Below are 72,089 nucleotides of genomic sequence, written 5' to 3'. Positions count from 1 at the left end.
ATCTTGACAGGAATCTGAAATAATTAAGCAGAAATAAAATAGCATTTAAATCTACGCTAGGGTTCTAGAGAAAAAGCAGTAATTCATTAAACTAATTGCGCAATGAAAATAATAATTACCTAGATAGCAAATGAAAATATTAAGCAGAATAAATCTATCTAGTGCCTATAGGTGAAGAAATATTGTAAAATCATAAATCCATAAATTATCTAGGCAACAAATAAAAGGACTTACAATAATGGTGATAACTGGAAATAAATCTCTAACGTTACTATGAATTATTCTAGGCGTAAGAATGAAAAATGAAAGAGAATAAACCCTAACTAAGAAATTGGCGTCTGGAACGATGGCTAGAACTGCGTCTGGAAAAAGTGTAAATGTGAGAATTGGTAACCTAGGGAATGAGAAGTCTGCTCCTTTTATACTCCCTGAATGTAAAATATGTCTTTTCTCCTTTAATTACTGAATTTGGACACGTGGCATTCTTTAATTGGAACAAAAGAAGTGAGCATTGGAGAGAGAAGTTCGGTCGCTGGGCCTTGCGTTTGGTCGCTGGGATGAGCTCACCCGCTAGCTGGGCCTCGGGTGATGGGAATCTCAGGCGTGGAGGAGCGCTCGGGCGCTGGCCTTGAAGCTCGGGCGCGGGAGTAAGGTTCTCGGGCGATGGAAATGATGCACGGGGCGAGGGGAAAAGTGCTCGGGCGAGTAAAATGGCCAGCGGGCGAGGGGAGAAGGCCTCGGGTGCGGGGATGGGCTGCTCGGGCGAGGAAATAGGCTGCTCGGGCGAGTAGATAGCGCCACTCGGCCGCGGGGAGCACCCATCGCCCGCGGGGTACCCACGCGCGGACTGCACTGCGCGATATTTTTGTTTTGGTTCGTTCTCCCTCGTTACAAATTAGAATTTGGATCCATTTTCGCCTACGGACTCATATCGAGACGAGATATAATTCTTGTGAAGACTAACTAGCCAAATTCGAACTCCATATGTTTCCACTAATTAATCAATTAGAACATTCAATCCTGAGACAACAAAATAAGCACATGAGCTCAAATCAATTAATTATTGAGTGAACGAGACCAAAAATATGAACTCATAACACACCTAAACACCCATATAAACATCACAAAATAGGATTAAACAACCCCCTCCCCCCCCCCCCCCCACACTTAGCATTTTGCTTGTCCCCAAGCAAAATCCATATAAATCTAATAAAGAGGTGGTTCCACGATGCTCATTTCCAACCAAATATTCAACAAGCCAATTCCAGATTTTTCACAAAAAAACACATGTCTCTAGTTGGTGCAAATACTTAGAGTTGAAGAAGCAACACAACTGTAAGACAAAATATTCGATCAGACCCAGTTCTCCGTTAGAAGTAAATTCCCTAATGTGATCACCTTTATAATCAATATCTCAACTATTTCCTTATTCACAATTTTGTGTTCTGTTTAGAAGTTCTTTCTTAATTTCGATAGTAAAGCCAAGATTCATGAAATACAGCCTTTTGGAGGTAATCCAAAGTCCTCTGACGTGGTTTCCCATGCTCATAGATTTTCTAGAGGAGCAGAGACTCAAAGCTATCAAATATCTCAGAATTCAAACAACTTCACACAAATAGATACGATCGTAGGCAATCACAATGACAACACTCCCTCTAGCATCTACCGGACAAATCACGTTTCAATTGCTTACAAACGCTTTGCAACAAAAAAACTCATAAATCATTTGCACCTATAGAAACATATATAAGACGAAAAACCAGAATAGCCACTAATCAACACTAACCCGAAAATCACATCGAAAACTATCACTTCAAAGATCAATACAGCCATGCTCAAATTCAAACATTCACTAAATGCAGGGGGACCACATTTGTCCCACCAAATAAGCACAGAAAAACTCTCCCACATTTAACCAGAAACTTTCCTCCCCACACTTAGAATAAAACGCAAAAGTGTAAGAGACACTTCCCTAAAACATCAATGGAGGAAATGAGCTTTTGGAATTCCACAAGACATGCATTCTTCTTGATGTGATCGTCACCGGTAAATATGGAATTTCACCGGTTGGCACAAACCTCGTACCCGAACAATAACACTCCGAACGGAAAAACAAACGGAAGTATGGAATGGTGTCCCAAAACCCCTGACCTAATCTACGAAGTTTCCTAGAGAACGGATCTCTAAACCCCAACGATGTGATCGGTGCAGCAACTCGGAGACGTTGAGTGACACACGACGAGGGATGATGAACTCGTCGATTCGCCGATAGGTTGAATTCTTGTTTGGCAATCTCAAGAAGAATTCAAAACTTGAGGAGAAATAACTCACAATATTATTATCAAAAATCGTCTACCCTTCGTCCAACACATAGCAACCCTATATATAGGGAACAGAAAACCCTAACGTAAAGAAGGAAACAATCGTAAACAAAGAAACAAAGAAACTTGTTCAGCAAGTCAAAATAACCCTAGCGAGAAATCCATCTGCTCTGGAAATGCGCTCTGCTCTGGCGGGACAGTTCATCTGCTCTGGCAAATGCGCTCTGCTCTGGCGGGACGGTTTCTCTGCTCTGGCAACTTCGACTTCGCTGCTCGGGCAGACTTGATTTCTCTGCTCGGGCACAGTCGACTTCTCTGCTCTGACAGTTCGACTTCGCTGCTCGGGCAAACTTGACTTCTCTGCTCGGGCACAGTCGATTTCTCTGCTCTGGCAGTTCGGCTCTGCTGTGCGGCTCTGCTCTGTAAGTAATAAGGTTTACTACCTTTGAGCTCTGATCTATCGGTCCTTCTCCAATTGGTCTTTTAAGCTGATGCAGTTCAGAGTAGAGGCCAGGATGCAGAGCAGAGCCAAATTTCAGAGGCTGCACAGAGTGAAGATTCGGTGCACGTGCCCGTTGGTCCAGTGACGAGAGCTAGGGCCAGGACGTTCAAGGCTAATTTAATGACATTGGTGGAGGAAATCTGGAGGCAAGAGCTGAAAAGGCCAATTGGAGAAGGACCGACGGATCAGAGCTCAAAGGTGGTAAACCTTATTGCTTACCGAGTTGAACCACCAGAGAAGTCTCGATTCCTCTGGCTTTGCCAGAACAGCGGAATCATGCCGCCCAGAGAAGACTCGATTCCTCTGGCCTTGCCAGAGCAGCGGAATCGTTATCCCCGGGAAGAATCGACTGGGCAGAGAATTCACGTCGAGTCTGCCCGAGCAGAGAATTCACGGTGAGTCTGCCCGAGCAGAGAAATCAAGTGGAGTCTGCCCGAGCAGAGAAATCAAGTGGAGACTGCCCGAGCAGAGAGTTCAAGTGGAGTCTGCCCCAACAGATTCAACCCGCCAGAGAAGACTTGATTCCTCTGGCTTTGCCAGAGCAGACTTGATTCCTCTGCGTCTTTCAGAGGATTTCTCACTAGGGTTTCTTTTGACTTGCTGAACAAGTTCCGTTATTTCTTTTTTTTCTGTTTAATTTCTTTTTACGTAGGGTTTCCCGTTCCCTATAAATAGGGATGTTATGTGTTAGACAAGGCAGACAATTTTGATAATATAACAGTGAGTTTAATTCTCTCTCAAGTTTTCGAATTCTTCTTGATAAACAAGGATTCAACCTATCGACGAATCGACGAGATCTACATCCCTCGCCGTGTGTCATTCAGCGTCTCCGAGTTCCTGCGTCAAATGCACGTTGGGGTTTAGGGAATTATTCGCCTAGATCATTTCGTGGTTTAGAATTCAGGGGTTTTGAGGCATTCCATCTTTTATCTGTAACTTCAATTTGTTCCGTTCATTTTCAATCTTCCGCGTACAAATCAAGTAGATCTGAATTTTCCATATCTTTTACTTTATTGTCGTGTTTTCCGGTGAAACTCCATAATCACCGGCCAAGTTCATATCATCTGGAATCAGTTTCCAGGTTTCGTACGGGTTACGCTATCTATAATTCAAAAAAAAAAGAAAAAAAAGAAATAACGAAACTTGTTCAGCAAGTCAAAAGAAACCCTAGTGAGAAATCCTCTGAAAGACGCAGAGGAATCAAGTCTGCTCTGGCAAAGCCAGAGGAATCAAGTCTTCTCTGGCGGGTTGAATCTGCTCGGGCAGACTCCACTTGAACTCTCTGCTCGGGCAGACTCCACTTGATTTCTCTGCTCGGGCAGACTCCACTTGATTTCTCTGCTCAGGCAGACTCGCCGTGAATTCTCTGCTCGGGCAGACTCGATGTGAATTCTCTACCTAGTCGATTCTTCCCGGGGATAACGATTCCGCTGCTCTGGCAAGGCCAGAGGAATTGAGTCTTCTCTGGGCGGCATGATTCCGCTGTTCTGGCAAAGCCAGAGGAATCGAGACTTCTCTGGTGGTTCAACTCGGTAAGCAATAAGGTTTACCACCTTTGAGCTCTGATCCGTCGGTCCTTCTCCAATTGGCCTTTTCAGCTCTTGCCTCCAGATTTCCTCCACCAATGTCATTAAATTAGCCTTGAACGTCCTGGCCCTAGATCTCGTCACTGGACCAACGGGCACGTGCACCGAATCTTCACTCTGTGCAGCCTCTGAAATTCGGCTCTGCTCTGCATCCTGGCCTCTACTCTGAACTGCATCATTCCCCCTCTCTTGAAAAGGATTTGTCCTCAAATCCACAGCGTCGCCTACATCAAAGGGACTTAAGTCAGTAACATTGAATGTAGCGCTCACATTATACTCACCGGGCAAATCTAGTTTGTAGGCATTATCATTGATCCGTTCCAATACTTGGAATGGACCATCGCCCCGAGGGAGTAACTTGGAGCGCCGCTGCTCTGGAAATCTTTCCTTGCGCATGTGCAGCCAAACCCAATCATCGGGCTCAAACACTACTTTGCGACGACCCCGATTAGCTTGCTCAGCATACTGCCGCGTGCGGCGCTCAATGTTGGCTCTGGCACGTTCATGGATCTTCTTCACGAAGTCAGCTCTGTTCTGGCCATCCATGTTAACCTGCTCATTCTCGGGTAACGGAGTCAAATCCAAAGGTGTCAAAGGGTGAAATCCATACGCGATTTCAAATGGAGAAAACTTAGTGGCAGAATGAACAGCACGGTTATAAGCGAATTCCACATGAGGAAGACACTCTTCCCACGACTTAATGTTCTTTTGAATAATAGCTCGAAGTAAAGTAGACAAAGTTCTATTCACTACCTCGGTTTGACCATCAGTTTGTGGATGACAAGTAGTAGAAAACAAAAGTTTGGTACCCAACTTACACCACAAAGTCTTCCAAAAGTAACTCAAGAACTTCGAATCCCGATCAGAAACAATAGTCCTAGGCATGCCATGCAATCTAACAATCTCTTTAAAGAATAGATCAGCCACATGAGATGCATTATCAGATTTATGACAAGGAATAAAATGTGCCATCTTAGAAAATCGATCAACAACCACAAAGATCGAATCTCGACCACGCTTAGTCCTAGGCAAACCTAACACAAAATCCATAGAAATATCAATCCAAGGTGCTTGAGGAATGGGCAACGGTGTATACAATCCATGGGAACTCACTCTAGACTTAGCTTGTTTACATGTAACACAGCGACCACACATTCTCTCAACATCACGTTTCATATGAGGCCAAAAGAAATGCTCTTGTAGAACAGCCAAAGTCTTAGCAATACCAAAGTGTCACATCAAACCCCCACCATGAGACTCGAGCAATAATAACTCACGTAAAGAACATTGAGGCACACATAACTTATTCTTCCTAAAAAGAAAATCATCTTGTCTATAATACTCTCCACTAGCAGCTCTCGCACATGCTAGATAAAGCTCACCAAAATCAGCATCACGCGCATACAAACTCTTGATACACTCAAAACCGAGCAACTTAGCATCTAAGGTAGAAATCAAGGCATCCCTCCGAGACAGTGCGTCAGCCACAACATTCTCTTTACCTTGCTTGTATTTGATGACGTAGGGAAACGTCTCAATGAACTCCATCCACCTCGCATGCCGCTTGTTCAACTTGTGCTGGCCTTTCAAGTGTTTCAATGACTCATGGTCCGTGTGAATGACAAACTCGTTGGGCCACAAGTAGTGCTGCCATGTTTGCAAAGCTCTCACCAATGCATACAACTCCTTATCATACGTTGGATAACTCAACGTTGCCCCATTTAACTTCTCGCTGAAATACGCAATGGGACATCTCTCTTGCATCAACACTGCACCAATACCAACACCAGAAGCATCACATTCAATCTCAAAAGATTTGGAGAAATTTGGAAGAGATAATACCGGGGCATAGGTCAATTTGTATTTTAACTGCTGAAATGCATCCTCTTGCGCTTTGCCCCATTTAAACTCCACATTCTTCTTGATGACTTCCGTCAAAGGTGCTGCAACACTGCTGAAGTGAGGCACGAATCGCCTATAGAAGCTAGCAAGACCATGAAAACTTCGCACTGCGGCAATGTTCCTCGGCGTTGGCCACTCTTGGATAGCTCGTATCTTCGCCTCATCAACCTGTACACCCTGTGCACTAACAACAAAACCAAGAAACACAAGCTTGTCTGTAGCAAAAATGCACTTCTTAAGGTTAGCAAACAACTTTTCCTTTCGAAGTACGTCCATAACAGACCTCAAATGATCAACATGCTCATCAAAATGCTGGCTATAAATGAGGATATCATCAAAGTAAACAACCACAAATCTGCCAATGAAAGCACGCAAAACATGATTCATAAGACGCATGAAAGTTCTAGGCGCATTAGTCAAACCAAAAGGCATAACTAACCACTCATACAAACCAAGTTTTGTCTTAAAAGCAGTTTTCCACTCATCACCTTCCTTAATCATAATCTGATGATATCCACTACGCAAATCGATCTTAAAAAAGACACAAGAACCATGTAACTCATCAAGCATATCATCTAAACGAGGAATGGGATGGCGATATTTTACCGTGATGTTATTGATAGCTCGGCAATCACAGCACATCCTCCACGATGAGTCTTTCTTTGGTACAAGGAGAACTGGTACCGCACAAGGGCTCAAGCTTTCCCGCACATGCCCTTTGGCCAACAACTCGCCAATTTGCCTCTCCAACTCCTTCGTCTCCTCCGGGTTGGTGCGGTAGGCTGGTCTGTTCGGCAGAGTAGCTCCGGGCACAAAGTCAATCTAATGCTCAATCCCTCGAAGTGGTGGTAAACCGGTAGGTGTATCGTCAGGGAACACATCAACAAACTCCTGCAACACAGTACGAATAGAAGGAGGTAGAGATGAGATATCGTTAGTCATAAACAAAGTCTCCTGATATCGCAACAGTAAAATCGGCTTCTCCTCCTGAACACACCACTTCAAATCACTAGCCTTAGCAAGAAAGGACTTATGATTCAGCCTCTGCTCCTTCTTCTCCATGGACGGCTCCTTGGACTTTAGGTTGTCCGCCTCCCGTTGCAATTGTACTTGATCCTCATAAACTTGTGTAGGAGTAAGAGGAACAAGCGACACCTTTTTATGCTTGTATGTAAATGAGTATTTGTTGGTGAAACCATCATGAATTGCACGACGATCAAATTGCCACGGTCGCCCCAACAGAATGTGGCTCGCTTGCATCGGGATCACATCACACACCACCGCATCCTCATACGTCCCAATGTGAAACGGAATCTTCACTTGCTTTGTCACTCGGATAACGCCGGTCTCATTTAGCCACTGTAAACGATACGGCTTGGGATGCTTCTCTGTGGTTAGCCCCAATCTCTCAACCATGGCTCTACTAGCCACATTCGTGCAACTCCCACCATCAATGATCACACTACATACCTTGTCATGAACAAGACATCTCGTGTGGAAAAGATTCTCCCTCTGCTCGCGCTCCGGGGATGGAGTTTGGATACTCAAGGCTCGCCGAGCTACAAAAAGTTGTCCATTGGGTGCAAAAATCTCCTCACACTCCTCCTCATCAGCGGCATCATCGACATCCTCCAATTTCGGCATATCAGGATCGGTGTCATCACCATCCGTCACAACTTCGCCGTCATCGCGCATGATCATGATTCGCCGGTTCGGACAGTCACTCATAATATGCCCAAAACCTTGGCACTTGAAACACTTCTGATCTCGATTTCGACCATCGGCAACGGCCGGACTGCCCTGATTTGCTGCACCGGATCCCTCTGGTCGGGACCGAACGAACTGCTTCTTCTCCTCTCTCGGCGGGGCGTCCTTCTGCCAGGGCATTCCTCTGGACGAAGAACCGTTAGCAACGGGTTGCGAAGACCTCCACTTGCCCTGACTCTGGCGCTGGTTGCTGTTGTTGTTGCCCCTCCGCGTGAGTTAAGTCTCGATCTTGATGGCCATGTGGACCATGTCCTCCAACTCAACGTAGTGCTGCAACTCCACCTTATCACGAATATCCCAATGCAAACCAGCCAAGAACCTGGCCATGGTCGCCTCTCGCTCCTCCTCCACATTGGCTCTAATCATGGCAACCTCCATCTCCTTATAATACTCATCCATACTCCGACTGCCCTGCCTCAAGGTCTGCAACTTGTTGAAAAGCTCGCGGTAGTAATGAGTTGGCACAAAACGTTTCCGCATCACAGCCTTCATCTCCTGCCAAGTTTGAATAGATGGCTCATTGTTTCTTCTCCTACTCGTCACCAGCTGATCCCACCAAACAAGAGCATAATCTGAGAACTCCACCGCTGCCAACTTCACCTTCTTGAGCTCCGAATAGGTGTGGCAATCGAACATAAGCTCCACCTTTCGCTCCCAATCAAGATATAATTTGGGATCATTCTTCCCTTGGAAGGGAAGAATGTTCAACTTGATGTTGCCCAGATTATTGTCCTGCCACGCTCTTCCATCGTCGTCCTCATCCTCAAATCCGGTATCATCGACATGCTCCTCATACTGTCGGTGGAATCGTCCTCCGCCACCACCACGGCCTCCGCGCCCGCGTCTGCCTCCTCGTATGAAATTGGATTCTCGAGAATGGGACTGTTCCAGCAATTCAATCTTGTCGTACACGCCCTCGAGTTCGGAATGTAGCATCCTGCCAAACTCGGAGCGAAGAGCCTCCATCACTAGTTTGAACTGTAGATCCATAACAGGGTTATCGCTCAAGTCTATACCCTGTTCGGCGTGCTTAGACATAACAACACGGACAGAAACAAGAAACGTTAGTGAAACAACAAAAAAAAGAAAGGACCTCACCACCTCACCAACACTCGTGTATCACTCAAGATGAAATCACTCAGCTCTCGTGTATCCACACAATTCAAGGCTTTTACCCTCTACGAATCTCATCACTCTTGCCTTTTTCCGCTCAAATTCTCTGTCAAAGAAACAAATTCCCTCAATCTACCAATGGGATTCACAAACCAACGGCACAACGAGATTAACAAGCGCACTCGACGAGAGCACTCGATGTCACGCCTCACAAGAACCACAGCAAATACACAGATAAGATAGGACTCGACAAAGAAAAGATAGACGCCTAAACGCAGACTGGAAACCAAAAATCAGTGCTACGCAGAAAAAAAAAAACAAATACCACAACTAGCGATTGAACCCAAAGAATTAAGGAAAACACAACGGGGTAAGAGACAAGAAAATCCGATATGGGAAAATCCGATAAGCTCTTGCCTCCAGATTTCTTCCACCAACATCATTAAATTAACCTTGAACGTCTTGGCTCTAGCTCTCGTCACCGGACCAACGGGCACGTGTACCGGATCTTCACTCTGTACAGCCTCTGAAACTCGACTCTGCTCTGCATCCTGAGCTCTGCTCTGAACTGCATCATTTTCCCTCTCTTGAAAAGGATTTGTCCTCAAATCCACAGCATCACCTGCGAGAGAGGGCATCGGCAACCACATTCTCCTTACCTTGCTTGTACTTGATGACGTATGGAAACGTCTCAATGAACTCCATCCAACGGGCATGTCGCTTGTTCAGTTTATGCTGCCCTTTCAAGTGCTTCAACGACTCATGATCGGTGTGAATGACGAACTCGTTGGGCCACAAATAATGCTGCCACGTCTGTAAGGCCCTCACGAGCGCGTAGAGCTCCTTGTCGTATGTAGGATAGTTCAACGTGGCTCCACTCAACTTCTCACTGAAATAGGCGATGGGGCGCCTCTCCTGCATCAACACTGCACCAATTCCAAGACCCGAAGCATCACATTCTATTTCAAAAGTGTTGGAAAAGTTAGGGAGAGATAATACCAGGGCGTGAGTTAGCTTGTGCTTCAATAGCGTGAATGCCTCCTCTTGCGCTTTACCCCAATTGAACTCCACGTTCATCTTGATCACTTCGGTGAGTGGTGCGGCCACGCTGCTAAAGTGAGGTACGAACCGCCTATAGAAGCTAGCGAGTCCATGGAAACTTCGTACCTCGCCAATGCTCGTTGGTGTCGGCAACTCCTAAATGGCGCGGATCTTCTCTTCATCCACCTGGACACCCTGCGCACTAACAACAAACCCGAGAAACACGACTTTATCCGTGCAGAACGTGCACTTCTTAAGATTAGCAAATAGCTTCTCTTTGCGAAGTACGTCCATAACAGATCGTAAGTGCTCAGCATGGTCATCCGGATGCTTGCTATAAATTAGGATATCATCGAAATAGACTACGACAAAACGACCAATGAAAGCACGTAAGACATGGTTCATGAGACGCATAAACGTACTCGGAGCATTAGTCAAGCCAAAAGGCATAACTAACCACTCGTACAAACCAAGTTTTGTTTTGAACGCAGTCTTCCATTCGTCACCTTCCTTAATTCGAATTTGATGATATCCGCTACGCAAATCAATTTTGGAAAACACACAAGCACCATGTAACTCATCAAGCATGTCATCTAAGCGAGGGATGGGATGACGATACTTTACCGTGATATTATTGATGGCGCGGCAATCGCAGCATATCCTCATGGTTGAATCCTTCTTTGGTACGAGAAGAACAGGTACCTCACAAGGACTCAAGCTCTCCCTTACGTGCCCCTTAGCTAGAAGCTCGCCGATTTGCCGTTCCAACTCTTTTGTCTCCTCTGGGTTGGTGCGATAGGCTGGTCGGTTCGGGAGCGTAGCGCCGGGCATGAAGTCAATCTGGTGCTCAATCCCCCTGAGTGGTGGCAGGCCATGCGGTGTCTCATCGGGAAAAACATCTGCATAGTCCTGCAAAACCGAGTGAATAGAAGGGGGTAGGGAGGAGATATCGTTAGCAGTAAACAAGGTTTCTCGAAACCGCAACAACACCATCGGTCGTTCCTCCTTCACACACAGCTTGATATCACACGGTCTCGCAAGGAAAGATTTATGTGTCACACCCATCGGCTTGGCCTCCACTTGCTGTGCTTTGTTTTGGGTCGTGGTTGCCTCCTTGAGTAATTGCACTTGGTCCTCGTACACTTGTTGGGGACTGAGAGGAACAAGGGACATTCTCTTGTGCTGAAACTCTAAGGAGTACTTGTTGGTGAAGCCGTCATGGGTCACACGCCGATCGAACTGCCAAGGGCGACCCAACAAGATGTGGCACGCCTGCATTGGAATTACATCACACAAAACTTCGTCCTCATACCTGCCAAGTCGAATCGGCACACGGACTTGTCTTGTGACTCTCACATTACCGGCATCACTCAACCATTGCAAGCGATATAGTTTCGGATGTTTCACTGCGGTCAACCCTAGTTTCTCCATCATATACTTACTCGCCACGTTCGTGCAACTCCCGTCGTCAATAATCATGCTGCAGAGCTTGTCACGGACCAAACACCGCGTGTGAAAAAGTTTTCCCGCTGCTCCAGTTCATCCGTTTGCGGTTGCATGGCCAAGGCTCGTCGGGCTACTAGGAAGTGTCCCGTGAGTGCATCCAGCTCTTCCTCTTCCTCGGGTTCTTCCAATTCAGGCATCTCGGGGTCTGTCTCTTCCCCATCGGTGATAACGTCTCCATCGTCTCGGAGGATCATAATGCGCCGATTCGGACACTCGCTCATGATGTGGCCAAATCCCTGACAACGGAAACATTTCTTGTCACGGTATCTTCCCTTGAACGCGGTGGCGGAGCTGGAATTTGTGGTCCTCAGACCTCAGCCAATCTGATTCTGTTGGGGCTGTGTGGCAGAGCTGGAAAAGCGCTGACCGTGGCTTTGACTGCCGCGAGAGATGAAAGTGCTCTGTCGCGGGCTCTGCTCGTTCGCCCGCTCTGCTCTTCGCTGCCGCCAGCGCTGGAAGTGTTGCGCTGGTTGTTGCCAGTGCTGCCACTGCTGCTCTGCCCTCCGCCAGGGCTGAAGACGCCCCACTGCTGCTTGCCAGTGCTGAAGGTACTCCGCTGACCACCGCCATAACTACTTCGCCTCTTGAGTTGACTCTCAATCTTGATTGCCATATGAACCATGTCTTCCAACTCAACGTAGTGTTGGAGTTCCACTTTGTCGCGAATATCCCACTGTAATCCCGCCAAGAAGCGAGCCATGGTAGCCTCCCTGTCTTCCACAACATTAGCTCGTATCATAGCCATCTCCATCTCCTTGAAGTACTCATCGACACTCCTACTTCCTTGCTTCAATGTTTGCAACTTGTTGAAGAGCTCCCGGTAATAATGGTTTGGTACAAACCGCTTCCTCATCACTGCTTTCATCTCAGGCCAAGTTTGGATAGGTGGTTCGCCATGCAGTATTCGACTAGTCACCGTTTGATCCCACCATACAAGTGCGTACTCCGAAAATTCGATGGCTGCCAGTTTCATCTTTTTGAGCTCTGAATAATTGTGGCAATCGAACAAGAACTCCACTTTCTTTTCCCATTCAAGGTACAATTCAGGGTCATTCTTCCCTTGGAATGATGGGATATTCATCTTGATATTGTTAATGTTATCATCTTGATGGTTTGGACCATTCACTCGACGCCAACGCCCCTCTCCATCTTCCTCATATTCGGATTCCTCGGCGTGCTCGTCACGATGGTACACATGGCGGACTGGCATGCGCCCGCCTCCCAGACCACGGCCACCTCCGCGGCCTCTACGTCCACCAAACTCACCGCGAGTGGAAGTGGAATGAGCTTGCTCAAATTAGTCCATCCGTTCATGCATGCCTTCGAATTCAGATCGCATGATCTTGCCAAACTCCGAACGCAAGGCTTCCATGATAAACTTGGTTTTCGGATTCAAGGTGGGTTGCTCCACCGACGGGGACTCCTGTTCGTCGTGTTTGGACATTGTAACCTGAAACAAAAAAAGGTTAGTAGTAAAAAAAAAACAAATAAAGCCTCACCGCCTCACAAACGCTCGTGTATATCGCACAACGATGGATCCCTCAACTCTCGTGTATCACACAAAGCTCGGCTTTTACCCTCTATTGATCTCACCACTCTTGCCTTTTTCCACTCGATTCTCATCGCAAGAATCAAACTCCCTCGAGCTACCACGGTGAATCCAACTATCAACTGCACAACGAGGACACAAGCGCACCCGACGAGAGCACTCGATGAAACGCCTCACAAGGAACCACCGCAACCACACAAACTTGAGAGGACTCGACAACAAACGAAAGACTCCTAGACGCAGACTGGAACCCAAAGGCAGTGCTGCGCAGAACAAGCAATCGGCCCAACTACTATGCTGCCCAAAGAAAGAACCAAAAATATGCAGAGTGAAGAAGGTTTATGGCTGCTGACTGCTTTTGTTTTCGAATTGTTTGTTTTTTTTTTATATAACTTATGGAATGGATTTCCGAGAAACGAACAATGGTAAAAGGGATGGATGATGGACGATGGAAAAATATATGCGATATGGATGAAATATGTGAATATAGTAAAAGAAGCGTAAACTTAAAAGAGAGCAAACCCTAAAGTGCAGCCCTTACGAAACCCGGAAACTGATACCAACTGATGTGATCGTCACCGGTAAATATGGAATTTCACCGGTTGGCACAAACCTCGTACCCGAACAATAACACTCCGAACGGAAAAACAAACGGAAGTATGGAATGGTGTCCCGGCCAAAACCCCTGACCTAATCTACGAAGTTTCCTAGAGAACGGATCTCTAAATCCAAACGATGTGATCAGTGCAGCAACTCGAAGACGTTGAGTGACACACGACGAGGGATGATGAACTCGTCGATTCGCCGATAGGTTGAATTCTTGTTTGGCAATCTCAAGAAGAATTCGAAACTTGAGGAGAAATAACTCACAATATTATTATCAAAAATCGTCTACCCTTCGTCCAACACATAGCAACCCTATTTATAGGGAACAGGAAACCCTAACGTAAAGAAGGAAACAATCGTAAACAAAGAAACTTGTTCAGCAAGTCAAAATAACCCTAGCGAGAAATCCATCTGCTCTGGAAATGCGCTCTGCTCTGGCGGGACGGTTCCTCTGCTCTGGCAACTTCGACTTCGCTGCTCGGGCAGACTTGATTTCTCTGCTCGGGCACAGTCGACTTCTCTGCTCTGGCAGTTCAACTTCGCTGCTCGGGCAAACTTGACTTCTCTGCTCGGGCACAGTCGATTTCTCTGCTCTGGCAGTTTGGCTCTGCTGTGCGGCTCTGCTCTGTAAGTAATAAGGTTTACTACCTTTGAGCTCTGATCTGTCGGTCCTTCTCCAATTGGTCTTTTCAGCTCTTGCCTCCAGATTTCTTCCACCAACATCATTAAATTAACCTTGAACGTCTTGGATCTAGCTCTCGTCATAGGACCAACGGGCACGTGTACCGGATCTTCACTCTGTACAGCCTCTGAAACTCGGCTCTGCTCTGCATCCTGAGCTCTACTCTGAACTGCATCACTTCTTGTCCACACTAAAATCTCTCCCAAAATAGCAGAACCTGCATCAAACACCTGAACATAACCAAAACAAAACATCAAACAAAGTAGAAAAAAAATAGAAACAAATGGAAACTAAGAAGAACATGGGTTGCCTCCCATGCAGCGCTAGTTTTAAAGTCGCCAGCCCGACTTAGAGAAACCCTTAACCAAAGTCACGTTGAAGCTTCAGCTGCCTTAATCCCTGTGAAAACATATCCTCTTTGATTGCAGCTACGGGTCCTCCTAATGAGCATACATCACTCATTACATCAAAAGACATCCTGACCACTCTTTTTCGGGAGCCAGATCAAAAACTCCCATCTTTCTTCTTCTCCAAGGGCAGTACACACTGCAACCCTTGCACGACACCATCTTTACACTACAACCCGTCCAGAACTTCTTCTTCAATGGCTACCCCAGCTTGCAAGTCATCAAGCGACTCCTACACATTTTCATCCTCCTTCTGCATAAAATTATCTTCCTCTTGCAGATTATCAAGAAATTCCTGCACAATACAATCCTCTTCCGGAGGGTCAAATATCTCAGCATAAGAACAGTTATGCAATGAAAGAGTAGAAATAGCAAGCTTCTTATCAAAAATAGAGAACGTTACCGATCTACCTGACCCGGTCATACTCAAAGTTCCAGATCCCACATCAATGCGAGTCTGGGTAGTGGCCATAAAAGGCCGGCCAAGAAGAACAAGATGGCCGTTCTCTCCTCTAATTTCTTTCCCTGCATCCAGCTCCACAAAATCCACTAGTACACTGATTCCTCTCACCATGACTTCAACATCCTCCACAAGTCCTCGCGGACTGCTAATAGAACCATCAGCTAGCTGAATCCTCATATCAACGCACTTCAGCTCGTCTTCCTTTCTTCCCAACTTCTCAAAGATGTCAAACGGCATCAAATTTACTGGCGCACCCAAATCAAGCATACCTGAAACCTCTCCAACTCTTCGCAACCCAATTCCAAAAATGAAGCTACCGGGATCTCCTTGCTTCGGTAGAGATTGGGCTGACTTAACAATGACAGGTGGCAGAGGCGGACTGGGACGTTGGAAAACCTTTATAGCTTCCACTTTCCCGCGGTCCTATGGGCATCTTTCTGGATAAGCTCAATAGCATGAGCTTGATGTAGCTGTGGGTTTCCAGTTTGCTGCTGCTGTTGCAACTAATTCAAGGCCCTTGTGAGTTGTCTAACTATAGTCTCGAGGCGCTTAATGGTAGTACTCTGAGCCTCCATTGCTTGCTTGCTAGCTTGCATGAATGATTACATCGTGTCCTCCAAAGATGGTCCCGAGTGTTGGTACTACTACTGCTGGGGCTCAAAATTGTTTTGTTGCATTGAGCCTTGATTGTACTGCTGAGGAAAATAAAGCCAAATCCACGGTCTATTTTAGCAAAGGGGTCTCTCTTCAGTTACGTCGCCGGCTTCAGAGGGATTTGGGCTTCTCCTCTGGTTCCCTATCTTTCGTCTATTTAGGGGTACCTATCTTCGCTGGCCGTGCCTCTTCTGCTCGTCTGGCTTGCATTCGGGATCGCATTATTGCTCATTTTCCTAAGTTGCAAGGCATGCAACTGTCTATGGCTGGTCGTATCTGTATGGTCATCTCTGTCATTCAGAGCGCGGCTGTTCATAGCATGTTGATTTATAAGTGGCCGGCTAAGCTACTTCATGACCTGGATCATGCTTGTCAGTCCTTTATTTGGACGGGCAACACCACATCTAAGCCACAGTCTTTGGTGGCTTGGAATAGAGTTTGTGCTCCTGAGGCCCAGGGTGGGTTGAACGTTAAGGCTTTCTCTCACATCAGTCAGAGTTTCATACTTAGGTTGGGGTGGTTGTTGATCACTTCGGATTCCTTGGGTTTCCAGCTATTCCAGAAACGTTATTTGGATTCCTGTTTGTGGCCTCGTTCTCCTTGGTTTTCTTCTACGATTTGGCTGGGTTCGCGGGATTCTATCCGCACTTTGATCAGTAACACGCATTGTTCTATCGGCTCTGGCTCTTCTATTTTGTTCTAGTTGGATAGCTGGCTTGGCTACCGGCTGGTGGACAAGATTGTGGTCCCGGCCGTCGATTATCAGTTTCTCATGCAGCCTATTTCGAACTATTATTTTGATGACACTTGGCACTTCACTCTGGATTTCGTGCAGGCTTTTTCGGACATTGTTGTTGACATCGTGTCTGTTCCTATCAGTGGTGGGGAGGATCGTCGGGCTTGGACTCATTCTCATTTTGGAGATGTATCCTCTGCGCTTGCAATGGATCATGTTCGTCCTAGTTACCCGGATGTGGATTGGGGCAAGTGGATCTGGGCACCGTTTATTCCGATACGCCGATCCTTTGTGACTTGGCGGGTTATTCTGGGCAGGCTCCCTACGACCAGTTCTATGAGTCGCTCTGGATACATCGATTCGGGTTGGTGTCCTCTTTGCAGGAATGCGAGCGAGGATATCAGTCATCTATTTTGGGAGTGCGATGTTGCTAGACAGGTTTGGGTTCCCTCTTCACTTGGTTCAGGGTGGATGGTTCGTCGATCTAGGAAATTGGGAGCTTCATCATTTGGGCTATGAAAAGGCCGATGAGCAAGCAGGTGAACAACCTCTGGCGGGTTGGTGTTATGTCTGCCATTTGGAGTCTCTGGAATCTCATGAACAGAGCTATTTTTGATGAGGCTCCGGTTTCCGCTGTGGCTCTGGCTATTCAGGTTAAAGCCTTCATCCTGGAAGCCTCTCGTATCAGTCTGGGGAAGATGGCTAATTCTATTGAGGAGCTTCTTATTCTTCACGGTCTTGGGGTGCCAGGTAGACCTCGTCGCCCTACGTCTTACATTTATGTGTTTTGGCTTCTTCCTCCTCATCCATGGCGGAAGATTAATATTGATGGCTCAGTTCATGGCTCACCTCCCCTTATTTACGCTGGAGGGGTTTTTCGTGATTCCTCGTCTGTTTTGGGTTGCTTCCATTTCTCTGCAGGCCGTGGCTGGGCGTTTGAAGCGGAGCTTCTTGCCCTCATCATTGCTCTTGAGCATGTTGTGGTGCAGGGTTGGGACTATGTGTGGATTGAGACGGACTGCACTTACATGGTCGATCTCATCCGTTCGCATTCCCACACGGTTCCTTGGAGGTTCTTCAGCCGTTAGCGGAAGGTACTTTCTTCCATTGCTGAGCTTCATATTATTATCACTCATATTTATAGGGAAGGGAATCGTGTTGCTGACTTCATGGCCTCTTCGGTGGTGGAGGAAGGACTCTAGGCATTTGCGATCCCAGATATACTCCAGCTGGTTAGCGATGACAGGAGATGCCTGCCTTATAATCGTATGGTCCTATAAGAGTGTTGTGTTTTCCAGGGAAGTTACTGTCCTTTTCTTGGTTTTTGTTTTTTGTCTTCTTTGGTTTTTGGTTGTTTCCTGGGTCCGTTGGTTTTGGGTGATTGTCCCTTCTTTGCGTGTTTCCGAGCCTCTACCGTGCTTTGGTTTAGTGTTGGGTTCTGGTGGTTGGCCTGGTCCTTTAGTCCGGCGTTCCTTAGGTGGTGCAAGGAGTCTAAGGTTTGGGCGGCAACGGCTTGATCAGCTTTCCTTGAAGTGATTTGTCCGGTAGATGCTAGCAGGAGTGTCTTCATTGCAATAGGTTTAATATCTCTGGTTTGTATGGTTTGATTGATCTAAGCTCTTGGTCTCTGCTCCTTTGATGGTCGTACCATTATGAGCATGGGAAACCTCGCGGGAAGTCTTTGGTTACCCCAATTACTTCATCCCGTGAAGATGGCCTTCAATGTGAAGTTTCTAATCTTTTAATTTAAGGATGAGATTCATAAAAGTAATTGCATTAGGAGATTCACTGCTAGCGGAGAATCGGGTCTGACCGGATTGGTTGTTTTTCTTGTTGTTGCTTCTCTGTACCTTACTTTGCACACTTCTCGAGGATAGCGGTTCTTAAGGCCTGGGTCTGGTTTAAGATGGTTTGGTTGTTGTGCCTCTTGGGTCCCTTCGCTGTTCCGGAGGATGTGTTGGGGCTTGCGTGACCGGGCTGGAGTGGTGCTCTTCCCTTGGCTAGCGTCCCTGGGGAGGGGGTTATTTTGTCATTTTTCCTTTTGCTCGGTGTCTTTTGCGTTTTTGTTTGCTTTGCCTGTTCTTTTTTGCACTTCTTGGTTGGCAGGTGTGTGCTCGTCTGCTCTGGCGCTGGTTTGGTGTGCATGACGTTTTCTGCTCTGGCTCTACCTGGGGCTGCAGCTCTGGTGCGGTCTGCTCTGGCGCCTTTGCACTCTGGCTTTGGCTCTATTGCTTCCGTCCTGGTGCTGGTTTGCTCTGGACATGCCAGAGCTGGTGCTAGTCTGCTCTGGACCTGCAAGAGCTGATGCTGGATTGCTCTGGTTCTGGGGTTCGGGTCGCTGCTCTACTCTGGTTCATTGTTGTTACAGGTCTGCTCTGGATCTGCCAGAGCTGGTGCGGGTCTGCTCTGGTTCTGCCAGAGCTGGTGCGGGTCTGCTCTGGTTCTGCCAGAGCTGATGTTGGTCTGCTCTGGATTTGCAAGAGCTGGTGCTGGTCTGCTCTGGATCGGCTAGAGCTGATGTTGGTCTGCTCTGGTTCTGCCAGAGTTGTTGCTGCTCTGCTCTGGATCTTTCTTGTTGAGGCTGGTCTGCTCTGGTTTTGACAGAGCTGTTGTTTGTCTACTCTGACTTTGGGGATCGGACCGCTGCTCTGCTCTGGAGCTTCCACGCTGTGGCTGGTGTGCTTTGGTCCCGACAGAGCTGGCGCTGGTCTGCTCTAGCCCTATTTCTCCGGTTTTTGCTGCTCTGATTTTTTTGTGCTCTGGTTCGTCTGCTCTGCTCTGCGGGTTTTCCCGGTGCAGTCTTTGCTCGCCTGCTGCTCTGCTCTGGAGTTTGCTCTTGGCATGGTCTGCTCTGGAGTCGCTTGCTCTGGCGTGGTCTGCTCTGGAGTCGTCTACTCTGGTGTTGCCTGCTCTGTCGGCGTCTGCTCCGGCACTTCTCTGCTCGGGCTCGGCTGCTCTGCTCTGCTGCTCTTCTCAGTGTAGCCGTGCCAGCGGGATGGCTTGCTCTTCCTTTATTGTTTTGGCTTTGAGTTGTTTGCTTTCTTTTTTGGCTTGGGTTTTGTAGTTTTTTCCTCTTTTTTGGACTTTTTTTTAGGCCCTCTCCTTGTTTGCGCCTGTGCTCTCAAGGTTTTTTCAAACTTCTTTTTTTCAATAAAATTTTCATTTCAGCAGTACTGCTGAGAAAAATTCTGCTGCTGCGGGGCAGAAAAATATTGCTGCGGTGAGAAATACTGCTGCTGGTTCTGATATCCCATCAGCTATGGTCTGCGGAACTAATTTACTTGATTTACTCCTGATCCTCCAGGAGCTTGATTTCTCCATCTAGAATTCTGCAGACCTTGATTAAAATTGGGATCTGTTTGGATATCCTTGAGCAGAATATACTTCAGCTTGCTCTTCTGGCGTGTAATCTCTCATTCTGTGACACTCATTAATTCCATGGCTAAAATCTCCACAGATTCCACAGCTTTCTGTACTCTGCTCTCTCACAGAAGGAGTCTCCATTTTGCTCATCTTGAGCTGCTGCAATTCTCTCATAATAGTAGCCATCTGTTTTTGCAGCTCGCCAGTCGGTGCTACTGCGCTTGCCTCAACCCGTTTTTCACTGATCAACTTCTGTTGGGAACTCTCAGCTAGAGTCTAAAAAATCTGATTGAGCTCTTCAGCTGTCTTCCTGGCTATGTTTCCTCCTGCAGTATTGTCCACCATAAATTGAGCAGTCTGAACCAATCCATCATAGAAAAATTGGCTCAACATCACAGGAGGCAGCTGATGTTGTGGGCATTGCCGGAGCAGCTCCTGAAATCTCTCCCATGCCTCATGAAAAGGCTCATCTGCTCCTTGGATGAAATTCATAATCTGGGTACGAATTTCCTGAGTCTTGTGATTGGGATAAAATTTTAGCATGAATTTTTCGCATGCCTCTCCCCAAGTTTTGATGGAATTTGGTGGCAGGGATAACAGCCAGGTCATTGCCCTATCCTTCAAAGCATACTGGAAGCATTTAAGCTTTAACTAATCTTCTGTGATTTCCAGCAGCGGGAAGGTCTGCACTTGGGTGCAAAAATCACGGACAAACATCAAGGCATCTTCGTTAGGTAGCCCATAAACGAGTGGAAGCGAGTTTGAATCGGTCGGTGTCAACTTATAGTTCCTGACTGCAGTAGGAAGAACTATAGCTGAACTCATGGCCTCAATGACAGACCGGGCAAGCCATATCTTCTTCTTCTTTTGCTACAGACTCTTCAGAACGGTCAGAGTCAGATTCTGCAGTATCCTCCATATTAGTATCTGAATAAGAGTTTTCTGCTTTTTCACGATCTTTTTTCCATATAACTGTTTGATCTGGATTCAGACTCCTCCCTGCAGTTTGGAAATAAATCCTTGCATGCACAACACTAACAAATGGATCAAATGCACCGGAGGGAGAAAATAACTGAATCAAAAGAAAGAAATAAAATAAACACAGAAAACAAAGCAACACAATCAAACGCCTAAAGCTTTCCCCGACAACGGCGCCAAAATTTGACTCAACTCAAAACACCTGTTGAATTGACTCGCAATCGTACGAGGTCAATTGCAGTGGAATAAGCTAACCCAAGTCGTCTCTCAAGAAAGGCTAAACAGGGTGTTCTCTCGTGTTGCATACAGATAGCAAAAAAATAAACCTAAGCACTCTAATTAAGATTTTGGGTCTCACTCTCTTTTTTTATCTAGCACGTAATTAAAATAAAGCATATAAAATTATCTAGACAGGAATCTGAAATAATTAAGCAGAAATAAAATAGAATTTAAATCTACGCTAGGGTTCTAGAGAAAAAGCAGTAATTCATTAAACTAATCGTGCAATGAAAATAATAATTATCTAGACAGCAAACGAAAATATTAAGCAGAATAAATCTATCTAGAGCGTAAACGATAATGAAGAAATATTGTAAAATCATAAATCCAGAAATTATCTAGGCAACAAATAAAAGGACTTACAGTAATGGTGATAACTAGAAATAAATCTCTAACGTTACTATGAATTATTCTAGGCGTAAGAATGAAAAATGAAAGAGAATAAACCCTAACTAAGAAACTGGCGTCTGGAACGATGGCTAGAACTGCGTTTGGAAAAAGTGTAAGTGTGAGAATTGGTAACCTAGGGAATGAGAAGTCTGCTCCTTTTATACTCCCCGAATGTAAAATATGCCTTTTCTCCTTTAATTACTGAATTACTGAATTTGGACACGTGGCATTCTCTAATTGGAACAAAAGAAGTGAGCATTGGAGAGAGAAGCTGGGCCGCTGGGCCTTGCGTTCGGTCGTTGGGATGAGCTCGCCCGCTAGCTGGGCCTCGGGCGATGGGAATCTCAGGCGTGGAGGAGCCCTCGGGCGCTGGCCTTGAAGCTCGGGCGCGGGAGTAAGGTTCTCGGGCGATGGAAATAATGCACGGGTGAGGGGAAAAGTGCTCGGGCGAGTAAAATGGCCAGCGGGTGAAGGGAGAAGGCCTCAGGCGCGGGGATGGGCTGCTCGGGCGAGGAAATAGGCTGCTCGGGCGAGTAGATAGCGCCACTCGGCCATGGGGAGCACCCATCGCCCGCGGGGTACCCACGTGCGGACTGCATTGCGCGATATTTTTATTTTGGTCTGTTCTCCTTCGTTACAAGTCGGAATTTGGATCCGTGTTCGCCTACGGACTCCTATCGAGACGAGCTACAATTCTTGTGAAGACTAACCAGCCAAATTCGAACTCCATATTTTTCCACTAATTAATCAATTAGAGCATTCAATATTGAGACAACAAAATAAACACATAAGCTCAAATCAATCAATTATTGAGTGAACGAGACCAAAAATATAAACTCATAACACACCTAAACACCCATATAAACATCACAAAATAGGACTAAACAGCTGTCATCTATCCCAATAGCTGTTTGGGGAAGTAGCTTTATTGCCATTTTTTTACTTCATTTATGTGGAAGTTTGAGTGGTCTTGCTACTTCATTTCGATAGTTGGATATGTTGGTGTGATATCTCAATAGGCGAGGCTCACCACTTCTATCCCAAGATTGTTGTAGCTCAAGACCTCTTTCTCTGCTAATTAAATAACGGTCTTATAGATAACAATTTTAAAAAAATTTAAAATTAAAAACAATGAAAAAAAAAGATACAAATATTTTTTTGAAAAACATTATAATACATGATGCTTTAAGAAAAGCGTCATGTAATATTAATTCAAAACACGCACATACATACGCTTTTCTTAAAGTGTCATGTATATTAATTTAAAACACAGTCATAAACAGGGGCGGAGCCAGGCCCCTAAAGATTAGGGGGCAAAAACTTTGCCCCTTTTTTTTCAAAATTTTGGTGGGGCAAGAATTAATTTTTTTTTTATAATTATACACATATATATGAATATTTAGTTATATTAAAAAAATTGAGGGGGGAGGGGGGGGGGGGCAATTGCCCCACTTGCTTAAGTTGTAGCTCCGCCACTGGTCATAAATGACGCTTTTCATAAAGTGTCATGTATATTAATTCAAAACATGCGCATACATGACGTTTTTCATAAAGCGTCATCTACATTATAAATACATAATACTTATACATGACGTTTCTTGAATAAGCGTCATATATTTCAATCTTGACACTTTATTCATGACGCTCTTTTTTTAAAAACGTCATCTAAACCAAAAAAACGCTCATAGATGACCCATTTTAAAAAAAATGTGTGATCTATCTATATCTATGTGCATTTTTCAAGTAGTGATTGACATCCGTAGTTATATCAATGATAAAGGACAATATAACATCAATTTAATTATTAATATGAAATTATTCAAAAAAAAAACTATTAATATGAAACTAAACATAAATAATGGTTTTAAAAAATGAATAGCATCAAAATGTTTAGGAGTTGAAACACATATTGTAAATGTAGTGCGAGTATCCGTCACAGCTAACTGGATCCAAACTAGCGTTGACGACTTTGTAGTGCGATTCAAAATGTAGCGTGAAATGACGCAGGCAAATTCTCCGAGTGCGCTGGACTAGAATTCAACATATGATTGTGAGTGGTGCAATGACAACGCCGGGGTTGGACTGACACCACCTCGGCGTTCGCCCATTGCACCACAAACAAACATGTTGCGTAACGATTTCTCTGAAACCTTCACTCAACCGACCTATCATTAGATATATATGTTTGAGTGATGAAAATTTAGACGTGCACTTGGGCTTAAATAGCTCTTAGAGAATGAGATCTGTTGCCGATAAAACTCACAAGAATCTGCAAAAGTAGTGAATTTCTGGGACCTGATTCTTGTTCTGCAATCCTGCCATGATTCTTCCCAAACTTTAAGGAGAATCTCATTCTACTTTGCATATGATGCTGTAATGTGTGATGTTCGTTAGTTTGCGAGTCGCTGTCTAAAAATGTTTGGTTTTGTGAAAATACAAAAGCTAAAAGGTACTTGATTCGCTCTACCCGTAATCTGGAAATTAAATAAGAGTAATAACCATTGTTTTGAAGGTTTTAGTCACGAATCTAGTGGTTTTGTAATCCTATATTAATTCATCGTTGAGGGATGCGTCTTTTTCTATTTCTTTTTTTCTTGTTCTATGAAAAGGAGGGATATAAAAGTCGAAAACAATTATTCCCCATATTTTAAATAAAAAATATATTATCGATATCTTGGAATAATATCATCATTAATTGGAATGAAATGAGGAAAAAAAATTGTTCGAAAAATGCTACTCCCTCCGTCCCACGAATCTTGACACGTTTGGATTCGCCACGGGAATTAAGGAGTTGTAGATTAATGTTTTAAGTGTGTAGTTAATAAAGTATAAAAATGATAAAGTAGAAGATAGAAGGTAATAAAAGTGATAAAGTAGGAGAGATAAGGTAATAATTATTACCTTAAGTGGAAAAGTGTCAATATTCGTGGGACGGCCCAAAAATGAAAACGTGCAAGATTCGTGGGACGGAATGAGTACTAAAAAAAATATACACCCTACATATAGAAGTATAGAACATGTGAAAACAATGAAAAAAAATAAAAAATAGTATATATTTTATATTATTTTCAATCAAAACGGATGCACCCTAAGTCTAAAGAAAATAATTTGAACCAATATTTTCAGAGAATAATATACATGTATACACAAATTAAGCATGAATGATATCGAGAAGCTTCTGATTCCGACAACCAGCTAGCTAGTTTAAGACTCTAATTATATTTATAGTTACCGAATCGTATTTTGATCTTTTTTAGACTACTGGCAGTAGCAAAAAGAGAACGCATCTTGCACGTATAATTAATCATGTCATCTATACCCATATATTATGTTATTTAGATAAACATTTTATGTTATTCAGATATTATGCAGCGGATATGTAAGAACCTTGTTTTTCAAAGGCCTTAAGGCTTCGTGTAGCACCTTTTAACTGAGGAATATAAATTGTGTTTTTAACGAATTCACTAATATTTGGATCTTCAAGACGTTCATTAATAAAATCGATAAGATTATTAGTAGATTTAATTTTTTCGTTTAATTTTTTAAAATAGTGAGCATATTTGCTACTTCTAATAAGATAATCATATGGAGCATAAAAAATATAATTACGATCTGAAGGAATTAAACTCATGATTTTTCATGATAAGAAAACTTACATAAACATAAAACTTACATAAGAAGAATTTCTTCAGAACTTCAAACAGGTACAATAAACACAAATATTTGACAGTGAGAGAGGGAGAGGAAGAAGAGGGCGAGCGAACTCAAGCGTGCTCCCCTTCAAAACTACAATAGGCATTATATAGAGAGGAAAATGAAACTTCCGACACATTTTGTCCAAGAAGTCAAAAAGGAAAAGGTTGGCCATTTTTTTTCTGAAAAGGTAATAGTATAGTAGCAATAAGTGAGCTTGAAGCATCTTTGATTGCATCATTCTGCATTTTGCTTCCGTCATTCTGCATTCGGGTTTTGTGCTTCTTGATACTTTTCAAGATCGAAGTCTGAATCATCTTCATCTTCATCCATTGCTTCAGTTTCTTCATAATTTTGTTGTTCTTTAACAACAAGTCTTCTTTCGTTTTCAGATGTTGATGTCAAGGGAATTTCTTCATTATCTGCATAGGATTTTCCAAAAACTTCTTTGTACAAAGAATTAACAGATTCTTTATTCATTTTTAGAAGTAGCTCTTTGAGCAACGTATCATGAGAAGAAGCCTGAGCATTCATATTTTTCATGATGTTGGCAGATGGTTTGAGGGATAGAATTCCTCTTTTGTCAAAGGTTTTACCTTCATCAAAGAAATTTTCTTTTGGCCACCATTTAAGAAGAATTCTTCTTTTAAGTATGGTAGCGGTCATCTTTGTTTCGATTTTATCGAACTGTTGATTTTCAAGGTTATAATCCCATCTAATAATCCATGGGACTTGATAATGGTTTACGAATTGTAGAATAGCATAAATATTCTCAAGATGATTATTTTCTTTATAAAATTTTCTCCAGATATTTTTAATATCCTTTGGAACTTGGGTGATGCCCCCCATGAAAAGAAAAAAGAGAAATACCAATTTGGAATTTTTTGATTTTCATCATCAAGAGTGAATTTTATCCACCATGAGTGCTTTCGAGCACTATTTTCATAAAGGAAAATATTATCCCAAGCTTTGACATAGTCATAATAGTTATAATATGGAATCCCTTGAAAGTTTTCAAGTTTTCTGGATTGAAAAAGTGGAAGACCCCAATTTGAGGCGGGAAGAATTCTCTTAATAATGAGTTTGGAGAATGCAAACTCTTTATTGGGTTTTTCCATATGTTGAACTGTTATTGATCCAGTATCAACTAGAATTCTCTCAAAGTATTCTCGAGTCTTATTCCCGTGCACTGGTTGCATGTCTTTATGTAGATAAATATTTGCAATTTGCAAAGGAGAAAGACCTTTTAGGTCATTTTCAATTGGACAAAAATTTAAAAATCCAGAGACGAGATATGGATATCTTATCTCTTCTTTTGTTCCTCTTTGAAGGAAGATAGCATCATTATAATATTGAATATCATAGGCTTTTTCATCATTTTCAAATTCTTTAAGATAATCAAAATCTTTTAGATTTTCTTCTTCACGTGAGTCAGAGCTTTTAGCTCCTTGTGGCTTTTGGAATTTTTGATAATTCTTTGATGGAAGAATTCATGTCATGGGCTTTTTCCCTGAAGCTTGTCGTTTAACGACCTGTGACCACTGATTGTCCCTGTAAAAATTCACGAGTAAGGAAATCCGGTATGGAGTTAGATTTTCCTGAAATATGTTCAATTTCAAAATCGAAACATGCTAAAATAGCTTGCCATCTAGCAAAAATTTGTTTTGATGCGATGTTTTTAACATCGTTAAAGAGAATATATTTGGCAGATTTGCAATCAACTCTTATTAAAAATTTATTGTTTAAAATGTGTTGGGAACCTTGTGGAATATCCTAACCCTTGTTTTGATGATACCAAAAATTATAGGACTTAATTGTAATAGACTAGAATTATTTTGAACTCAAGTGTTAGAGTTCGTTTCTAGTTTAGCTTGCGGTGTCAAAGACTGAAGACTGAAGAACGAATGACTGAAGACTGAAGACTGCAGATACGAACTGAAGTATCAGTTGAAGAATCAGTTGAAGACTGATTACTTAATGCGCGCAAAGGATTGATACTAAAGTCAAGTATCAGTTGAACATTCCTCCTAGGACTGATCTTCCAACGTTCAGAGGAAGCCACGTACTCACAAAGTACAGCCGCATTAAATGCAGAGATCTCAGGATCTTATCTCTGCAGAGGTCATTCCTATCTGGTGGTTACTTTTTAGAGACGTCACATCACCTGTCCATCAAAGAGAGCCATTTCCACCCAGACAAGGAACCTCGAAGATTGAAGCCTCAGCCCAAATTCGAATAGCTCTCCAACGGAAGAAATCTTGAGGATGATTTACGCCAACGGATCTATTCAAGAGTTCTCCTACAAAGAGCGCTCGAGGATCACTTCAACCTTCACCGATTCAACAACATAAGTTGAAGCTCTGCCGAAATTGCTACTCAGCCTTAAGCCTAAACTCCCCAAAGCTTGAATCGAAGAAGAGAATTCCAAAGCCAAAATCAGTCACTGCTGATTACATACATTCTCTTAGACCCTAGGCATATATCTGTTTACCCAGAAGCCAAAGGTCAAACTTGCTTCAAAGAACTTGTTCTTTGTAAGTATAGTTGGCACTCGTTCAAACCTCCACCCCATAAGAGTGTTTTGAGTGGTTCGGAGGTCAAAAGAGTTTTCTGACTCTGAGAGTCTTAGCACGGGTTGTGTTAAGCAAGGGAAATCCTACGCGAGTGAAGCGCGGGTACTGGAGAAGGGTTTTCTTCAGTGTACGGTTGTGTGCACCCGGCAAGCACACGGTTCGGTTTGCAGTGCACCTGTTAAGCACTTGCGGAGTGGATTGTTGGTCTGATCAACCAACCGTGGATGTAGGAAAGGGTTTTTCCGAACCACGTAAAAGTCTCTGTGTTGTTTACAGCTTTCAGTTTTACATTCTTACTTGTGTTATTTCAATTGATAAAACTGAACACTGACTAACTGCAAAGAGAAACCATAACCAACAACTTGCTCCACCGAGGCTATTTCGAAACTAAGTTTAATTTCCGCTGCGTATGATATCAGTCTGACTGATCTATCTTTCAATAGTCAGGAAGAGTGTTATCATCTCTGTTTTAGCAAACTCGACTGAAGCCCTTACTGGCATCAGTTAAGTTCCAGCAACTTAACTGATAACTCTTTACTGAAGAGCTTTCAGTATCAGTCATCAACCCTGTTTGGTCAAAACTGATTTCAGTAAAACAGGCGTCTTTGTTTGCATGTAAAGTTTCGTTTTGATCTCTGACTGAGATCCCTCTGATTGAGGTCGGTAGATTAATTTGAAAATAGCCTATAGGTGTATTCCTCCCCCCCCCATACACCTATTCGAGACCCTCAGGACCTAACAAAATGTGTCCTTCAAATTTAAGGACACACTTAACAATAGCAAGTAATTCTTTTTTAACAGTAGAATAATTTTTCTGGGCATTATTCCAAATTCCATATGTAAATCTAACTAGTTCTTCTTTAGAATTTTCAGGGTTTCTTTGTTTAAGAATTCCACCATATCCGATTTCGGATGCATCTGTCTCAATAATTTTGAATGCTTCAGGATTAGCAATAGATAAGCATGGGAGTTCTTTAACTCTTTTCTTAATGCGTTTTACTGCATTAGTATGATCTTCAGTCCATGGTAAAGGATTTTTCTTTAACCTTTGGAATAATAATTTGCAATCTTGTGCAAGATCCTGATAAAAATCTCCGATATAATTTAGACTTCCTAAAAATCTTTGTAATTGATTTAATTCAAGTATTTTGTCAGGAAATCTATCGGCAAAGAGTATAACTTTCGATTGGAGTAATTATTTTATTTTCAATAAAATGTCCTAAAAATTTTATTTTAGTTTGAAAAATTTTTATTTTCTTACTATTAATAGCTAAACCAGCCCTTTTGGTAACTTGTATAAAAGTATTGAGATGTCTAAAATGTTGTTCTAAATTTTCTGAAAAAATTAAAACATCATCAATATAAACAATTATGAAATCCATATAGGGATTATATATTTCATTCATAATGTTTTGGAATTCCATGGGAGCATTTTTTAATCCAAATGGCATAACGTTCCATTCAAAATGTCCAAATGGGACAGTAAAAGCAGTTTTATATTTGTCTTCTTCTTTTAGAAGAATCTGGTAAAATCCTGATTTAAGATCGAATTAAGAAAAAACATTTCCTTTAAACATTCGATTTATCAGATCTCTTTTATTAGGTAAGGGATGTTTAATCCATTTTAAAACTTTATTAAGTGGTTTATAATTCATTACAAGTCTAGGAGCACCTCTTTCAATTTCGGAAGCATTTTCAACATAAAAAGCTGGACAGCTCCAAAGACTATTGCTTTGTCTTATTAGACCCTTTTTTAAGAGATTATCAATTTCTTCTTTACAGACTTTTAACAACCTGGCTCTCATAGCAATAGGCCTTGCTTTTGTGGAAACAGACTTTTCATCGAAATTATCGATGTAAGGAAGTTTAACTTCATGTTTTTTCTTACTCCAAAAGGCATTTGGAGTTTCTGCACATATTTCATTATTAATTCTTGTTAAATTTTTTTGAATTTTTTCTTGTATTTCTTTGGAGTTTATTCTTTCATTTAATTTTTTAAAACTTATTTCTTCTTTTAAAGAATTTATAAATTCTTTTTTATTTTCAACAACCCTTCCGTAAAACATTAATAGACTTAACTTTAGGAATAGTTGTAAAGGGGAAAAATATTTTTTTTCCTTGAACTGTACTAAACAATCCATTATTATCAATTTTGTTGATAGGGAAGATAAGTTGAAAGAATGGGGTTCCTAAGATAACAGGAACTGGAATATTTTTTATTAAAATAAACGAAGTTTTTAGACAAACTCCTGAATTGCAAATAGCAACATCAGATAATTTATAATCAACACTAAGAGGTTGATTATTAGCAGCCGTGATGAATTGAGTAGTTTAAGTGTAATATTTGGAAGGTATTATTCCTTCACTGATACAATTAACATCAGCTCCTGTATCAAGGAGAGCTTCAATAGTAATAGAGTATTCTTTATTAATGATAAGTGTTATTTTAGAATACCATTTTTGTGATTAAATTTGGTCAATTTTATTAACCCAGACTAAGTTTTTTAAAAGATTAACTTCCGGTTCTTCATTTTTTGAAGAATCATTATCACTTTCTTCATCAGAAGAAGTATTATCATTTCTCCAAATATTTTTATTAATATTATTATTGGTATTTAAAATATCAATTCTTTCTTTGAGAAATTTTATCTCAGATTTTATTATATTAATTTCTGATTTTAATTCAGATATAGTAGGCTCTCTTTCTTTTTCTTTAGCTCTTTCAAGAATCTTATTGTAAGAGTATAACTCTTTTTCTTGACTGAGTTTTTTAGTAAGTTTAGGTATGTTATTAGAAACATTACTACCATTAGTATTAGTGACCAAAGATAAATAATGTTCTATAGCTTTTCTTTTTTCTAAAGGATCATTAATTTGATCAATTAGATTAAGAATAAAATTTTCTTCTTGAGTAATAACATTTATTTTTAATCCCATAAAGTTTATTAAACAAAATCACAATCGCAGTCAGAATTACATTTTTGTGGTTCACTATTATCAGATTCATAAGAATCATATGATGATTCTTCAGATGAGGAAGAGTTTTCATTATTCTTAAGAATATTAACAAAAACATATTTTCCTTCTTTTTCATTAATCAGAATTTCTCTTAAGGAATCTTTTAAATCCTTTTCAATGTTAAGATTATTTATTTTCTTTTTAACATAACATTTGTTTGCCATGTGACCAATTTTTCCACATTTCCAGCAAACAGGTTGTTTATCATCATCCTTTTTGAAAGAGGATTTTTTATTCCTTTTAGGTAATCTACGTTTTACAAATTTTTTAGCTTTAGAGAAATTTTCTGAATTAAAATTTTGTTTCCTTTTAAACTTATGTTTTTTCTTACATCTTTTAGGATACTCTTTCTCATGATATAAACCAAGTTGTTCACAAAAATCGCCTAAAATATTTTTATTTTCATTTTGTTGTAATTCAAGTTGTTTTTTCAGCTTGATATCATTGCAAAGTATCATTCCTTCTGCAACTATTTCTGCAGAAATATCTCCATAGGTTAAGTTTTCCCATGAAATATTACCATTATCAAATTTTGTTTTTAATCTATTGTTAACTCTTTCTGCAAAGAGTGGCGGAAGACCAGCTATAAATTTTTCTTTCCAGAAATTCATATTACAATCATTTCTAGTAAGAACTTTGGTCATAAAAACATCTTTATACCACTGGTAATCAGAAAGCTTTGAGCATTTTAAATTCATTAATTGTTTTTGAGATTTACTTAACTGAAGCTCATTAGCTCCAACAAAATTAGATATGATAGTATAAATTAATGTATTAACAGCATCGGATTCTTCTTTCCTAGAAATAGGATCAATAATGGTTGCATTAAGAATTTTGGCTTTTGCTTCTTTGGTAAGGTAAAAATCCCACCATCCTTGAAGCTGACCTGTGAATCCGGTAATAATAGATTGGGCAATTTGCCTATCATTATTATCTTTTATTTTTGCTGCAGATGCGTAAATAAGCATTTGTTTTCCTACGGTTTTTATTTGGTATTCAGATTTACCGTCTATATTCCATTCGGTAATAGACTCTCCGCTATATTGGGCGTAATCAATTTTTTCTTCTAATTGAAGATCAAAAGGAGAAGGTCTATTATAGAAAGGTTTAATAGAGGAAAATCTATTAAGTTTATTAATAGTAAGTTCCTCTTTTTCTTCTGATTCAGAAGTACTAAGATTTTCTTTTGTTAAAACTGTAATATGTTGTGAGTTTGAAGATGGAGTTTCAACTTCTTTTCCTTTGATTTTAACCTTTTGAAGTCTATTAATTAGTTCTTCAAGGAATTCTCCATCTTTTTTCGAACTTAAAAGGAAATTTTCTTTTTTAAGATTTTTTTTTTGAATAGCGATTTTATTAAAAAAAAGAACCTAAAAAGAAACCCTTGAAAGCACAGAAAGCAGACTAAGGGCCGGGCCTCATTAAAACCTTGCTAAAGAAAACCCAATGGGAAAAACCTTAGCAAGGAAAAAGAGTACCCGTCTACGAAGAAACAAGAAAAAGGAGACAACCAAAAGGGCAACGAAGGGTGAAACAACTTCAGGAACTCCGGCCTAACCATTGCCCCTAAGAAGTTTCGGACCCTATCGCCGCCCCAAAAACAGCCAAAACCAACCCAAACACAAACAAACCAGCCGAAAAAATACAGCAAAGTATGACGGGCTAAACAACCCATCACCAACTCCACAAGGCCGGTCCAGTTGGTGACAAAAACATTCAAGGCCAAAGGGCTACACCCAGCGAAACCCAACGCCTTGCAACCAAACGAGAACGCCCACCACGGCCTCAAGCCCGAGCGCACCCAAAGCTTGGAAACAGACCGTGAGCCGCCCCAACCAGCACCACTCGCAATAGTAACCTCCAGAACCGCCAAAGCCTCCGCGAAACTCCAGCCACGCCCAATCGCCAACGCCCTACCAATCAGCGGCCCAACCGGCTGCCAATCTTGCTCAAGAGGCTGATCACCGCAACTAACCGAGCCCCTTCCCAGCTCCAGAACCGTCCCCGCCATCTGCTCTCCCACGAGGATCATCTGTTTCTCACGCCACCACCTGCAGAACCAAGTCTCGTGTGGCGAAGAACTCCGGTCCCAATCACGCAACCCGCACATGAGAATGAGAACACATGTCCAAGCGTGTCGCATTTTTTATCTCTTCAATTTCATGAGGCCACCATCCTTCATCGCGAACAGGATTCGCCATGATATCCGCAGCTTTATTTCCTTCACGAAAAATATGCGTGACATGTAGTTGGAAGTTATTCAACATAAGCAAAGTATTTTCCCAAAGAGCAACGAAGCGCCAAGGAACCCTTTTGGATCTTTCCTGCAGAAGGCTTACAACGTAAGTCGAGTCCGCTTCCATCCAGAGACGAACCCAACCTCTAACATGAGCAATCCTAATGGCAGTGATAACCGCCATTAATCCAGCCTCAAAAGCGTAACCAGTGCCGTGCTTATAATGGAAACATCCTCTGACCCACCCCCAATTATCTCTGAAAACCCCGCCAACACCAATAGCTCCCAGCGCCCCCAAAGCTGAGCCGTCAGTGTTCACCTTCATCCAAGAATGAGGGGGGGGGCCACCAGCTAACCGAAATGAGATTCAGCGGCGGCGCAGCTCTTCCCTTCACACCAATCGTGCGAAGAACCACATAATCTGACCATTCGTTCTTCATATGCCCCAAATTTTTGAAGTTCTGCTCCATCTCGACAAAGGCCACTTTTACCATGTGAAGAACCTGTCTATAAGAGAAGTGCTTATTATCAAAGATACAACTGTTACGTTGTGTCCAAACCGCCCAAATAATCGTAATTATGCCAGCCTTCCAAAACTTCTGCACCTGAGAACTACAATTTCTATTCCACGCAATCACAAGAAAACTTTTGATGTCTAATTCTTGAAGAGCCTGCGGAAAATTAAACCAAATCAAAAACTCCTCCCACACTTTTCGAACCTGCACGCAATTCCAAAAAGTGTGATCCACCGTTTCCTCATTACTCCTGCAAATCGGACACCAATTCGGAGTAACAAGTCCATATCTAATAAGACGATCATAAGTAGGCATCCTATCATGAAGGAGGCGCCAACAAACCAAAGAACGCCGAACAGGAATGAACGGTTCCCAAATCCACGAGCCCCAGGAGACCTGCGGAAACTTCTGCCCGTGATGAGCAAAAGCAAGAGCTGACGTGACCTTCCCCTGCAGAGACGGCTTCCAGAATCTCGTATCAGAGTCCCCAATCGGAACAAGCAGGATATCACAAACAATTTGTGGAAAAGCGTTGACAAATTCCTGAGTAAAGTGCCAACACCCATCAAAGAAGTAATCTGCCACGGTATGCCGAAGAGTATCTCTAACAAAAAACGGCACCCCACATTTGTCCACAAGAAGATACCCAAGCCAATCATCCATCCAAAAGAGAGTCTCCCTACCACTACCAATGTAGCTATAGGAGTCATCGACGAGCTCCCCGATTTGATCACGAAGCCCGAGCCAAACAGAAGACGCCGCAATATTTCTTAACGAGCAGTGCGGAGTCAAATAACGTTGCTTCACAATGTCGTAACCAAAACTGTTCCCCTCAATCACCTTCCAGGCCATTTTCATTAAAAAACACTTGTTCATCGTCTTAAAAGATCGAACACCCAAACCGCCTTCCGACTTATGAGAGCAAACACGATCCCAGCTGACAGAGCACCCCGGCGTTTTACGGATATCCCCACTCCAAAGGAAATTCCTGCAACTTGAGTCCAGGCTCTTTAATAAATCCTGAGGCCATCGGTAAACCAACATAGAATGAGTAAGGGAGCTGCTGATCACCGAATTGATTAAGCACAGTCTACCCGCCATAGACAACTGAATACCCTTCCAGTGGCCAAACTTGTTAATAATTCTATCATGAATAGCTCGCAAATGGGAAGTTTTAGGCTTGCCTCTAAAGATCGGAACTCCCAAATACACGAAAGGCAACGACCCTGTAGCAAGAGGCAGATGTCTCGACACTTTCCTCTTAGTGCTCGACGTGACTTTATCCGAGAAGAAAATGTGAGATTTCGAAGGACTGAACACCTGTCCCGACATGTGACCATAATACTCCAAGATTTTGTGCAGAGTCTTGGCATTCTGCTTAGTAGCCTTGCAAAAAATCAAAATGTCATCAGCATAAAACAAGTGCGTCGGGAAAGGAGCTCCCCGGGATAACTGCATCGGGGCTAAATGTCCCGATCTCTGACAGTTAGAAAAGAGCGCACTTAGGGCATCCTCGGCAATGCCAAAGAGAATCGGCGAAAGCGGATCGCCTTGCCTAACCCCTCTAGAGCAACCAAAATAGCCACAAAGCTCCCCGTTGTACAAAATGGAAAGACGCGCCGACTGAAGGATGGTCTCAATCCAACCAATGAATCTTTGGCTGTAGCCGCAAACTTTCAACACATTGATTAAGAAATCCCAGCGCAGCGTATCAAAGGCCTTGGTAATGTCCACTTTACACGCCATATTCTGCCCTCCGCCGGATCGGTTTAAGCAGTTAATTCCCTCAGAACCAAGCATAATACAATCATGTATCGTTCGCCCGCTAATAAAACCAAATTGATTACGCGAAACCGAGTGCTCCGCAACCGAATTAAGTCTAACCGCTAAGACCTTCGAAATGATTTTGAAGAGAAAATTTGAGAGAACAATAGGTCTCAGGTCCGCCACGGTATCCACCCTCTCTTTCTTCGGGATAAGAATAAGCGTATTAGAGTTGCAGCCACTCGGAAGATAAGAACGAGTGAAGAAAGTGATAACCGCCTGCCAAACGTCCACCTTAATAATATCCCAACAGGAATGAAAAAATTTACCAGAGAAACCATCAGGGCCGGGGGAGCTGTGAGAATCCATTTGAAACACCGCAGCAGTAATTTCCTCTTCATCCGGAATTCGAGACAGCAGCTCATTGTCCTGATCCGTGATGCTATGATCCAAGACCGCCTCCACATCCACAATAGAAGCCTGCGCCTGCCTGTTTTCCGTGAACAAAGTGGAGAAATACTCCACGATATGTCTGCTGATGGCGACCTGATCAACACACGTCGTTCCGTCAATCCTCAATTGTGAAATAAAATGAGGCTTCCGTTTATACTTAAGCATGTTGTGAAAGAACTCCGTATTACGATCTCCATCCTGTAACCACTTCACTCTGCTCTTCTGTTTCAGCAGCAAATTTTTGCAAGAGAGCGTCATGTTGATGCTGGCTTGAGCTATTACCTCCTTGTCAAACAGGTCATCGGTGTAGCCCTCGGTAGCAATACGATCTTGGACCTCCTGCAGCTCTTGCTGCTTTTCCATAATGAGCTTATCAACATTCCCGAAAGTACTTTTGTTCCAAATCCGTAACTCTTTTTTCAATCTTTTCAACTTAGCCATGACCGTAAAGATAGGGCAAGAACAGTCCAAATTTTTCGACCAAGACTGCTTCACCATCTCCAAGAAATCCGGGTGTAAGGTCCACATATCCAGAAACCTGAAAAAACGACAACTCGGCAGCGGGACCGACTGACACATAAGGAGAATCGGAGAATGGTCGGAGGTGGCTCTGGGCAACACCTGAGTAAAAATAGTATGCCAATCCTCCGCAAAACTGTTCGAGAAGAAAGCTCTGTCAAGGGTCGACTCCACATGCGACGGCATAAATCTGCGGCCCGACCACGTGTACTTCAAACCAACCGTGGGCGACTCAATACACCCAAGCGAATCAATAAAGGCGCAGAACTCCTCACAAGAAGCCGCATTGGGGCGGCAGTTGCTGCTCCTCTCATGCGCGCCTTTCACCGCGTTGAAGTTACCTAAAATCACGTACTTAGCAGTAGCAAAGGAGAGAATATCCATCCACAACTTTCGCCTAGCCACATAAGTAGACGCTCCATGCACCACAGCAACCTTGAAAAAATGACTTCTCCACACACAATCCAAGATAACAACCTGATCCGAAGCATAAATCACGTTATTGCAAACGTCAGGCTGTGAAAAAATCCAAATGTTAGAGCACATATTCAATCTCGAGTTTTGAAAACAAGGAATGAGATTTAGCGACTTCCAGTATCTGTTAAACGTTTTGTGAAACGCAGCTTTAGGCTCAACAATACCCAAAATTAACGGAGAGAATGAGCGACAGTGCTCCTTTAGCAGCAGTTTAGATTCGTCCGTGAGGCCGCGGACGTTCCAAACCATGAAATTCATAGAGAAAATTAATTTTCCGTGGCTAAGGCATCCGCCTTTTCCACTTCCACCGCCCAGCTTCTAGCTCCAATTTTCGCCATAATTTTAGCACTTGAGGAACCATCATTGGCGATAACAAAATCTCTCGGATTTCCCCCTGCTTCCCAAACCTTGTACAGCTGTTCTTTGATGCTTTCAACCGCCTCTGGATTGGGCTCGATATTAGTCTCCTGAGCTTTTCTCAATCTGCACTTAATACTGTCCGTTCCCGGCAGCTGCTTCTTTGTCTCTTTATTCGGCTTTCCCGGGGGCCTGCCCCTTTTCTTCACCGGCGGCAACTGCTCGTTCTCCTTGCTAACCGGTAAGTCACTACGGTTAATCTGAGAATCACTTTCAATGATCTGCAAATCAGCAGCTTTGTCACCAACTTCTTCACTAATGATGCTCTCCGTGAACTTATCCTGGTGGTTCTCCTGCTTTCTCCAATTTTCCGTTTCCAAGTCCGTATTCAATTCCTTGACCCCATTCTGTCGATCATGCTGGGGCGATTCTGGGATTTCCGTTTGTATTTGCTCAATATTCTCACTCTCCGAATCATCCTCTTCCGAAGCATCCTCCTCCCTTAAGCAGTCTTTCCGCCTATCATCATTCACGTCTTCAGTATGGAGTTGAGCTAACGCATCGAATCTGTTGACAACAGTAGTTTCCTGAAGAATGTTCTCCCTCGGCTTCCAGGCCGACTTTTGTTTGCTAACCTCCAAGGTTGTGTTTTTCTGAGCCAAGGTTGTATTTTTCAGAGCACGACTATCATCCTTCTCCGCCGTAATAGGAATCACCTCAGCACCGTCCGTCTCCGTTCTTTTGTTGCCGCCTACTGTGTCATTAATAGCTTCCTTGTCCGAACGCTTTTTGCACTTATCCAAATTGTGTCCAGTAATTTTACACTTAGTGCAAAAAGCCGGCAATTGCTCGAATCCAAACTCCACGTAAATAGAGCGATCATGACAATCCACAGAAGCCGAATCCGGTAAAGGATGAGCCAGATCCACTTCCACCAACACTCTCGCATAGTGCCCAACCTCACCATGAGCAGTAGCCCCATCCACCTTGATAGGCACCCCCGCCGATCGAGCAATGCTTGATATAATTTCTTTTGTCCAATATTCCACAGGTAGATAGTATATACGCATCCAAACTTGACAAAGAGACGATATCTCCTTATAAGGATCGAAGTTTCTTACCCATTCGCGAAGCCTCAAGGTTCCTGATCGCAGATTCCAACCGTTAGAACGTTTAGCAATGATTTTGTCGTCAGAAGTAGAGAATTTGATCGTGTAGAAGCCCTTGCTCATAGGAATCAAGTTCCATTCTCCTTTCGGCTGCCATATCCTTTGGAGTTCCTGTTTCACGTCCGCAGCAAGCTTCGGTTTCTCACCCTTGTGAAGGAGCAATCTTCCGATGAGAGCATGTTGAAATTGCTTCACCCTTTCTTTATACATGGCCTCTGGAATTTTAATGGAAATCATTCCGTCTTTGAATTCAGGTGCGATAGTGGCACATCTGTGGACCAACACATCAGGTTTCCTGGTAGCCGCCGGCTTGGCGACATTAGCGTAGGACGTCGTTTCTTTTTGTATTTCCTGTGAAGTCACCGTTTGTTTCATAGTAGCAGTAGTGTTCTCTGGTAAACCATCATGATTTCTCAACTCCTCATTGGTTAAAATCACCGTCCCGCCAGAGGAAGTTCTTCGTGCCATCATAGAAGATTGGATTTCTGAAACCCTAGAAAGGTCATGAACCCTAGACGGGCTTTCTGAACTTGAAGCCTTCGCGGGAGAATTCTGAACGAAATTAGAAGAAACAATCGGAAGATTCAGTCGAGACAAGTCTTGAGAGGGCAGCGAGGCCACCGGCAGAGCTGCCACCGTCGGGGAATGCTCCGTCGTGATCATGTCAGTAGGTATTCTCAAGGGTAGTCGCTAGGGTTTTCATCTGCTCCCCTTTTCTTTTTTAAGATTAGGCGTAGGTTTAATCATTATAGTATTAGAACATTTTTCTCTATTGAAGCCGTTAGAGACCTTAGGAGAGAGAATTTCTTCAATTCTATTGGTTTGATTTCCAATAGCATGAAGAGCAAGATTAGTAAAATTATTTTGTTGTATTAAATGATCAATCTCTCCTTTACCAGTTTCAGTTTTAATAGGAGTAGCATAGATTTCTTTATTTCCCTTTTGAATTTGTAGTGTCGTAAAAGGGGGATGAATCTCAATTAATTCTTCTCCCGTTTCATGGATAAGTATTTTATACTTTTCTTCTAAAACATTTAGGAAGACATTATCATTAAAATTTGAAAATTCTTTTTTCCTTTCTTGAAAATAGAAGTTTTCTAACCAGAAGAAAAAATCTATTTTTGAACATGATTTTTCAAACCATTCATTAAATCTCATACAATAAAGATTTCTCTGTTTTTCAGAGAGATAACTCAAAAACCATTTTCTCTTGTTAATGTTTTTATTTTTATTAAGGCATTTCTGTATTCTTTTAGAAATAGGATTATTTTTAATAACAAAAACATTGAACTCAGAACATCCCATACTAGAATAAGTAGGAGAACCAGGGGTTTTTCTAGAGCTTCTACTCTCAGGCATTTCAACCTGGTAATTAGGTTGAGAAACTTGTTCATGAATTTTATGAATTCCTAACACACTAATTTTTTCTTGTTCAGTTAAGGGAACTGAAGATGTTGAGCACCTAGCTTCTTCATCTAGTTTTATTCTAAATTTTCTTTGAGAAGAAAATCTAATTTCAGCATCACCATCTACAAATTGTATGATACTCTCAAGTTTTCGCGTTTCTTCTTTAACAGGTGGAGCTATGCTCTCAAGTTGCCAGACTTCAGGGAGACTAATTTGACTCCATTTAATAGTTTTAGGGATGGCCATATTACCCTTTTTTAGATCTGTTAAAAATAGAGTGGTTTCACCCTTTTCGGAGCTAATTTGTTTAGATTTTATATTAAATCTTGAAATTGTCGTGTTCATTACTTTATAATGAATTCTATATACAAGCGCAATATTTTCAGTTCCTGCTTTCATTTTAAAGCCTTCTGTTTTAATTTTTAATGTTAACGAATCCAAAATGTTTGGATCTGTTAACGAAACAGGGTAATTAGGACAACAGCAGAAATAAATTGGTCCATCACAAAGTGATGATTCAATTATTCCTAAAAGAGAGTCTTCAAGTCCAAGATGTCTTTCATCTCGAATTATCGTTAAAGCACAGACATTTAGTCCATCTCTTGTTAATGGTTTAATTCCAATTTGGACAAGACCAACATGAAGAAATTTAAACTTCTGTTGTTGGTGATATTTTATTAATTTTTCGGATAAAAGATTAAAGGAATCATATCCTCCTTTTAGAGGAATTGTTTCTTCTATTGTTTTGATAATATAATCACTTTTAAATTCAAAAGATCCTTTTTTTATACACAGTTGATTTTGAGATTTCTGGTAATTTCCAGTCTTGTAATTCTTTATCAAAACTTTCAGCGAGAATAATCTCTTTATTTTTTGTAGATAATTTATTATCTGATTTTTCATTAGATTTTTTTGTAGAAAATGTTCTTATTAATTTATCCATTGTAAGTTTATGAAGATACTGTCAAGGGTTTAATCTTACCATACCCCAAAGGGCTTTACAGGATTTACAGATACCCGACTTAGAGCAATGCTCGTGTAGAGCTTCTAAACTTGCAATTAATAAATTTAATAATAACTTCTTCTTAAAGAAATCTAAATAATATCAAATAATATATTACTACTATCACTTTACGTGGCTCTGATACCACTATGCGTAGTACAGAATAAACATTTTATGTTATTCAGATAAACATTTTTTGTTATTCAGATATTATGCAGCGGATATGTAAGAACCTTATTTTTCAAAGGCCTTAAGGCTTCGTGTAGCACCTTTTAACTGAGGAATATAAATTGTGTTTTTAACGAATTCACTAATATTTGGATCTTCAAGACGTTCATTAATAAAATCGATAAGATTATTAGTAGATTTAATTTTTTCGTTTAATTTTTTAAAATAGTGAGCATATTTGCTACCTCTAATAAGATAATCATATGGAGCATAAAAAATATAATTACGATCTGAAGGAATTAAACTCATGATTTTTCATGATAAGAAAGCTTATATAAACATAAAACTTACATAAGAAGAATTTCTTCAGAACTTCAAACAGGTACAATAAACACAAATATTTGACAGTGAACGGATCTATTATGATAGGCAAATTGCCCAATCTATATATATATATATATATATATATATATATATACATATATATATATATATATCAAAATAAATCATATCCTACGTGGCGTCGTATAGTCGCTCCATTTTAATTTTTCTCAATTCTCATTCATTCTTATTATTTTTCTAAATTTTTAATCAATTTCCATATCTAAAAACCATTAAATATCTAAAAAAATCATTAAATATCTAAAAATCATTATATCTCACAAATAAATCTCTATATATATATATATATATATATATATATATATATATATATATATATATTATAGCAAAATAAATCATATCCTACGTGGCGTCGTATAGTCGCTCCATTTTAATTTTTCTCAATTCTCATTCATTCTTATTTTTTTTCTAAATTTTAAATCAATTTCTATATCTAAAAACCGTTAAATATCTAAAAATAATTATATCTAACAAATAAATTTTAATTAATAACAAAATAAGTCATATCCTACGTGATGTTGTATAATCACTCCATTCTAATTTTTCTCAATTCATATTCATTTTTATATTTTCTAAATTTTTAATTAATTTTATGTTTAAGAACCATTAAATATTTAAAAACCGTTATATCTGACAAATAAATTTTAATTAAATGAATCCTTCATGGCTTTTGATTTCTAATCAATTTATCTTAAATCCCACATCGAAACTTTTACATACTTCACCAATTGTAGTAACATATTTATTAGGATAAGTAAATTCACCAACAATTAAATTTTATCAATTATTTAGTTGGCCAAATAAATAGTTATACTTTTTATTATAAAATTTAATTTGGCTAATATTTATTTGGCCAACAATTAAGTTTGCTAAATAAATAAAAATTTAATGAATTTCAAGACAAGTTATAATTCATATGCACATAAAATTTTTGGAGATAGCAAAATTTCTTTCCTCTTAATAACTTAAATTAAAATGCATATGACTTTAAACCATTAAATATTTAAAAATAATCATTAAATATTTAAAACTATTATATTTAACAGATAAATTTTAATTAAAATCATATTTAACATACGTCCCCGCTAGAGTATTAGTTGCATATGATTCTACCTTACCTTAGGATTGTTATAACTATGGTTATATAAATAACATAAATATGCATAATTAAATAATTAAATATCTAATGACCATAAAATTCAATTATTAACTCTCTTTCCTTCAAATATCAGGAGTACATGGATAGATATATAAATTAATTCCACACGTATATGCGTGTATTTGATCAAGATCACAATTATTAACAAATAAGTGATTGATTCGAATATAGGTAAATCCTATCAAAAGAAGAATTATTTAACAAATCAACTATTCTTATATTTAATAAGGTGTATAATTAATTTTATTACCTCATCTTAGGATTGTTAAAATTATGGTTATATAAATAACATAAATATGCATAGTTAAATAATTAAATATCTAATAACCATAAAATTCAATTATTAACATTTTTTTCTTCAAATATCATGACTACATGCATAGATAAATAAATTAGTTCCATACGTATATGCGTGTATTTGATCAAGATCACAATTATTAACGAATAATTAATTGATTCAAATATAGATAAATCCTATCCAAAAAAAAAAATCTTTAACAAATCACTACGTATTATGTAATTTTAATTTTCAGATTTCTTATTTTTATAAACTTCAAATGACTATGTAACAAACGTACGATAGGAAAACCTAATAGAACTAAAAATCATTAAATAATCATATAAACTTATAAATAAATAAATTATCAATTTGAGTCCTCGACAAGACAAAATTTATTATTTGGGATGAGGCACCTATAACGCACATATACTGTTTTGAAGCGCTCGAGAGAAGATGAAAGGATGTTATGAGATCTTCCGATAGAGCTAAATAACTTTTTGAAGGTTTGGTGGTTGTTAACGTGGAAATCTCAAAAGTCACTAAAAAAATAAGTCTAAAGATTGTTGTAATTGATTAAAGCTACAAACATCTAATTTAAGTAAATTTCAAATAAATGTAGCAATTTCTCTCTTAATATTTTGTGGGTCGATAATAAGACATCTAATTTAAGTTAATTTTAAATATATATTACACCCTTTTATTTTAAAATAATTTATTCAGTATTCTATTTTAATGAAATACTAGAATATAACAAAATTATGTAATAATATATTCCCGTCAAATTTCGACGGGCCACTTGCTAGTTTTATTGAATAAGAGTAAAGATTATAGATTTACTTTCCCGTTTCACCTCATTTAGCTTAATTCTTTTCGTCATGATTATTTAAAAATAAAATAAAATTATGGTATAAAAGTGTGTAGATCTATATTTATTATAATGAAAATTGATTATCCAAAAAAGATATAGGCCAAGTTGAATGAGACAACTCAAAAAGAAAAGCAGGTCACATCAAATAGAAAGAAAAGAGTATTAATTATTTATTACATAGTTTGAATTAATTTTGCTCATCAAATTCAAAAAAAATATTTGACCATTTATCCTTTATAATTTATTATAAAAATCGGTTACTTTATTAATGAATAGATTAAAATTTAAACAAACTATTATAACATACGTATGGGAAAAAAAATGGTCTTTCGGTAGAGTTAAGCATTCTAGAAAAAATTGAAAAGTTCACGTATATATTTTGAAAATTAAAGGCTGAAAATGACACAAAACCTAATTAACTCTTAAATAAATTCATCACAAAAGATCTATCAAAAATCACATGCGCATAGTTTCTAATATATATAATAATTGATGAATACATTTTCAATGTTCTGCAACTTGACTAGAAATGATATTAGTTTTTAATGTTGGTCCCAGGGCGAATATGTATTGGTATATGAGAGGGAATGGAGGTAGGAAATGTTGGAATAAATAGCTTATTTAATGCCATAATTACTTTGCAATTAATGGAATTAAAAAGTATTTTTGGAATCTACATATTGAGTAGATTAATTTGGTATATTTACTTGTTCAAATCTATAAACAATTGAATGACTAATTAATGCCCAATAATAGCCACTATTCGTACCACCTGTTTGCCCAAATAGCACGTGACGGCGGTTCAAGACCGAAGAGACACGCTGGTTCGGACCACCTGTTTGCCCAAACAGTGCACCCCTTTGGACTGAAGAGACACATCTCTTCGAACCAGAAGGATGCACCTCTTCAGACTAAAGAGTCACGTCCGTTCAAGGAAACCCCTGAAACACTATAAATAGGGCCCTCCAAAATGAGATTAAACACACTAACAAATTCAGATAATCAACTTGTCATATTAGTTTAGTTTACATTCTTAGTCCTGAGTATCAAGCCGTTCGATCGTATAGCGATCTCCTAGTGCTAAGGACTCGTCTATCATCCCTAAACCATTGTATCTTGGGGGCAATTACTGTAGATCCGCGAGCACAGAGCAGAAGTAATTTTGCCTTACGGAGAGAGATTTAATCTCGCCTCGGTTCTGCATCTTTTTCCATTTATCGTCATTTATTTTCTACACTCCCAAAATAACAGGAAATACACCAATTAGCAGATTTAAAAACATTTTGTTCTTTATCTAATTATTTGATGTTCTAAGGCAGATGGTCTGATAATGATTTAGTCTAAAGAATACAAATCAGTGCTTGAGGTGTGCTGACTGATTTTCAGAAACTCTTGCTTAACAAATTATCAGTTATCTAAACTACTGATTTACTCGCCAGTAAGTCAATTAGAATACAGACTAGCATGTGCAAAATGTGGTGGTTTGTACTTGCTTAGAAAATCTTTTATCTTTTCATTTCAGCTCATGCAAAGAGTTCAATTGAGTATCAGAAACTTGGTTCATACTGATATAATCGTGAAAATCAATTTCATGCATATGTTGAGTACCAATGCAATTAGTTAGTGTGCTGAAAGATTTGTCAAACAGAGCAGCATTGGCCTAAAATGTTGATTGTAAAAATACAATCAGTTTGCTTGTTTAAATGTTTTCAGATTGTTAAAGGATTTAAAAGATAATTTGGAAAGACAATTCACCTTAGACTAATCATATGGGTTACGCGGTCACGACCGTTCTTAGCATTTTACGTGGTTGCAGTCTCGTGTGCTATTTCTCGATAGCATTCGTTGCTTCGCCAGTTTTCAGACTTCTCACTTGAAGCTTACTTGTCGACTTCTTCTTGCTTCTCAACTTATCTTTTACAATGAGTTACTCTCCAGCTAAGGGAACACACTATTATAATTAAGAACATTTGAAAAGATCAGTGTGTTCAAATCTAGGCTTAGGATGTTAACAATGAAAAACGCCTAGTCTAAAGAACTCCTAATGTATTCTCAAGTATTCAACTTGGAATATTACAATGAAGGTCTAGTTCCTAAAAGGGAAATTTGTTGTTTTCGGAAGCTTAAACCACAAAGGGTTTAGAGAAAAAGAAAGCACATTACCACTTTGCATATCTTTAGCTCCCATCGATTATATAGAGAGGAATAAGAATAGAGTTGTTGGAGAGAGATTTTTTCAAAATTCCAATTTGTCGTCCTTTGAAATATTCCCGTTTTATCAAGAAATGGATGTGATAGTTGGATCTGCATGAAGGAATATTAAACTGAATTAACGTTCCGCTTTGCCCAATGATCGTTTCTTGGTTATTATTAATTTATCATACAACGATTAATTCTTAAACATGCTCCTATGAATTTAACAGCTGCACATAGGTGTTAGAAATTACTTACTTGTAAAGCGGATGCACAGGTTGTTGATGATCGTATCGAAAGACTCCAGTTCTGATCTTCTCGACTGTATCCCGCTCAGCTTTCACCGTTGGATGGACAACGAGCTATGAAAGTCCCAAGCTAGAAATCTCCCTTGTTTCCTGCGCCCCCTCACAGCTCTCAAACCCTAATAATTATCAGCGTGTGTTTCCTGAGAGCTGACAGCTGTATTTTTATAATACAGAAAAGGGAGGGGAGCGCCACTTTTGAGTAGGGGACGATTTCTAGCCCTACTTGGGCTAGGAGACATTGGGCCAGTCCAGGGACCAGATACAAGGAATAAAGATGGGCCTCAAATAAATTAATTTATCTATGGTCAGCCCAGACCATAATTAATTTATAAATATCAGTTCATTCCACTAGAGAACCAATATTGACTTACCCCTTTATTGCCGGTGATGAGTTGGAGCTTGTATTTTGACTTATTAAATCCTCGTATTTAAAATATCCGACATCCATTAATTAATTATAGCTCTGACAGCCTTAATTAATTAATCTCTTTGTAATCCTTAAGCAGTACCACTCAAAACTTATTATTGCGCCTGAACTTAATCAACCTGCAGGGTTTAACACAATAAACATTATTGAGCTCCTTAAGGGGATGTCATTATCCTATACGGATACGAGTACTAATACAGATAATCAAATATCATATATTAACCGCTATCACCCAAGATACAGAGTACTCAAGTTACTATATAACTCTCACCCATAGTAAGTCAAAGTGATAAGCAAATCAATATATATATCTGAAATCTTATTAGTATTAAGATCTTATAAGTTACCGAGATCTTGATTCTTCACTTAAGTCAGATAGAAGAATACATCTCATTGTGGTCCTATCAATACGTTATGACGTACCAGTATAGATAAGTAATCAAGACAAACTACTTCCATCTATACCGCAGCCTAAACCAATAACTTGTCCTAGAGTTATTTCGGCTGTGATTATATTATATCTCTTAAGGTTATTCCAATTATACGGTCTTCTGTGATCTACAACACACCATATAATTTACTTATGTAGAGATAAAGAACATACAATGCAATCATGAACCCAATCAGATAGGAGATAAAATAGTGAACACAGGAATCATTGTATACAAGCATAAAACGTTCTTGCTTTCAGTATACAAATCCAACACTGCACATCCGTACGTTGATGTTGAAATGCGACAGATACCTTTTTTTCTGAAAAGTGGGATTTACATTTAATGTAAAATTTGTGGCATTAAATATCCAGAGTATCTTGATATGCTTTTAAGATTGACTCTGTTTTAAGCTTGATGATTTCAGGGCTGACATTATTGCATAAATGAGTTTGAGCACATGCAGCTTCGTATCCTTCAGTCAGTCAACTTGAGTAGACTGATACTTCCATCAGTTTGCGTTTCAGTGCAACAAAGTCTTCGTGTTGGTGGCTCGGGAAGAACTTGATCAGCATGCCCGTTTGCTGATCCTTCAGATTGGAATTGCTTCATCAGTCTGGTTCTCCTTTAGTGCGCTGGATCGTCTGCTGGTTTTTCTTGGCAGTTTGATCATTAGCTGTCGCAGCCCGCCTTAACTAAGGATAGTTAAGCCGAGTGATCTACAACTAGGGATGGGGTTAAAGAATAAGGGGAAGAAAGGGGCGTCATTTGGAACCGTAAATCTTACTCAACTTAAGAAAACTCGTCGTATTTACTCATTAATACTCACTTAAACAGTCTATGAAAGACAACATAAAAACTTAATTAATATCATTAATCCAGTTGTACATCATATGAAACCATTCTCTAAAGACTCAAAGTATGACATAACATACTATAACATCATAACTATTTTGCAGCGGAAAGTATAGACATATGTATGAAGACATCTTCTAGACAGGTTAACTTCGTTTATTAACAACCCTGGAGACTCCGCTCATTGCAGCACCATCACCACATCGGCTCAACCTGCACATTTAGAAAACATATGCAGGGCTGAGTACAAAAACACTCAGTGAACACATGCCAAACATCTCATTCTTATAAAGCTATAAATATTGTCATTGCCATTTCATATGCATAATATAAGGAATTTGTAGAAAGACCCTGTATTAGCTAAACTCATTTTCATTTCCTCAAAGTTGTCTGCGTAGACTTTTCTCATCAGGTAAGTATCATATTTGTTATAACATCAAGTACTGAGAGGGAGGCCTCCCTCTGCAGCACTATTGTAATACCCCGTTTCCCTGAGTTAAATTTAGAATTTATTTTCGAAATTTAGTAGTAAGATGATTCACGCCGGATATAAAGAAAACGATTTATTTTAATTCCAACAAACGATTTGCAAAATCATTTTTGTAAATGTTAGTCATTTAAATTCTTATGCATTTCATATTTATTTAAATTGAACATTAAGCATTTAGCATCTACACGAGCTATTTATTTAAGCAAACACTGAAGAATTATTACAGTTTTCATAGTACAACCCGGAAGATTTTTATTTTATTTTATTTTACTCCCACTACTCCCACCCATTTTTTTTTAAAAGCTTTCATCTTCCATCTTTTCCACCTCCATGATTAACATCACCATCAAAAGCCTTCCTTTACACATCCTTTTCCACCTCCATGATTAACATCACTAACTCCTCTACTGCACATCACCAACTTCCCTACTGCAATACACCCACTACACCTACTCCTTTACAGGCATTCAAGCCATGCCTGCTTTACAGGCATTCAAGCCATGCCTTTACAGTCAGACTCCTCATCTGCAATACAACTATACATCAACCAAGTTTCTGCCTTTTTCCATTAGGCACAAATTAATTGATCACTCACCACATATCACTTCGCAAGAAAGAAACTCAGATTCATAAGTCTATACAAAATATATTCCAAGCTCATCTCCTTCAACAATTCAGCAGCAAACGATCAGCCCTCTCATTCAAGGTTTCAGCTTTGAACTCACTTTGATATTTCATTTTACAGTATGATTTAAGCACACATTTCGCCTTATCTGTGCAAACTTCACCAAGCAAAAATCACAAGCATACACCCATTCATTGAGTCTCCCAAAAATGAACTTTACTATGAAAATAGATATGTATACATAATCTGTGCATATACATCAATGAAAGCATGATTTGTTTTAAAAATGAAAAGAAGAGTAGAAAAAAAAAAAAAGTCCTGAAGCTTTAACTTTCTCTGTTCGAACTTGTTGTGTTGAGTCGGGAGGTGGACGGAGGCACGGCACGGCAGCGGCGCTGCTGTCGCCCGGCCACGGTGAGAGAGAGGGAGCTAGGGCTCGGGCGCCGCTCTTCGCGGTGGGATGTCGGGCATGTTTCAGCCGAGAGAAGAGTGAAGCCGAGGGTGCATGTCTTCTGTTGGCTGGGTCAGAACTTGGCGGCGGCGGTCTGGCAGCCGCTGTTCGTCGGAGAGAGATGAGGGAGGCTGGGTTTAGCGGCGGTGGTGCCGCTGCTGCCCAGCCAAGGACGGGCAGAGAGGGAGTTTCAGAGGGTGAGCGGCGACGGCGGGGCGAAGCTACTGCCGTCGGCTGCCGAGTCAAGTCAGGGAAGGGGCGTTTGGCTGTGAGCCGGCAGACGGCTGTAGTGGCGTGAAGCTGCTGCTGTCAGTCTGGCCGAGTAAGTGAGAGAGAGAGAAAGCTTGAGGGCTGGGAATCGGCGATGGTGGCAGCGTATGGCTGCTGCTATCGGCCGGAGTTAGAGAGAGATCTGTGAACAGGGGGCTGGGTTGGTAACGGCGGCTTCTGCTGCTGTCGGCCGGAGGAAGAAGGGGAGAGAGATTGAGGGAGGAGAGTGACCGCAGGCTGCGCTCTCGCCGGTGACGGAGGCGGCGCTTCGCCGAAGAAGAAGGGAGGGGCGCCGATTGAGAGATGTGTGAGTGTGTGCGTGTGTTTGTGAGAGGGGAGAAATAAGGGAGGGAGTGTTGGGCTTTAGGTTTGGGTTAGGGGTTGGGCTTTGAAGTGTTGGGCCTTTGTTTTAAATTTTGACTTGGGCCGATTTTAATTGAGGGTGGGCTTGCGAATTGGGCTCAATTTATTTAATTAGTTATGGGCCGATTTTTATAAGTACTTGGGCCGAGATTTTTAATTAAATGGGCTGGGTTATTTCTTAATTTTGGGCCGATTTTTTATATTAAGCTGGGCCTTTGATTATTTTAAATCATGGGCTGCCCAAGTATTTATTTAATTGGATTTGTACAGATTTTATTTAAAGGAGCTACACTATTATAATTAATTAGACTTATTAAGTTTAATTAATTATTTTCAAAGAGTAAATTTTTATAATAATATTAAATTATTATTATAAGCATATTTTAAGTAAATTACTTATTATATGCTAAGCATGACAAGATTTGCATTATATTTTGCAATAAGAATATTTATGATTTAATTGGTTTTATTTATAATTCCAATTATTAAAAGATGAGTAAGAATATTGTTGGTGTTCTTAACTCAAGAGAAAATGTTTTCAATTATTTATTCATTAAATTTTGAAAACCCGGCGAAGTGAATCATAGAATATTAAGCACTACACCATGACTTAAGATTAGAATTCAAGGAGACCTATTGAGAATAGATTTCTTGTAGGCTTTGAGCAACAGGAGGATTAGCACTGCTATTCCGATTCAGAGATAAGGATAAACGACAGGCTTTGCCTAATCAGGTGGGCATTACTTTTACTATACGTATATAGAGATCCCCTGCGTGTCGTAGGCCTCTTATACGAATATATGCATGAGATGATTTTAACTGTTAATTTCAGTTTATTATTATGCCCAAATGATAAATGACTCTTATGAAATGAAAATGAAATGTTTATGAAATGAAATGAAATGTTTATGAAATGATTGACTGCCAAAAATGTTTATGTTTTTATATGTATCCTATCTGTGTTGGTTCGCCAACTTTAAAGGAAATCCAATTGGGATCCTATGCTAGACAAAGGTCGCTAGCTAGGGTTAACGTGTACACTTATGGAGACCGCGAGTCGCTTGCGACCGGTCTTGGCGTCCGTGGTAAGGAGGCCTCCTTCCCGGCGCGTGACAGAAAGGAACAGATATGGATCATATGAAGGAAAATGATCGGCCGATCGACTTTATGAAAATGAAAGAAATATTTTAGTAAGCGCAGGTCATTTAAGAAAACCCCTGTGTGTTACTGTTATGGCAGTTCAATTTATATATGTATGCATGTTGTATTTTCGGCTATGCCCACTGAGTATTTTTATACTCAGCCCTGCATGTATTTCTAAATGTGCAGGTTGAGCAGTTTATGGAATGGAATGATGTTGAGCGGGTGTTCCTTTGACATTTCAAGAAATGTAACCTTGAGTATACATCTTCATATGTATATCTCACACGTTTTCCGCTGCAAAACACTTTGATTAGGATAACTCTATGTTATGAAGTTGTTACACGTGTTATTGGGTAAACCACCTTAATCAGTTCTCTTTTATGTGTATGTTTTATAAGTATCCAAATGATCATATATGATCCTAGCCTTTTTATCTATAAGTGATATTTTCATATACTTTAATGTTAAGTAATTGTCCATTTCCATTTCTTATTGTTCACCCCAAGTCATAACCCATGTTAACCCGTCATTGGGATAGTGGGCTGTGACAGAGTGGTATCAGAGCGGTTCGTTCGCTCTGGCCCTAGAAACCTTATTCTAAAGAGTCGAGTCTAGTTTGATTCTTTAAACTTACATGTGTTCATATGGCACCGCTCAACATTCCATTTCATCGTGCTCAATCAAGGAAAGAAGGTAACTGCAGTTTCAACGTTTTAAAGATGTTAATGTTCTAAAATGCTTCATGAATATGTTTATGTGAAGAGCATGTTATGATGAAATGTTGAATGTTTTGCCTTTCATGGCATATTTTCGCAATCTATGATGTTATGATCAGATGAATGATAGAAAAGTGACATATGTTTTCCCAGAGAACATAGATTGCTATAAGATGCATGATCACAATTTCAAAAGAACATAGACTATTAGATTAGTAGGATATCTCTACAATCTAGATTCTTAAGGTAATGATTTAGAAGAATGAAAGAGAACTTAGAACGTCTCAGCTCCCTTAAGAAAATGATGGTTCTTTTGAACTACAAAGAGGAATGAAAAGATATGTACGAGGTAAAGGAAAAGCACAGAATGAAAATACGAGACGAATTCAAGGTAAACGTTGCATCAAAGGTTGAACCATAGTCTCTACGTTCGAATGTTCAAGTGCGACGGAACATCGAATCGACTTTTGCTACACGATAGATTTTAAGAATAGTGTGTTTTGCCTGTGTACGTATGTCTGTGTGTATATGTCTTAAGAGAGGTTTGGGGTTTGAGATCAATAGGATAAGGAACCTTAAGATAAGTTTAGTTGTCATGATGAACTTATGCTTTGTTATGTATAGTATGTTCATGGCTCTCCAAGTTCGGGACGATGTTTCCCGTGTGACTGGGAGGTGATGATGTTGGACCTGGCCAGTCCACATGATCCAAATCTCAGTAGATGTCTTTTGGGTTGAAAACCCATGTGTTTCAACTTTCGGTTGAAAAGCCAGATGGGTTCATACTCGAGGTCATTTTGTTCGACCTAGTAGTTAATCATTTCATACCCTCTGGTCATTCTTTTGATTCTCTTGAACAATTTCTACAACACCTTATTTTGATGTTGTGTTGAGTTTGAGCCTTGCAACTCGTGAGTTGTCAGAATAGATCCCCTTGTTTGATAAGACCAAGAAATGTTAGTCTACCGATGTAGTATACTACCCAAACTATGACTTCATATAATTGTGTCTCATTGTGATTGGTTGAGGTTAGTTTTTATCCTATAAATGATATCGACCACTCATTATGATAGAAATTCAGAGTCCAAGCTAAGACCGTAATATAGTGTTCGAGTACGAGGACTTAAGTTAATTGGTCTATGATAGTTTTAAGATAAATTCATAGGAAAGTGTTATTCATGTGATAGGTAACAAGAAATGGGTTGATGACTATTTTAGTCTTTGGAAAAAAGAATACCCCGTAGATGAGCCCTAGGAATGAGGTAGGAGCAAAATGAACCGCCGAAAAAGGACGAGGGAACTTATTCTCAAGTAAATCTCGTGTATATAAATTGGAATTAGGAATCCAATTGATATGAGGATAGACCCGAATCTATTCTAGATCGGAAAGTTAAAGTACTAAGGAATAAGTCGATACCCTTAGTAATAGTTCTTTGGAAGCACTATGATCAAGAAAAGGCGATGTGGGAACTCGAGTTTAGCATGAAGGAGAAGTACCCAGAATTATTTTCATGTGGTACAAATTTCGAACGAAATTTCTTTTAAGGAGGATAGTATGTCATACCCCGACTTTTAATCCCTGATTAAGGGCTTAATTATTAATAATTAGGATTCGGCATCCATTTATAATAAAAACTGGTTTGATTTATCTGATGTGATTTAATCATTATATATGTGTTTTAATGTGCTTAGTTAAAGGAAAATTTTTATAAATGTGGTGCATAAGTTTTAATTGGTGAGTTAAGTGTATTTATATGTGCCACATGAATTTTAAATTATGCATGAAGTCATGAATTTTATCTAAATTTGATAGTACATGTAACACCCCGTACTTTTCCCTATGTTGTGAGATAGTGTCTTAACACTATTGAGAATACTGAGATGTCAGAGAGATTGACTGTCCTATTAAGAAAATAGGAATAATGAGTTGGAAATAGAGTCGAGAAAGAAAGAGTGAAAAACCTTAAAAAAAAAAAAAAAAAAAAAAAAAAAAAAAAAAAAATCGGTCAGAGAGACGTCTAGTTTGTCTGTGTTTGCCGACTGCTTTGACGTGATATTATGTGAAATTACGTGACTGATTGATTATGTGAGTTTTGTTACGTATGTCATTGTGAGCAAATTATTATGATTTTTATTTGATGACTTTAGCACTTGGAATTTTAATTAAGTTTTCAAAGCAAGTGCAGTTTATTTTTACCGAGAAATCAAAGAATGTCGGTTTATGAAAATTTTTCCAAACAAAATATTTTCAAATCATTTTTCCTAGGATGAGGAATATTATAATTGAGTGAGTGCACTAATATTAGTGCCATATTTATTTTAAATATTGGTCACAAGAGTTTTGTAGCATTGCATTAATTAGTAATTAGTCTTTTATGATTTTGTTAATGTAGCTTAATACATGATTTATTCTAGACTACACAACCTTACACACACATGATTATTTTAATCTAATAAGCATGTGATTAATTTCCTTAGCCTTACTTGAAGTGGACGTGTGGTATGAAGATGAAGGGAAGGGATTAGTGTATAGGGGGGGACAAGTATTAAATGGTGAATAGTGTTTGGTCTCCAATCATCCTTCCTAAGCAAGACAAATTCACTTCATTTTCCTCATTTTCTTCACCATTCGGCCACTCTCAATTTCTCTCCCTCTCTTCCGATGTTGCTCCAAAAGATCACCATAGATGAATCACCAAAGCTTCCAAGTTCACATCAAGATCAATTCCTCCACCAAATCAACATAAACACCTTTCAATTCTTGAAGATTTCAAGAGGACCGTGGGGTTTGGTTTGAAGAGTGAGAAAGGAAAACTTTGATTTTTGTTTAATCTTGGGTAAGTGATTCTTATTTTTATTGATCTAGATTGTATGATGTTATATGTGAGTATATGATTATGATTGAGCAAGAAAATCACCCAACTTATTTCTATGAAATTTTCGAAAATTAGGGGCTTGAAACCCTACGAAATTTTGTTGTTTGTTTTCTTGAATTGGCTTGAGTTATATGATGATTGATGATTATTGAGTTAATATATATGAATATCTTGATGATTAGCCATGAGATATAGATTTTTCTATTAGGTTAGTTTACCTAAAATTGGGATGTTGAGATCCTATGGATCAATTGATGTATTGATGATGGATTTGAGTTTATGAGATGATCTAGATGATTAATGATGGATGAGATTGAAGCTTGAGGTTGAGAGGTGAAAAATGAAAAGTGTTAGTTTGAGGAAGAAGATGACATACATGTGTATCTATATGTGATCTTGTTTTATGATGTTGATTTGTGCTAATTGGTAACCTAGGATGTTAGATCTATGATTTGATCAATAGGTTATACATGATTAGTGATATTTTCAAAAGAGTTTAGTTTAATAAAAAAATTAGGACTTTTTGCCTATATGTTATTTAAGTTATTTTGGCTTAAGATATATGTATTTTAGCATGATATTAGTGTATAATTATGTTTGAGTAAGTCTTTTGTTGGCTAAGAAATTTTTGACTTAGTTTAGTTTGTATGAGTTTTTGAGTTTTCATATTTTGAGAAGTCGATGATTGATAAAATGAGGTCTAATTGCTTTATGACCATTATGTGAAAGTTTGTCATGTTTTTTTAAGAGTTTTATAATGATACATGAAGTTTCATTAGAGTTTAGTACATGATAAAAGGGAATCTATATGTGTATAATGAGTTATATGATGAATGAGATCATGTTTGAATAATTGAGTAATTTTGTGCATGAAAATGAAAAGAGAATTTTAATGATGCGTTCATTGAAACGTTTTACTAGAGATTTGAGGTTATGATGTAAGAAGAGAGTCAAGATTTGAGTATGATGAGCATTATAATGTGCCTGAATGTTTGTGAGTGTTATATGTGTTTAAAATGAGCTTTGATGAGTTTCCTTGAAGGAATGTTGAGTTGAGTATTTTAAGAGTTTGAGATGAGATTTTGGTGAATTTCGTAGGCCTACTGACCTACTGTGATCGACGGTTTTTAAATGTCAAAAAGCTTTGAAAATTTTATACCAAGTCTCTACATGAGTCTTGAGAACATCGGTAAAATTTCAAGTCATTTGGACTTCATTTACTATTTTTATAAAATACAAAACCGAAACTGCATATTATTACCGAGAGTTTCAGAGAGCAGGGGAAAGAGTCATTCATTTCAGTAGCTTCCTGTGTGCTCTAGCTTTCCAAAATTTTATGGTATTAACCTTATTGTGTTAGCTAGATATTCACAAAATGTGAGCCCAGTTTGACAACATTTACTATTTTTTCAAAAATCCAAGTTTTCGATTGCTCAAAACTGCCGAATATGGTAGACTGTAGTAAAACAGTCATGTCTCCTACAATACTTGGAGTTTTTGACTCTATTTTTTTTTATATGAAAATAGACTTGAAGACCTTTCTTTTGGTATGAGTCTCGAGTCCAGGAGGCGTCGGAGTAAGAACAGGTTAGATTTTGAAGTTGAGTCAGTGTAAAAACAGAGCATGTTTTGATAATGTTTGATTGTGTTTTCTTATGTGCCTTATGTGATTGTGTTGTCTATGTGTTGAATGAGATTAGACGAGCCTTATATGAGAGATAAATCGAGACTTAGTACCATGATTTTCTTGAAACCTATCCTTGAACTTAAGGATTTGAGATGAGTGGAGAGTTTATATAAAGTTGAGTAAAGAGATAGAATATGAGATAGAGCATGAGTTAAGGCTTTATGAGTATGGATTTTAAAATGATTAAAATGTTTTAAATCAATTCCTTTTTAATGGAGTTTAAAATGCTTATTTAAGTCATTTATAAATGAATAATGAGAAATGCGTAAAGAAGTTCGTAAATGAATCGCGGCATGAGATTTTCAATTTCCCTAGTAAACTAAGGAGATATTATGAAGGAACAAGCAATGAACGAGACGCTCACCACCGAGTCACTACAACAATCAGAGAAGTAAAAAGTTCACGCACAAACAAGATATGTACACCACCTCAAGATGGAGGTAAAGAAAAAGGAAATGGAAGGAAAGCACTAGAACTAAACTTAAGGTATAACCCAAACCCAAGGCTAGTAGGCTCAAGCTAAGAGAGTGAATGCTTTGGCTAAAGTGCCAGAAGCTACAGCAAGAATAAAGTTGGAACGCCACCACAATGGAAACTTAGAAACCCCCATTAAATAATCATTTGGAAATGAGAAAATGAGTTTACATGGCAGAAGGAGTGCCATTAATCTTTAAGTGAAAATTTACCAAGATGGTGAGAAAAGTTTGATATTAGAATTCCCTAGTCAAATCTGAGAAGGTGACTTAGGACGAAGGAAACAATTAAGGTAGTTCACCACTTTACTAAGATGAAGTGGGTGAAAGAATGTTGTTAGGTCCTGAACTGGTCCAACAGGCGATTGAGAAAGTCGACCACATCAAGCAAAGAATCAAAGAAACTCAAGATAGACAAAAGTCTTACGCCGATAAACGCCGATTGGAATTAGAATTTAATGTTGGGGATCGAGTTTTCCTCAAAGTCTCTCCCTCAAAGGGAGTTATACGTTTCGGAAAGAGGGGCAAGTCACAACCCCGTTATATAGGACCTTTTGAGATCCTAGATAAGTTAGGTCTTTGTAGCCTATAAGTTGGCTCTGCCACCAAGCATTGTGGATGTATACAATACGTATAGCACCTCGCAATTAAGAAAGCATGTGATTAAGCAAGATAAAGTAGTCCTAGCCAGGACCTAAGTTGTGATGAGAAATCAGTCCAGATACTTGATCGCAAGATTCAAGTTTTACGAGGCAATAATATTGTTCTCGTCATGTAGTGGAACCATCACGGGATGGAAAAGGCCACAAAAGAGATGAATGAAACGAATGACTAGTATCACAAGATAGAATACCAGATATGCAATTCCGAGGACGGAATTTTTATAAGGAGGGAGGAATGTAATACCCCGTTTCCCTGAGTTAAATTTAGAATTTATTTTCGAAATTTAGTAGTAAGATGATTCACGCCGGATATAAAGAAAACGATTTATTTTAATTCCAACAAACGATTTGCAAAATCATTTTTGTAAATGTTAGTCATTTAAATTCTTATGCATTTCATATTTATTTAAATTGAACATTAAGCATTTAGCATCTACACGAGCTATTTATTTAAGCAAACACTGAAGAATTATTACAGTTTTCATAGTACAACCCGGAAGATTTTTATTTTATTTTATTTTACTCCCACTACTCCCACCCATTTTTTTTAAAAGCTTTCATCTTCCATCTTTTCCACCTCCATGATTAACATCACCATCAAAAGCCTTCCTTTACACATCCTTTTCCACCTCCATGATTAACATCACTAACTCCTCTACTGCACATCACCAACTTCCCTACTGCAATACACCCACTACACCTACTCCTTTACAGGCATTCAAGCCATGCCTGCTTTACAGGCATTCAAGCCATGCCTTTACAGTCAGACTCCTCATCTGCAATACAACTATACATCAACCAAGTTTCTGCCTTTTTCCATTAGGCACAAATTAATTGATCACTCACCACATATCACTTCGCAAGAAAGAAACTCAGATTCATAAGTCTATACAAAATATATTCCAAGCTCATCTCCTTCAACAATTCAGCAGCAAACGATCAGCCCTCTCATTCAAGGTTTCAGCTTTGAACTCACTTTGATATTTCATTTTACAGTATGATTTAAGCACACATTTCGCCTTATCTGTGCAAACTTCACCAAGCAAAAATCACAAGCATACACCCATTCATTGAGTCTCCCAAAAATGAACTTTACTATGAAAATAGATATGTATACATAATCTGTGCATATACATCAATGAAAGCATGATTTGTTTTAAAAATGAAAAGAAGAGTAGAAAAAAAAAAGTCTTGAAGCTTTAACTTTCTCTGTTCGAACTTGTTGTGTTGAGTCGGGAGGTGGACGGAGGCACGGCACGGCAGCGGCGCTGCTGTCGCCCGGCCACGGTGAGAGAGAGGGAGCTAGGGCTCGGGCGCCGCTCTTCGCGGTGGGATGTCGGGCCTGTTTCAGCCGAGAGAAGAGTGAAGCCGAGGGTGCATGTCTTCTGTTGGCTGGGTCAGAACTTGGCGGCGGCGGTCTGGCAGCCGCTGTTCGTCGGAGAGAGATGAGGGAGGCTGGGTTTAGCGGCGGTGGTGCCGCTGCTGCCCAGCCAAGGACGGGCAGAGAGGGAGTTTCAGAGGGTGAGCGGCGACGGCGGGGCGAAGCTACTGCCGTCGGCTGCCGAGTCAAGTCAGGGAAGGGGCGTTTGGCTGTGAGCCGGCAGACGGCTGTAGTGGCGTGAAGCTGCTGCTGTCAGTCTGGCCGAGTAAGTGAGAGAGAGAGAAAGCTTGAGGGCTGGGAATCGGCGATGGTGGCAGCGTATGGCTGCTGCTATCGGCCGGAGTTAGAGAGAGATCTGTGAACAGGGGGCTGGGTTGGTAACGGCGGCTTCTGCTGCTGTCGGCCGGAGGAAGAAGGGGAGAGAGATTGAGGGAGGAGAGTGACCGCAGGCTGCGCTCTCGCCGGTGACGGAGGCGGCGCTTCGCCGAAGAAGAAGGGAGGGGCGCCGATTGAGAGATGTGTGAGTGTGTGCGTGTGTTTGTGAGAGGGGAGAAATAAGGGAGGGAGTGTTGGGCTTTAGGTTTGGGTTAGGGGTTGGGCTTTGAAGTGTTGGGCCTTTGTTTTAAATTTTGACTTGGGCCGATTTTAATTGAGGGTGGGCTTGCGAATTGGGCTCAATTTATTTAATTAGTTATGGGCCGATTTTTATAAGTACTTGGGCCGAGATTTTTAATTAAATGGGCTGGGTTATTTCTTAATTTTGGGCCGATTTTTTATATTAAGCTGGGCCTTTGATTATTTTAAATCATGGGCTGCCCAAGTATTTATTTAATTGGATTTGTACAGATTTTATTTAAAGGAGCTACACTATTATAATTAATTAGACCTATTAAGTTTAATTAATTATTTTCAAAGAGTAAATTTTTATAATAATATTAAATTATTATTATAAGCATATTTTAAGTAAATTACTTATTATATGCTAAGCATGACAAGATTTGCATTATATTTTGCAATAAGAATATTTATGATTTAATTGGTTTTATTTATAATTCCAATTATTAAAAGATGAGTAAGAATATTGTTGGTGTTCTTAACTCAAGAGAAAATGTTTTCAATTATTTATTCATTAAATTTTGAAAACCCGGCGAAGTGAATCATAGAATATTAAGCACTACACCATGACTTAAGATTAGAATTCAAGGAGACCTATTGAGAATAGATTTCTTGTAGGCTTTGAGCAACAGGAGGATTAGCACTGCTATTCCGATTCAGAGATAAGGATAAACGACAGGCTTTGCCTAATCAGGTGGGCATTACTTTTACTATACGTATATAGAGATCCCCTGCGTGTCGTAGGCCTCTTATACGAATATATGCATGAGATGATTTTAACTGTTAATTTCAGTTTATTATTATGCCCAAATGATAAATGACTCTTATGAAATGAAAATGAAATGTTTATGAAATGAAATGAAATGTTTATGAAATGATTGACTGCCAAAAATGTTTATGTTTTTATATGTATCCTATCTGTGTTGGTTCGCCAACTTTAAAGGAAATCCAATTGGGATCCTATGCTAGACAAAGGTCGCTAGCTAGGGTTAACGTGTACACTTATGGAGACCGCGAGTCGCTTGCGACCGGTCTTGGCGTCCGTGGTAAGGAGGCCTCCTTCCCGGCGCGTGACAGAAAGGAACAGATATGGATCATATGAAGGAAAATGATCGGCCGATCGACTTTATGAAAATGAAAGAAATATTTTAGTAAGCGCAGGTCATTTAAGAAAACCCCTGTGTGTTACTGTTATGGCAGTTCAATTTATATATGTATGCATGTTGTATTTTCGGCTATGCCCACTGAGTATTTTTATACTCAGCCCTGCATGTATTTCTAAATGTGCAGGTTGAGCAGTTGATGGAATGGAATGATGTTGAGCGGGTGTTCCTTTGACATTTCAAGAAATGTAACCTTGAGTATACATCTTCATATGTATATCTCACACGTTTTCCGCTGCAAAACACTTTGATTAGGATAACTCTATGTTATGAAGTTGTTACACGTGTTATTGGGTAAACCACCTTAATCAGTTCTCTTTTATGTGTATGTTTTATAAGTATCCAAATGATCATATATGATCCTAGCCTTTTTATCTATAAGTGATATTTTCATATACTTTAATGTTAAGTAATTGTCCATTTCCATTTCTTATTGTTCACCCCAAGTCATAACCCCTGTTAACCCGTCATTGGGATAGTGGGCTGTGACAACTATGATCGGCCAACCTGAAAGATGACTCACGACCACCTCAGTGTACACAAATTCTTACTAGTATCTACACTAGCATAGGACCGATTTCTTCATCTCAAGCAGATAGATAACATACCAAAACATAAAAAATTTAGCAATGCAATAACTTCAATATAACATCCTTCATATAATAATAATTCCCTTCATTTCATTTCGTTTCATAAAGAACCATTCATCATTTGATCATTTTCATAAAATCGAAACTTAACAATTATATCGTGTCATTCATCTCATTTCGTATAAGAGGCCTGCATGCCGGGGATCTCTATATACGTGTTTAAGAAAGTCCACCTCGTTGCCTCTCGTATTAACGGGGAATATCACTCTCTCCCCACGTCTTTACTTCCCAAAAGGTCCTTCATTGCTATGAAGAATCGATGAGAAAAAGGGTCATTATAAAAGAAAACTCACTTACTAACTTAAACTGAAATAAGGAATTAAAACTTAACACTTTTAAAACCTAAGTCTTGCCAGCACTGACTTGGCAGCAAGAGCTGACAACACGACATAGCTGGACATCTCATTCCAGCGCTGACTACTCGTTATAGCTGGACATCTCATTCCAACGCTGACTACTCGTCATAGCTGGACTCTCATTCCAGCGTTGCCTACTCAACAGAGCTGAACTCGACAAAGCCACAGCTCACAACTCGACAGAGCTGAACTCAGCAGCCAGAGCTGAACTCAACTCGACAGAGCTGAACTCAACAGCCAGAGCTGAACTCAACCCGACAGAGCTGAACTCAACAGCCAGAGCTGAACTCAACCCGACAGAGCTGAACTCAACAGCCAGAGCTGAACTCAACCCGACAGAGCTGAACTTCAACAGTCAGAGCTGAACTCAACAGCACTTCAACTGCCAGAGCTGAAATCCACACGTCAGAGCTGACCAACCCGGCAGAGCTGAACTCAACCGCCAGAGCTGACCAACCCGACAGAGCTGGATTCCGCCGCCAGAGCTGACTAGCTCGGCAGAGCTGGAATTCACGCCCCAACTCAAAAAGCTCAACACTCACCAATCATGCTCATCAACCAAACGGTTCTCATGCTCCTCACATGCCTCAAAACTTCAAACTCAATCTATCATGCTCAACTTCTATCCTAGAACACAAAAACATACTAACATACCTCATGCCATGCTCAAACTCAAGACACAAAGCAGCCATGCTCGACAAAACCTACAGCTTATCATGCTTGGAAAAATACAAATTTAACATATAACAATCCTAGCATACTCCTAAACACATATAACAAGTCACAACGATTAAATAAAAATCGAAGGACGAGCTATGACGAAGAACACGGACGGGCTGCCCTCACGGGTTTCATAGCTAGGGTTCGAACCATCCTTAACTCCTTCATTAAACATGCTCAACTATTACCCAAGAACAACATACTAAAATCTCACGACGATCCGACGTCGTTTCAAAATAAAGTCGAGAATCGACGTTTTTCGACGTCGACTAAAATCGAAAAGCAAACTATCAAAACGTAGGTAGAGATATTACCTACTTAGATACGTGCTCAAAAAGATGATCGGGGCTCGTCTCCTTGCTCAAAACAGAGCTCAGATGCTCCAACCCAAGCAAATTAAAATGGTGTTATGCGTGAACTAGTGTCTGTTTTAAGTGTTGTGTGTGTGAGATTAAAGTGTGAGTGGAGTGTTTGGCTGATACAGCCGTAAGTAAGTTAGGGGAAAGGGGTTTGGGCGGTTGGGGGGTTGGTTAGGGGTAGGGTAGGTTTAGATATTTTAGGATATTTAATCCTTTAATCGTTAAATATCTCGTTTCGTCTCGATTTAACGACTAACTACTCATACTCTTCGTTACTCGCCCTCTCAACCTCTACTCACTTTCATGACACTCGTAATTCTATATAAATATAGAAAACGCAAGCTCGTTCTCGAAATTCTGATAAACGAGCTCGGTTTGTTTATCGAGAAAATCCGATTTACTATTCACTCGTCGTCCAAAAATAAAAACTTTCATTATTGGACTCGTATCGAAAAACTAAGAATATTTCTCGACGACGTGCACATAAGATTTTGAAAGTCGACAAAAAGACGAAGTAGCAGTATTTTACTATTCATCGTCAAAAAGTCAGAAATTTCAAAAACGTCTTAACGGACTCAGATCTCACTTCCGAGTTCATCGTTCTCATTCAAATAATTATCTCGAATTATTCAAATACTCAAACTCAAATACGGATATAAAATCCCACATCATTCTCACATCATCAAAAGAACATCTCAACATCTTAAAAATAACAAGAAAACTTCATATAACTCCTCATCTCTTCACAAAGTAATCAAATAAGGGATCTAAACCTTAATTAGTCAAACTCAAGCAATTAAACACGTCATCAAAAGCCCGGGTATTACATTAGCTGAGAATGTAGTAGCTTTAAACTTGTTCATAGAATTTATCTAAGTCTTTTCTTCTTAGATTTAGGGGGTGTTTATTTTGGAGGATTAGCCTTGATAGATAAAAATAGTAAGGATTATCCCTTGTTTACTTTGATGGATTGCAACTTTGGGATATCCCAAGACCCTTGATTATTTTTATCATTTAAGCTAATTTGTTTTATTCTTATCCCATGGAAAAGGTGGGATTGAAGATATCCTACTTTTGAGGATAAAAATAGTTAATCATACAAAGTAAACGCTTCCTTAGGATTTAACAGAGTGCATTTTCATCTAGGAATTTCCTTATCCTTTAATTTTGTTATGGTCATCATGGATTTTGCATATCATTAAGTTTTGGCATTAATCAAAATATAAATTTTTTCTAACAATATCTAATGAATTAATATATTTTTATAAATATATAATATGTTATTTACAAAATTATTCTTAAAATAAAATATATAATGAAAATATGATAAATAATTTATATTTAATTTATGTGTATAACACTTTTTATATTAATATAAATGTAGGTCTCTTGTATGTGTCGATCAGATATTAGAATTAAAAATTATATAAGCTGCACACATTTTTTTTTATCAAATTCTGATATATTGAAATTTAATTAAACTTGTGACAATTAAGACTCGTAAACTCCGCACATAGGTAGAGCCACGTAAGGAAAAAGAGAAATCTAGCCGCAATAGGATTGAAGCCCATGATAAATCTCCTCAACACCCACTACCACCAAACCTGTAATTTAATCTTGGAAAAAGTAACAATTAAACCACTAACATATATGGATATTTCTATGGCGTTTGATACTCTATACTCGATATTGGATCAATCATCCCCAATGTCCCAATTTCGGTGCAATTAAACCCCTTCTTAAATGTCTATTAAACATTGTCTTTTTTTTTTACAAATATAATCTCCGGCAAGCTCCCTAGCCTCAAACTTAGAGAATATTGTTCGGTCACGCTGCAATGGGGTGAAGAAATCTCCTTCGTTAGCAAGATTAAAAGAGGAAAAAAAGATTCAATACTTTCAAATCAATTTTAAGAAAATTTATCCATTACTCCAATTCTCGACAGTCATTACTAATGGGGTGGAGTTGAGAGAGATGAAAGCTAAAAACTAAAAATGATGGTTGAGGAAAAAACATTGTCGGAGCATCTCCACAAGCTAATTAGGGTAAAATATGTGTAGGAGCTCGAAAACCTATTGCAATTGCTGTGGCAAACCCGAAAAATTGGTCTCTCGAATTCGCAGAAGTCTTCCATTCACTCTTTCTTGATCTTCCTTCGCCCTACGATTTAGACCCAGTCAGTTCTTTTTTCCTGTTGATCTTCCTCTGGTGGAGTGCAAGGGGATGATGTGCGTCATTTTTCTGTCATAATTTTAGGAGCCAGCTAGCCTGCGAGTGTGGGTCGGGGCTGGGATGAAGAGCGGCAGTGTTGGACGCAAACGGCGGAGAATCGTAGGTATGTGTGAATTTTGGGGAGATTTGTAGGTATGTGATCTGTGATGTGGGTGAGAACGAGTTGGCGGAGCTGCCGCACTGCTCTGTGTTGACGGTATGTGATGTAGCTCCTCCACCTCAAATTTGTAAAAAAAAAAAAAATAGACGGCGTTTTACGGGCATTTCTAGGATAGGTTTAACTACACCGAAATTGGGACATCCAAGAGGTGATTGATCCAATGTCGAGTATAGTGGGCCAAACGCTATAGGGGTGTCAATGTTAGGGGTTTAATTACTACCTTTCCCTTTAAACTTTCTAGTAAATTGATGAAATATTACATGCGAACTACTTCCTCCGTGCCTAAAAATTATGGTCTAATGAAAATGGGACAATTCAAAAAAAAAAATGTGATTGTTGTGTTTAAGTCGAGATTAGGTCGCACACCTTTTTTGTAAATAGTAAGAGAGGAAGTTTGTGGAATTATTTCAAAATAAAGAAATACCACAATTTTTCAAAGATGTCCCGAAATGGTAATAAGACCATAAATTTTAGGGAATATAACCTCGTTTTTATTTAACCATAAGCAGTTTGTTATTCGTACAATATAATACATCAGACAACAATAACTAAATAGAGATGCTATTTGGGACACCCTTCCCTGTGACACCAGGTCCAGAATAGGGTTTCAAAAGCTCGTACGGCACCACTCCAGCTCCCGACCTATTCTTGAGGTTGGTATCAGCATTTCTGGCATCAATGACCCCTTCAATCTCCTTCAATCTCCCTTGGTAACGTTCAAATGCAGCGCTGATCACTTTATCATCCTCCCAGTACGGCTCAATTCGACCACCAATGTACTCTTCATCAGGAGAGTGGTTGGACAGAACATCTAAAATCGTCATAATTACTGTTGCTTGAAGTTGCGATGGGAAACAGTCTAGAAGGATCGCCTCCGGCCTTTCCATAAACTTCTCTTCAACAGCGGGGCTCGGTTCTTCGCAAGGCATCGGCGTTCGAGCAATGGTTGGCCTATTCGGAAAGTATGCTCCAAAATCAAATTGCCCAAAGTTTACAGCTGCGTGGTGACCTGCAGCTGTCCATATAATTGTTGTTAAAATTCCGATTAGATCCTCTGGAGTGTTGAGCTCCGGCCACCATGGCTCGTCCTTCTTATCACCGTGCCCTACTGTTTTTATTTCCGTCCACCACGCCTGAAGCTCCGAATCCGACTGCACCAAGTTGGCTTTAGGATAGAAGTGTGAGACGTAGTCAGTGATCCACTGTTTGATGGAATCCCATATCAGCAAACCGTCGTTTGCATAAGGGTAGTCCTCAATAGTCAGCTTCAGGCCGTGAGGCGCACTTGGATCTTCCACAGCCATTCCTCTGTCAAATCAAAACAGGATGTCTAGTTAGAACTAATAGTTAATATATGGAAACATATAGCTATTTTCATATTGCAAAGACAAAAATACCCTCAAAGATAAAAAAGATAAAATATACTCCCTAGCTCATTCCTCATAAAATATATTCAATTTGTTATTTTCTTCCGTCCACATAAAATGTATCCAGTCTATTTTTGGTAAATATTTCACTCACAATAAAGTGGAACCCTTACTCTACTCACAACACATTCAACTACTTTATTAAATCTCGTGTCATTTATAAAGAAATACTTTTATAAGGACGGCTGGAGTAATTACTTTGGCCTAGACTACTATTTTGCCTTTAATTCATAATTTTATTATTTAATTTGTAGACAAAAAAAAAAGTCAATTCCCAATTAAAAAGCTTTGTGGATATGAATTATTATAACAATAAGGATAAAATTATTGAGATTCAGTGTACCATATTTGATGTTCCACTTTCAATTTTATTTATTTTCTTATACTCGATTTGTTCACAAAAAAATAGTTGTAAAAAGGAACAACACGAGTTTTAATAAAAAAAAAATTGAATTTATTGTGAGTGGAAAAATGGGCCCCACTCAAAGATTAATAATGATAATTAAATATATTGTGAGTAGATATAAGAGCCCACCATGTGATAGAAATTTTCCAAAAGTGAAAGGGAATAATTTTTGTGGATGTCCCGAAATGGCAAAAGTAGACTATTTTTTATAGACGGAAGGAGTATATTTTTGCTTCCATTTCAACTTTGTATGCTTTAATTTAATTTTTTGATTATTAACTAGGGTTTATTCCATCTGATTAGGGTACATAATTTTTTTTATCATTTAATTTCACTTTTATTAGCTAATAGTAGGTTGATAAACTTAAAGTTATGGTATATATTTTTTTTAAAATTTATTTTTTTTGAAATAAAAGTTAAGTATAGTTTATACTAGTATAATAAATTTTATATTTATAAAAAATATTATTAAAACAATAAATATAAAAGTGAGACATGGTGACACACATACAATTAATCTCATCCTATCCCAATTGCAAGAGTGCTTATATTTTATATTTTATTTTTTTTATTTTAGTGACAATTTTTAATGTTTACGGTAGTAAAATAACAATTTGATTAATTAGTGCATTCTATAATTAATTTAATTACCTGCTAATTAATTCTGCCGGTAGTGCCTGTAAGTCAAATTGCCACAGCTGGTCATAGGCAGCTGAGCTCAACTCAATGGAGTACTTTTTAGGAGAAAAAGAAGTCTCAATGATCCCATTGGCATTTATGAGTGCCTGACGAGCCAATGCATTAATCTCCATTGTGTATCGCAGATGAGGATGCAGCAGTCGATGAATTGGGTGCATTGCACTTAGTTGCCTGTGTGTGGCAATTATGTAAGGCTCGGTGCAACAATGAGTTCGTAGCCTGCAAATATATATAATTCATTAGTGCCATCTCTCCTTCTTCTTACTCAACGAGACAAAGTGTGATTGAAATACCAATGACTGATCAACTGATGATAACCGGAGTCGTGAGCAAGGATGTGAGTTTTAGCGAGTCTCCACAACCAGATGCCGGTGGGATCCCAAGATGGTTTAAAAACTTGCCTCCACTGGGGCTTGTCTTCAGTTTGTGGTCGAGTTAGCTCGATGGCAATGGGCCTTAACGTGCCCGCTGGCATCAAGAAGAACAACGTCCTCGATGCATAAAGAGTTGTTCCGTCCAGCTCTCTTACCTTTTGCACATAAGGCAAGAGCAGATCGTGATAGTCTAGGATGAAAAGCTTCTTCTGTTTCACTGCCTGCATATATGCATATATATATATATATATATATATGGTTAATTTTAGCGGAAGGAAGAAAAAAGCATTAAATAGGTGAAGCCTTGCCTCCTCGACTGTCATGAATCCTCTGATATCTTGTTCTAGGAGTTCCGTCGTGATTGCTGACTCCGCCGGTCCATACACCTCGGGATCGAGTTTACTCTTCAACGGCCATTCCTGTTATTCATTCTAATATAAGTAAAAGTCTTTGTGAAAGGTAAATGTTGTAGAGGAGGTGAGGTGCACACCGTGACCAATTGTATGGCACATGGATTGATGCCTGCTAGCGTTTGTCGAGCGAATTCCGCATCCCTAAACCATGCAAGCCTATCTCCTGTAGTAATTATAACACCAAACAGTACACGCACAAAAGTGAGTGTTAATCATATTCATGCAGGGCCAGTTTTGGGCCTATGCGACCCCACAGATTCCCAGAAAATTACTGCCCCGAAATTTTATTAGGCCCATAGATATGTGTATATATATATATAGGGTAGGGTTAATATAAAAACTCCTCTTAAAATGAAAACTAGGAACCAATTTAAAGCCATTGATTTAAATAAAATAGAGGGCTGAGATTAAACTATAGATGCACAATTTCGATTGCATAGATGCACAGTTTCAATTGCATAGATGCACAATTTCAATTTGCTTGAGTATTTTGCATTGTTGGTTTCAATTGCATAAATTGCATATTTTTTAAGTGCACAGTAAAATATAATAGATGCACAGTTTCTTTTGTTGACTAAATCCTAATCATTAGATCTAATATTTAAAAGATCAAGATTAGGTTCTTAGTTCTCATTTTAACAGAGGTTTTTATTAGAACCTCTTCCTATATATATATATATATATATAGGGTTAGGTTCAATGAAAAATGCCTAAATGTAAGAAAGAAGAGAGAAGTAATCTCATCCGTTAATCTTATCTAATCTAACGGATATGATTTATTCACGTCATGTTCAACGGATTTTTCCGTTGAACATTCGTGAACATATACAATATTCTTGGGGATTCTAGGTTTCGACCCCCCATATATTCAACGAAAAAATCCGTTGAACATGGCGTGAACAAATCATGTCCGTTAGATTAGATAAGATCAACAGATGAGATTACTTCTCTCTTCTTTCTTACATTTAGGCCTTCTTCATTGAACCTTGGCCTATATATCTATATATATATATATATATATATATATATATATATATACTATCCCTATTATATATTTAATTTTAAGGAGAATAATGTTTATTTTATTTTATATATTTAGAACAATACATTAATTTATTAGATATTCTCGTTGAGCTCATATTAAAAAGAAAGGAGTCTGTTAGACAACCGCCCAGCCATCTGAAAATGCACTGAAAATTTTATTAGATATTAAAATACTACAAAAATATATTAATAAATTAGATTACCTTATTTAAATTTATTTGATATATATCTCAAACTCTTTTTAGGATCCTGAAAAAGATAAATATCCTATAGGTCGAATTTAACTGCTTAACTAGATAAATGAAAATAACAATAACGTCCTCACTATTACATAAATAAATAAGGTACATGCCACCCATACACTAAATTGTACTCTTTGTGTCCCGATTATAACGTCCCTAAAAGATGGGGCGCACAAATTAAAAAAACTTTAGATAAAGTAAATGAAGATAAAGTAAATTACGAGAAAGATAAAAAGAGTAGTTAAAGATAAGAGAGAGAGAGAGAGAGAGAGAGAGAGAGAGAGAGATAAAGTAAATGTAAAGAGAGATAGACTAATAATAAAGTAATTTATATTTTTTTTAGGTTGAGACATTATAAATGGGAAGTCCCAAAAAGAAAATTGGGACATTATAAATGGGATGGATGGAGCATATGAATGTTATCGTACTTTGATATGTATATGTTTAAAAATTTAGCATGAATGCTAAATTTCTTTAAAAAATACAGTAAAACCTCTATAAATTATGATTTTATTAATTTAGAGAGTTTAAATCATATCGATATATTAATAATTTATTAATATATCAATAAATTAATAATTATTAATTTATTGATAAATTTATATTTTCTAATTTATCTAGTGTTCTGTTGATTTAAAAATTATTATTTTAAATCAAGTGATAATGTGTAAAAATAAATGAGAGATAATATTTAATTTAAATAAATGCATGTATCTATATGTTCATTGTAGCTGATAATAGTGTAGATCATAACGATGATCAAGTTAAAGATATGCCACAATAGGTTCATATTTTAACAAGTTACCATAATATTCCTAATTATTACTCCATCTGTCCCACATCACTTGACCTAACTTTTTTCGGCATAGTTATTTATAAAGAGGATTCCTGATGCAGCCCAAGGTTCGTGATCAAGGAGAGTGGAATGAAGAAGACAATAGGAGATGGTGGAGTTGGCGCGTTAGATAGCCCACGTTTACGTTTGATTTTGATTTATGTGCATTTGGGTCGAAGTTGGAAGACTTTATTTATTTTATTTTCTGCATTGTTATTTTACAACCCAATAGTTAGTTTATTGTGTTATTTTAAAAAATTAGGGAATAAGGGCCTTGTTTGGCTGATTAGGGTTTTATTTAAGTTATTTCCTTATTAGACTAGGTTTAGTTTTTGCCTATATATATGGCTTAGGTGTTGGCCGAATTCTTCAGCCTTGATTAATAATATTTTCGTGAGTTTTTACTCTTCTCTTGAGAGTTTTCGAATTCCTCTTGAAATTCCAAGACGAATTCATCTATCGACGTAACGGCGAGTCAACCAACCCTCGTCGGGTGTCATTCATCGTCCCCAAGTTGCTGCGTCAACATCACGTTAGGGTATAGGGATTCCATCACTTATATCATTCCGTGGGTTAGATTCAATGGTTTTGGGATTTTCATTATCTGTTCCATCTATCGTTCGTTATTCAGTCTTCCGCTTGCGTGATCGTTTTGAACAGTCTGGCAAGGATCGTATCAATTTCTAAAAAAAATTATTTAATTATTTTATTAAAATTGATAGTTTTTTGAACTAACCTAAATCGAGGCTAAAGAAATTTATTAATTTATAGAGTTTATTAATTTATTGAGTATTATTTCAAAGAGATTTTCTTATAATTATAGAATTAAATAGATTAAATTATCATTAAAAAATTAAATATAATTGATATTATATATATATATATATATATATATATATATATATATATATAGGCAAAGGTTCAAATCAATCTCATCCGTTGATCTTGTCTAATTTAACGGTCAGCATTTATTCACGCCATGTTCAACGCATTTTTATGTTGAACATATAGGGGGTCGAACTCCAGAACCCCCAAAAATACTGTATATGTTCAACGGATTTTGATGATGTTCAACGAAATTAGTCAATTACTAATATGTTCAATATATTTTGATGAACATGGGTCGTTCGTCTTCTC

General features: G+C 39.2%; 2 protein-coding genes, 1 long non-coding RNA gene and 1 pseudogene across 3 annotated transcripts in view; 1 reads left to right on the top strand and 3 right to left on the bottom strand.

The window, feature by feature from the left end:
* Positions 1-4,217: 4,217 nt before the first annotated feature.
* LOC131018666 (uncharacterized) lies at positions 4,218-10,268 on the bottom strand (annotated as a pseudogene).
* A 22,954-nt stretch (positions 10,269-33,222) lies between these two features.
* LOC131018665 (uncharacterized) lies at positions 33,223-37,342 on the bottom strand. Its single transcript, XM_057947380.1, has 4 exons — positions 34,085-37,342; positions 33,971-34,036; positions 33,792-33,872; positions 33,223-33,684 (listed from the first exon to the last, which is right to left on the bottom strand). Exons 1-4 carry the CDS (start codon positions 37,340-37,342, stop codon positions 33,223-33,225), a joined length of 3,867 nt encoding a protein of 1,288 aa, XP_057803363.1.
* A 23,131-nt stretch (positions 37,343-60,473) lies between these two features.
* Positions 60,474-61,444, top strand: LOC131014123 (uncharacterized). The gene is made up of 2 exons (XR_009098067.1): positions 60,474-60,566; positions 61,163-61,444. It is a non-coding gene; the product is annotated as an uncharacterized LOC131014123 (long non-coding RNA).
* A 4,536-nt stretch (positions 61,445-65,980) lies between these two features.
* The window catches only part of LOC131014063 (linoleate 13S-lipoxygenase 2-1, chloroplastic), a 17,165-nt gene continuing 11,056 nt past the window's right edge, over positions 65,981-72,089 (bottom strand). Inside the window, exons 5-9 of the mRNA XM_057941984.1 lie at positions 68,909-68,994; positions 68,727-68,837; positions 68,338-68,639; positions 67,997-68,263; positions 65,981-66,820 (exon numbers count right to left, since the gene is read on the bottom strand). Of these exons, the coding sequence (XP_057797967.1) occupies positions 66,061-66,820; positions 67,997-68,263; positions 68,338-68,639; positions 68,727-68,837; positions 68,909-68,994 (1,526 nt within the window). The 3' untranslated portion in view covers positions 65,981-66,060. The remainder of the gene's footprint in view (positions 66,821-67,996; positions 68,264-68,337; positions 68,640-68,726; positions 68,838-68,908; positions 68,995-72,089) is intronic.

This window comes from Salvia miltiorrhiza, chromosome 3 (assembly GCF_028751815.1).
Source record: "Salvia miltiorrhiza cultivar Shanhuang (shh) chromosome 3, IMPLAD_Smil_shh, whole genome shotgun sequence".
NCBI classification, from domain to species: domain Eukaryota; kingdom Viridiplantae; phylum Streptophyta; class Magnoliopsida; order Lamiales; family Lamiaceae; genus Salvia; species Salvia miltiorrhiza.
The sequence above is the reverse complement of the archived record's forward strand: the minus strand, read 5'-3'. Positions and strand labels throughout refer to the sequence as shown.

Coding starts and splice junctions, on each gene's coding strand:
- LOC131018665 (XM_057947380.1), bottom strand. CDS start 37,342: ATGGTTTGGAACGTCCGCGGCCTCACGGACGAATCTAAACTGCTGCTA. Junction 34,037..34,084: donor CTTTTTGGAATTGCGTGCAG/GTTCGAAAAGTG, acceptor AATTTTCCGCAG/GCTCTTCAAGAATTAGACAT. Junction 33,873..33,970: donor ATAGAAATTGTAGTTCTCAG/GTGCAGAAGTTT, acceptor CTTCTCTTATAG/ACAGGTTCTTCACATGGTAA.